This window comes from Triticum aestivum, chromosome 7D, assembly GCF_018294505.1.
Source record: "Triticum aestivum cultivar Chinese Spring chromosome 7D, IWGSC CS RefSeq v2.1, whole genome shotgun sequence".
Classification (NCBI taxonomy): domain Eukaryota; kingdom Viridiplantae; phylum Streptophyta; class Magnoliopsida; order Poales; family Poaceae; genus Triticum; species Triticum aestivum.
The window spans coordinates 124,831,830-124,903,918 of record NC_057814.1 but is presented as its reverse complement, the minus strand read 5'-3'; the positions used below and the strand labels follow the sequence as shown (position 1 = coordinate 124,903,918).

Here is a 72,089-nt window from a genome sequence, read left to right as displayed (position 1 = left end):
TGATGAAATCCACAAGTGCCTGGGACTTGATGGTCGTACGCGGCACATATTTTAAACCGTGAGGTCCAAGCTCAATGGCCCATTTAGCAACCTGGCCTGTGGCTTCCCTGTTTTGGATGATGTCTCCTAAAGGAGCAGAACTAACCACAGTGATGGGATGACCCTGAAAGTATTTGCTTAAGCTTCCGGCTTGCCATAAAAAACCCATACACCAACTTCTACCAGTGTGGATATCTCTGCTTAGACTCGATAAGCACCTCACTGATATAATAAACCGGCCGCTGAACCGGGTACTCCTTGCCTGCCTCTTTCCTTTCCACCACAATAGCTACACTGACAGCCCGGCTATTAGCAGCCACATATAACAACAGAGGCTCCTTATCAATAGGGGCAGCCAGCACGGGTGGCTCAGCCAACTGTTTCTTCAGATCCTCAAACGCCTGATTAGCAGCATCACTCCAAACAAAGTGAGTTATCTTCTTCATCATCTGATAAAGAGGAATAGCCTTCTCACCCAGCCGGCTTATGGACCGGCTTAGAGCCGCAATACGACCCGCCAGGCGTTGAACATCATTAACACACGCCGGCTTAGCCAATGAAGTAATGGCTTTGATCTTCTCAGGGTTAGCTTCAATGCCTCTGTTAGAAACCAGGAAACCCAAGAGCTTGCCTGCTGGCACACCAAAGACACACTTAGCCAGGTTAAGCATCATCTTGTAGACCCAGAGATTGTCAAACGTCTCCTTCAAGTCATCAATCAGGGTCTCTTTCTCTCTTGACTTCACCATAATGTCATCTACATAAGCATGAACATTGCGCCCAATCTGATTGTGAAGGCAATTCTGCATACACCGCTGATAAGTCGCCTGGGCACTCTTGAGCCCAAAAGGCATAGACACATAGCAGAAGGCTCCAAATGGAGTAATGAAAGTTGTTTTCTCCTGGTCCTTAACTGCCATCTTGATCTGATGATACCCAGAATAAGCATCCAAAAAACTCAAACGCTCACAACTCGCCGTAGCATCAATGATTTGATCAATACGAGGGAGGGCAAACGGATCAGCCGGACAAGCCTTATTTAAGTCCGTGTAATCCACACACATGCGCCAAGTGCCATTCTTCTTAAGCACCAGTACTGGGTTAGCCAACCATTCAGGATGAAAAACTTCAACAATAAACCCGACCGCCAAGAGCCGGGCCACCTCCTCACCTATGGCCTTCCGCCTCTCCTCATTAAATCAGGAAATTGCTTGACCGGCTTAAATTTCGGATCAATATTAAGAGTGTGCTCAGCGAGTTCCCTCGGTACACCTGGCATGTCTGAAGGCTTCCATGCAAAGATGTCCCGGTTCTCACGGATGAACTCGATGAGCGCGCTTTCCTATTTCGGATCCAGATTAGCACTGATACTGAACTGCTTCGATGAATCGCCAGGGACGAAGTCAACCATTTTGGTGTTGTCCGCCGACTTAAACTTGAGCGACGGATCATGCTCCGTGGTTGGCTTTTTCAAGGACGTCATGTCTGCCGGGTCAACATTATCCTTGTAAAATTTCAACTCCTCCGTTGCACAAACTGATTCAGCATAAGCCGCATCTTCTTCTTCACACTCCAGGGCCACCTTGCGACTCCCATGCACCGTGATGGTGCCCTTGTAACCCGGCATCTTAAGCTACAAGTAAACATAGCAAGGCCTCGCCATGAAATTAGCATAAGCCGGCCGCCCAAACAGAGCATGGTAAGGGCTCTTGATCTTGACCACTTCGAAGGTTAAAGCTTCAGACCTAGAATCATGCTCATCTCCAACGGCAACTTCCAAAGATATTTTACCCACCGGGTAGGCCGACTTACCTGGCACCACACCATGGAAGACAGTGTTTGACGGCTTAAGATTTTCATCTGTCAGTCCCATGCGACGGAAGGTCTCATAATACAGGATGTTAATGCTGCTACCTCCATCCATGAGCACTTTAGTGAACTTATAGCCCCCAACCTGAGGCGCCACCACAAGAGCCAGCTGACCCGGATTATCAACCGGAGGCGGGTGATCCTCACGACTCCACACTATAGGCTGCTCCGACCACCGCAAATAACGTGGCACTCCCGGCTCAACAGCATTGACTGCCCTCTTACGAAGCTTCTGATCCCGCTTACACAAACTAGTGGTGAAGACGTGGTACTGTCCACTATTCAACTGCTTCGGATTACTTTGATAACCAGACTGCTGCTGCTGTTGATTCCCATGATTATTCTACTGATTGTAACCACCTTGGTTACTGTGGCCTTGAAACCCGAAACTTGAACCGCCGCCTCCGTGACCCAGACCATGAGAACCGGACCCTGAACCGCCGTTTGGGCCGGGGTTGCGTTGGATGGACTCCCGAAAGCTTCTCATTATGCTGCAATCTCTCCACGTATGGGTAGCCGGCTTCTGATCCGTTCCATGCTTCGGACATGGCTGATTTAACACTGCATCAAGGTCAAACCTGGGCCCTTGAGCCGGTGGCCCCTTACGACATGGGCCATAATTACGTGCCCCGGTGTTAGCCACAAAATCATCAGCCTTACGCTTAGCGTGATTGGTAGGGTTGTACTGCTGTCCCTTCACGCCGCTACTCTTCTTTCCCTTTCCGATCTTTCATCTTCAGAGTCGGGGTCCTTGGTACCATCGGAGTCGGCGTACTTAACAAGAGCCGCCATTAGGGTACCCATGTCATCACAATGACGCTTGAGCCGTCCAAGCTTTTGCTTGAGTGGAATAAAACGGCAATTTTTCTCTAACATCAGAATCGCTGAGCCGACGTTTATATTATCTGAAGAATGTATGATAGTCGAGACCCGGCGTACCCAGCTGGTTATTGACTCGCCCTCTACTTGAACACAAGAAACCAAATCCACAATCGACATGGGCTGCTTGCATGTATCTTTGAAATTCGGGATGAACCGGGCCTTCAGCTCCGCCCATGACCCTATGGAGTTAGCCGGCAGCCCCTTCAACCAGGTTAGAGCCGTCCCCTCTAGCATCATGGTGAAATATTTGGCGTACACAGCCTCACTAACATCCACCATTTCCATGGCCATCTCATAACTCTCCACCCAAGCCTCAGGGGGCTGATCTGCTGTGTAATTGGGCACCTTTCGAGGACCTTTGAAATCCTTGGGTAAACGTTCGTTCCGTATAGCCGCCGTTAGACACGGCACACCGAAAGCTCTAGAGGTTACACCCGCTTCAACTGAAGCCGTCGGGTAAACCGGCGCGTGCTGATGAGCCGCCAGTTGAGCCGCCAGCTCGGCCTCCCGTCGCGCCGGGTCATGACCATGAGGTTGGTTACGACGCCATTCGGTACTCGAGACTGCTGGCGAGTCAATGTGCCTACTGTAGCTCTGGCTTGGATGAGGGGTCGCATGAATCTGGTCACGACTATAGGAATAAGCCTGCTGCTGCACCAAAGCCGTCTGAAGAAGCTCCCTAGCCCTCCGGGTTTCAACCACCGCGGGAGTTTCACCCTCGACTGGCAGAGACGCCAATCGCGTACCTGCAGCAATCATGTTATCTAGAGGGGTGGAGTAATGGCCCGGCGGCGTCACAACGTGCTGAGGCGGGGTGTTATCCACATGCGGAGAATCGGACACGCGCGGCTGACCCGGCGTTCCACCCCCTCGTGCTTCCGCTGTCTGATTCATCACCGGTGGGTTACTGGCCCCACCCCGGGTGTGTTGAAGAGGTCCCTTGACTCATAAACCGGGGGCAGGCGGCTCCGGTGCTTTCTCCTCAAGACTTCGTTTGGAGCATTCTAATCCACCATGAGCCGGTAGGAATCTGCTTGAATCCGCTGCGCTTGGGTGTTCAGAACGGCCCGTTCTCCAGCCGCCATCCTAGCGTTTTCCCCTGCTAAGTCCGCCTTAGCCTTTGCAATCTCATCACGCAATTTAGCTGCCTCTGCTTTATGTTGTTCCTGGTTGTCTAGTGTTACATCGATCTCCATCAGAGTCGCCAGATCATCCAACAGATCCGTCAAAACTTGAGCCGGCGGGCGTACTGAATCGCCAGCACCAGCCGCTGTTACAGCCGCCGCACTGGAGGTCATGGCCGCGGCGGTTGTTGAACTGAGAACCGGCTGGGTGCCGGCCATGAAGATCGCCACTCCGTTCGGCGGCTCAAAGGGGTCCGGAATACTGTCGCCATCGGAACAGCCCCGAAACCGTCTGTCTTGTAGTTGATACATAGAATTGGTTTCGCCTGTGGACGACTCACCATCAGAGTAGACGTCCGTCTCACCCCCAGACACAGAGCCTTCCAATTCAGCCCCATGGATACATCCAACAAAGGCACGCTTCACGGCGGGTCGAACCCGGGCGGGTCGTGCACGCTGAGCCGTCTCGATGATGTCGGTGCAGATGTCCGGCTCAGGGCCCGGTTCGCCGATCTTGCCGATGAAGACGTGGATCCCGCCGAAGGGTACCCGGTACCCATACTCAATTGAGCCGGCCTCGGGGCCCCAGCCTGCGTCGTCGATGTAGAGCTTGCCGCGACGACTCTTGGTCATCCGGCCCATGGCGTATCCCTTGATCCCTTCAAAGCTTCCCTTTAAGAACTCAAAACCACCGTGTGCTGGCCCCACGGTGGGCGCCAACTGTCGTGGAAGTGTCACGACAGATGTCCTCATGGAAGGACTTAGTTGTGGAACCATTGCGACGAGGTTAGCTTAAAGGGGTTAAAACGGGACAAAGGACACAAGGAGTTTATACTGGTTCGGCCCCTTGCGGTGAAGGTAAAGGCCTACTCCAGTTGAGGTGGTATTGCTAGGGTTTCGATGACCAGGGAGCGAATACGCTTTGCCTGGCTCTCGATCTGTTCTTTCTTGCCCTAAACCGCTGCCGGGTCGTCCCCTTATATACACAGGTTGACGCCCTGCGCCTACAGAGTCCCGGTCGGCTCATACAACGTGTCCGGCTCGGTGACTTATCTTACATGCCTTACAGTACAAGTTTACACATACATGGCGGTTTATACTTGTGGGCCTTAAGCCACCTTCGGGTTTGGGCCCTCTAACAAGCCTGTCTATGAACCACCATCTTAACATATTCTTGGGCTTCATTGAGATAAACCGCCATAGGGATGACCCGGCCCCTCCTGGGCGGGTCATCTCTAATAGTCATATCCCCAACAGCAATGCTAAAGGTTGTGGAGGTAGAAATCAAGAAGGAGCATCAAGTGTTGATGGTCAACAAGACCACCAGTTTCAAGAAAAAGGGTAAAGGGAAGAAGGGGAACTTCAAGAAGAACGGCAAGCAAGTTGCTGCTCAAGTGAAGAAGCCCAAGTATGGACCTAAGCCTAAGACTGAGTGCTTCTACTGCAAAGGGACTGGTCACTGGAAGCGGAACTGCCCCAAGTATTTGGCGGATAAGAAGGATGGCAAGGTGAACAAATGTATATGTGATATACATGTTATTGATGTGTACCGTACTAATGCTCGTAGTAGTACCTGGGTATTTGATACTAGTTCTGTTGCTAATATTTGCAACTCGAAACAGGGACTACGGATTAAGCGAAGATTGGCTAAGGACGAGGTGACGATGCACGTGGGAAATGGTTCCAAAGTCGATGTGATCGCCGTCGGCATGCTACCTCTACATCTACCTTTGGGATTAGTTTTAGACCTGAATAATTGTTATTTGGTGCCAGCGTTAAGCATGAACATTATATCTGGATCTTGTTTGATGCGAGACGGTTATTCACTTAAATCCGAGAATAATGGTTGTTCTATTTAAATGAGTAATATCTTTTATGGTCATGCACCCGCGAAGAGTGGTCTATTTTTTGTTGAATCTCGATAGTAGTGACACACATATTCATAATATTGAAGCCAAAAGATGCAGAGTTGATAATGATAGTGCAACTTATTTGTGGCACTGCCGTTTGGGTCATATTGGTGTAAAGCGCATTAAGAAACTCCATTCTGATGGACTTTTGGAATCACTTGATTATGAATCACTTGGTACTTGCGAACCATGCCTCATGGGCAAGATGACTAAAACTCCGTTCTCCGGAACAATGGAGCGAGCAATAGATTTGTTGGAAATCATACATACTGATGTATGTGGTCCGCTGAATATTGAGGCTTGCGGCGGGTATCGTTATTTTCTGACCTTCACAGATGATTTGAGCAGATATGGGTATATCTACTTGATGAAACATAAATCTAAAACATTTGAAAAGTTCAAAGAATTTCAGAGTGAAGTGGAAAATCATCTTAACAAGAAAATAAAGTTTCTACGATCTGATCATGGAGGAGAATATTTGAGTTACGAGTTTGGTCTTCATTTGAAACAATGCGGAATAGTTTCGCAACTCACGCCACCTGGAACACCAAAGCGTAATGGTGTATCTGAACGTCGTAACCGCACTTTATTAGATATGGTGCGATCTATGATGTCTCTTACTGATTTACCGCTATCGTTTTTGGGTTATGCTTTAGAGACGGCTGCATTCACGTTAAATAGGGCACCATCTAAATCCGTTGAGACGACACCTTATGAACTGTGGTTTGGCAAGAAACCAAAATTGTCGTTTCTTAAAGTTTGGGGCTGCGATGCTTATGTGAAAAAGGTTCAACCTGATAAGCTCGAACCCAAATCGGAGAAATGTGTCTTCATAGGATACCCAAAGGAGACTGTTGGGTACACCTTCTATCACAGATCCGAAGGCAAGACATTCGTTGCTAAGAATGGATCCTTTCTAGAGAAGGAGTTTCTCTCGAAAGAAGTGAGTGGGAGGAAAGTAGAACTTGATGAGGTAACTGTACCTGCTCCCTTATTGGAAAGTAGTTCATCACAGAAATCAGTTCCTGTGACTACTACACCAATTAGTGAGGAAGCTAATGATGATGATCATGTAACTTCGGATCAAGTTACTACTAAACATCGTAGGTCAACCAGAGTAAGATCCGCACCAGAGTGGTACGGTAATCCGGTTCTGGAGGTCATGTTACTTGACCATGACGAACCTAGAAACTATGAGGAAGCGATGACGAGCCCAGATTCCATGAAATGGCTTGAGGCCGTGAAATCTGAGATGGGATCCATGTATGAGAACGAAGTGTGGAATTTGGTTGACTTGCCCGATGATCGGCAAGCCATAGAGAATAAATGGATCTTCAAGAAGAAGACTGACGCTAAAGGTAATGTTACTGTTACAAAGCTCAACTTGTTGCGAAAGGTTTTCGACAAGTTCAAGGAGTTGACTGCGATGAGACCTTCTCACCCGTAGCGATGCTTAAGTCCGTCCGAATCATGTTAGTAATTGCTGCATTTTATGATTATGAAATTTGGTAAATGGATGTAAAGACTGCATTCCTGAATGGATTTCTGGAAGAAGAGTTGTATATGATGCAACCCGAAGGTTTTATCAATCCAAAGGATGCTAACAAAGTGTGCAAGCTCCAGCGATCCATTTATGGACTGGTGCAAGCATCTCAGAGTTGGAATAAACGTTTTGATAGTGTGATCAAAGCATATGGTTTTATACGGACTTTTGGAGAAGCTTGTATTTACAAGAAAGTGAGTGGGAGCTCTGTAGCATTTCTAATATTATATGTGGATGACATATTGTTGATTGGAAATGATATAGAATTTCTGGATAGCATAAAAGGATACTTGAATAAGAGTTTTTCAATGAAAGACCTCGGTGAAGCTGCTTATATATTGGGCATCAAGATCTACAGAGATAGATCAAGATGCTTAACTGGACTTTCACAAAGCACATACCTTGATAAAGTTTTGAAGAAGTTCAAAATGGATCAAGCAAAGAAAGGGTTCTTGCCTGTGTTACAAGGTGTGAAGTTGAGTCAGACACAATGCCCAACCACTGCAGAAGATAGAGATAAAATGAAAGTCATTCCCTATGCTTCAGCCATAGGTTCTATCATGTATGCAATGTTGTGTACCAGACCTGATGTGTGCCTTGCTATTAGTTTAGCAGGGAGGTACCAAAGTAATCCAGGAGTGGATCACTGGACAGCGGTCAAGAACATCCTGAAATACCTGAAAAGGACTAAGGATATGTTTCTTGTTTATGGAGGTGACAAAGAGCTCGTCGTAAATGGTTATGTCGATGCAAGATTTGACACTGATCCGGATGACTCTAAGTCACAAACCAGATACATATTTATATTGAACGGTGGAGCTGTCAGTTGGTGCAGTTCTAAGCAAAGCGTCGTGGCGGGATCTACGTGTGAAGCGGAGTACATAGCTGCTTTGGAAGCAGCAAATGAAGGAGTCTGGATGAAGGAGTTCATATCCGATCTAGGTGCCATACCTAGTGCATCGGGTCCAATGAAAATCTTTTGTGACAATACTGGTGCAATTGCCTTGGCAAAGGAATCCAGATTTCACAAGAGAACCAAGCACATCAAGAGACGCTTCAATTCCATCCGCGATCAAGTCAAGGTCTGGGTGTTAGACCCGTTGACTAAGCATCTCTCACGAGCAAAACATGATCAGCACCAAGACTCCATGGGTGTTAGAATCATTACTGTGTAATCTAGATTATTGACTGTAGTGCAAGTGGGAGACTGAAGGAAATATGCCCTAGAGGCAATAATAAAGTTGTTATTTATATTTCCTTATATCATGATAAATGTTTATTATTCATGCTAGAATTTTATTAACCGAAAACTTAGTACATGTGTGAATACATAGACAAACAGAGTGTCACTAGTATGCCTCTACTTGACTAGCTCATTGAATCAAAGATGGTTAAGTTTCCTAGCCATAGACATGAGATGTCATTTGATTAACGGGGTCACATCATTAGAGAATGATGTGATTGACTTGACCCATTCCGTTAGCTTAGCACTTGATCGTTTAGTTTGTTGCTATTGCTTTCTTCATGACTTATACATGTTCCTATGACTATGAGATTATGCAACTCCCGAATATCGGAGGAACACTTAGTGTGCTATCAAACGTCACAACGTAATTGGATGATTATAAAGATGCTCCACAGGTGTCTCCAATGGTGTTTGTTGAGTTGGCATAGGTCGAGATTAGGATTTGTCACTCCGATTGTCGGAGAGGTATCTCTGGGCCCTCTCGGTAATGCACATCACTATAAGCCTTGAAATCAATGTGACTAATGAGTTAGTTACGAGATGATGCATTACGGAACAAGTAAAGAGACTTGCCGGTAATGAGATTGAACTAGGTATTGAGATACCGACGATCGAATCTCGGGCAAGTAACATACCGATGACAAAGGGAACAACGTATGTTGTTATGCGGTTTGATCGATAAAGATCTTCGTATAATATGTAGGAACCAATATGAGCATCCAGGTTCCGCTATTGGTTATTGACCGGAGATGAGTCTCAGTCATGTCTACATAGTTCTCGAACCCGTAGGGTCCGCACGCTTAACGTTCGGTGACGATCGGTATTATGAGTTTATGTGTTTTGATGTACCGAAGGTAGTTCGGAGTCCCGGATATGATCACGGACATGATGAGGAGTCTCAAAATGGTTGAGACATAAAGATCGATATATTGGATGACTATGTTTGGACATCGGAATGGTTCCGGGTGAGTTCGGGCATTTACCGGAGTACCGGGAGGTTACCGGAACCCCCCCGAAAGTATATGGGCCTTATTGGGCCATAGTGGGAGAGAGGAGAAGGGAGCCTAGGAGGGGGCGCCCCCCCCAAGCCCAATCCAAATTGGGTGCCCCCCCTTTCCTTCCCCCTCTCTCCCCCTTCCTTCCTCTCCTAATCCAACTAGGGAAAGGGGGGAATCCTACTCCCGGTGGGAGTAGGACTCCCCTTGGGCGCGCCATAGAGGGCCGGCCCTCCCCCTCCTCCACTCCTTTATATACGGGGGAAGGGGGCACCCCATACACACACAAGTTGACAGTTTTCTTAGCCGTGTGCGGTGCCCCCCTCCACAAATTCCACCTCGGTCATATCATTGTAGTGCTTAGGCGAAGCCCTGCATCGGTAACTTCATCATCACCATCATCACGTCGTTGTGCTGACGAAGCTCTCCATCGACACTCAGCTAGATCGAGAGTTCGTGGGACATCACCGAGCCGAATGTGTGCAGATCGCGGAGGTGCCGTACTTTCGTTACTAGGATCGTGAAGACGTACGACTACATCAACCACGTTGTCATAACGCTTCCGCTTTCGGTCTACGAGGGTACATGGACAACACTCTCCCCTCTCATTGCTATGCATCACCTAGATGGATCTTGCGTGTGCGTAGGATTTATTTTTTGAAATTACTGCGTTCCCCAACACTGCATACATCAGTATGTATTATTTCCAATAAGTCAGTTGCTCGCTCCATTGTTCCAGAGAACGGAGTTTTAGTTATCTTGCCCATGAGGCATGGTTCGCAAGTATCAAGCGATTCATAATCAAGTGATTCCAAAAGCCCATCAGCATGGAGTTTCTTCATGCGCTTTACACCAATATGACCTAAACGGCAGTGCCACAAATAAGTTGAACTATCATTATTAACTTTGCATCTTTTGGCTTCAATATTATGAATATGTGTAACACTACGATCGAGATTCAATAAACCATTTATATTGAGTGTATGACCATAGAAGGTTTTATTCCTGTAAATAGAACAACAATTATTCTTTGACTTAAATGAATAACCATATTGCAATAAACATGATCCAATCATATTCATGCTCAATGCAAACACCAAATAACATTTATTTTAGGTTCCACACTAATCCCGAAGGTAAAGGGAGTGTGCGATGGTGATCTTATCAACCTTGGAATCACTTCCAACACACATCATCACCTCGCCCTTAACTAGTCTCTGTTTATTTTCCAACTCCCGTTTCGAGTTACTACTCTTAGCAACTGAACCAGTATCAAATACCGAGGGGTTGCTATAAACACTAGTAAAGTACACATCAATAACATGTATATCAAATATACCTTTGTTCACTTTGCCATCCATCTTATCCGCCAAGTATCTAGGGCAGTTCCACTTCCAGTGACCATTTCCTTTGCAGTAGAAGCACTCAGTTTCAGGTTTGGGTCTGACTTTGGGCTTCTTCATGGGAGTGACAACTTGCTTCCATTCTTCTTGAAGTTCCCTTTTTCTTTTCCTTGCCCTTTTACTTGAAACTAGTGGTCTTGTCAACCACCAACATTTGATGCTTTTTCTTGATTTCTACCTTCGTCGATTTCAGCATCGCGAAGAGCTTGGGAATCGTTTTCGTAATCCCTTGCATATTATAGTTCATCACGAAGTTCTAGTAACTTGGCGACAATGACTAGAGAACTCTGTCAATCACTATCTTATTTGGAAGATTAACTCACACTTGATTCAAGTGATTGTAGTACTTAGACATTCTGAGCACATGCTCACTAGCTGAGCTATTCTCCTCCATCTTGTAGGCAAAGTACTTGTCAGAGGTCTCAAAACTCTTAACACGGGCATGAGTCTGAAATACCAATTTCAGCTCTTAGAACATCTTATATGCTCTGTGGCGATTAAAACATTTTTGAAGTCCCAGTTCTAAGCCGTAAAGCATGGTGCACTAAACTATCAAGTAGTCATCATACCGAGCTTTGTCAAACGTTCATAACGTCTGCATCTGCTCCTGCAATAGGTCTGTCACCTGCAGTGCATCAAGGACATAATTCTTCTGTGCAGCAATGAGGATAATCCTCAGATCACGGACCCAGTCCGCATCATTGCTACTCTCATCTTTCAACTTACTTTTATCTAGGAACATATAAAAAATAAGCGGGGAGCTACATCACAAGCTATTGATCTATAACATAGATATGCAAATACTATCAGGACTAAGTTCATGATAAATTAAAGTTCAATTAATCATATTACTTAAGAACTCTCACTTAGATAGACATCCCTCTAGTCATCTAAATGATCACGTGATCCATATCAACTAAACCATGTCCGATCATCATGTGAGATGGAGTAGTTTTCAATGGTGAACATCACTATGTTGATCATATCTACTATATGATTCACGTTCGATCTTTCGATCTCAGTGTCCCGAGGCCATATCTGCATATGCTAGGCTCGTCAAGTTTAACCCGAGTATTCTGCGTGTGCAAAACTGGCTTGCACCGTTGTATGTGAACGTAGAGCTTATCACACCCGATCATCACGTGGTGTCACGGCACGACGAACTGTAGCAATGGTGCATACTCAGGGAGAACACTTATACCTTGAAATTTAGCGAGGGATCATCTTATAATGCTACCGTCGTACTAAGCAAAATAAGATGCATAAAAGATAAACATCACATGCAATCAAAATATGTGACATGATATGGCCATCATCATCTTGTGCCTTTGATCTCCATCTCCAAAGCACGTCATGATCTCCATCATCACTGGCTTGACACCTTGATCTTCATCGAAGCATCGTTGTCGTCTCGCCAACTATTGCTTCTACGACTATCGCTACCGCTTAGTGATAAAGTAAAGCAATTACATGGCGATTGCATTTCATACAATAAAGCGACAACCATAAGGCTCCTGCCAGTTGCCGATAATGGTTACAAAAATGATCATCTCATACAACAATTTATATCTCATCACGTCTTGACCATATCACATCACAACAAGCTCTGCAAAAACAAGTTAGACGTCCTCTACTTTGTTGTTTGCAAGTTTTACGTGGCTGCTACGGGCTTCTAGCAAGAACCGTTCTTACCTACGCATCAAAACCACAACGATTTTTCGTCAAGTGTGCTGTTTTAACCTTCAACAAGGACCGGGCGTAGTCAAACTCGATTCAACTAAAGCTGGAGAAACAGACACCCGCTAGCCACCTATGTGCGAAGCACGTCGGTAGAACCAGTCTCATGAACGTGGTCATGTAATGTCGGTCCGGGCCGCTTCATCCAACAATACCGCCGAATCAAAGTAAGACGTTGCTGGTAAGCAGTATGACTATTATCGCCCACAACTCATTGTGTTCTACTCGTGCATATAACATCTACGCGTAGACCTGTCTCTGATACCACTATTAGGGAACGTAGTATTTCAAAAAAAATCCTATGATCACGCAAGATATATCTAGGAGAAGCATAGCAACGAGCGGGGAGAGTGTGTCCATGTACCTCGTAGACCGAAAGTGGAAGCGTTTAGTAACGCGGTTTATGTAGTCGAACGTCTTCACGATCCAACCGATCCAAGCACCGAACGTACGACACCTCCGTGTTCAGCACACGTTCAGCTCGATGATGTCCCTCAAGCTCTTGATCCAGTTGAGGCCGAGGGAGAGTTCCGTCAGCACGACAGCGTGGCGATGGTGATGATGAAGTTACCGGCGCAGGGCTTCGCCTAAGCACTACGACGATATGACCAAGGTGTGTAACTATGGAGGGGGCACTGCACACGGCTAGGAACAATTGATCTTGTGTGTTCTAGGGGTGCCCTCCCCACGTATATAAAGGAGGGAGAGGGAGGGAGGCAGCCTAGGGCGCGCCCAAGTAGGAGGAATCCTACTTGGGCCCCTAGTCCAATTCGCCCCCCTACCATATTTGGACAAGGGGGAAAGGAAGGAGGGGGAGGGGAAGGAAGTAGGAGTCCTACTTCATACTTTCCTTTTGTTCCTCTCCTTTCCCTTTCTCCCCACGTGGCTGGCCCTATAGGGGGCGCACCATCCCCTTGTGGGTTGGTGTGTTCCCTTACTTTGCCCATTAAGCCCATATCTTTGTCGGCGGTTGCCCGGAACCACTTCCGGTGACCCGGTATCACCCGGAACACTTCCGGTGTCCAAATTGTTGGGGAACATAGTAATTTCAAAAAAAATCCTACGCACACGCAAGATCATGGTGATGCATAGCAACGAGAGGGGAGAGTGTCGTCCACGTACCCTCGTAGACCGTAAGCGGAAGCGTTATGACAACGCGGTTGATTCAGTCGTACGTCTTCACGATCCGACCGATCCAAGTACCGAACACACGGCACCTCCGAGTTCAGCACATGTTCAGCTCGGTGACGTCCCACGAACTCACAATCCAGCAGAGCTTCGCGGGAGAGTTCCGTCAGCACGAGGGCGTGATGACGGTGATGATGATGCTATCGACGCAGGGCTTCGCCTAAGCACCGCTACGATATGACCAAGGTGGATTATGGTGGAGGGGGCATCGCACACGGCTAAAAGATCAATGATCGACTTGTTGTGCCTATGGGGTGCCCCCTGGCCACGTATATAAAGGATGGAGGGAGGAGGAGGCCGGCCCTCATAGGGCGCCCAAGTGTGGAGTCCTACTAGGACTCCCTAGTCCTAGTAGGATTCCACCTCCCACATGGAATAGGAAAAAGGGAAGGGAGAAGGAGAAGGAAGGAAGGGGGCGCCCCCCTCCCTAGTCCAATTCGGACCAGTCCATGGGGAGGGGTGCGGCTACCCTTTGAAGCCTTTCTCTCCTTTCCCGTATGGCCCATTAAGGCCCAATACGAATTCCCGCAACTCTTTGGTACTTCGAAAAATACCCGAATCACTCGGAACCTTTCCGATGTCTGAATATAGTCATCCAATATATCGATCTTTACGTCTTGACCATTTCGAGACTCCTCGTCATGTCCCCGATGTCATCCAGGACTCTGAACTACCTTCGGTACATCAAAACACACAAAATCATAATACCAATCGTCGCCGAACTTTAAGCGTGCGGACCCTACGGGTTCAAGAACTATGTAGACATGACCGAGACACGTCTCCGGTCAATAACCAATAGCGGAACCTGGATGCTCATATTGGCTCCCACATATTCTACGAAGATCTTTATCGGTCAAACCGCATAACAACATACGTTGTTCCCTTTGTCATCAGTACGTTACTTGCCCGAGATTCGATCGTCGGTATCTCAATACCTAGTTCAATCTCGTTACCAACAAGTCTCTTTACTTGTTCTGTAATACATCATCCCGCAACTAACTCATTAGTTGCATTGCTTGCAAGGCTTATTATGATGTGCATTACCGAGAGGGCCCAGAGATACCTCTCCGACAATCGGAGTGACAAATCCTAATCTCGATCTATGCCAACCAAACAAACACCATTGGAGACATCTGTAGAGCATCTTCATAATCATCCAGTTACGTTGTGATGTTTGGTAGCACACAAAGTGTTCCTCCGGTATTCGGGAGTTGCATAATCTCATAGTCATAGGAACATGTATAAGTCATGAAGAAAGCAATAGCAATATACTAAAAGATCAAATGCTAAGCTAACGGAATGGGTCAAGTCAATCACATCATTATCTAATGATGTGATCCCGTTAATCAAATGACAGCTCATGTCTATGCCTAGGAGACTTAACCATCTTTGATTCAACGAGCTAGTCAAGTAGAGGCATACTAGTGCCACTCTGTTTGTCTATGTATCCACACATGTACTAAGTTTCTGGTTAATACAATTCTAGCATGAATAATAAACATTTATCATGATATAAGGAAATATAAATAACAACTTTATTATTGCCTCTAGGGCATATTTCCTTCAGTCTCCCACTTGCACTAGAGTCAATAATCTAGTTCACATCGCCATGTGATTTAACACCAATAGTTCACATCACCATGTGATTAATATCCATAGTTCACATCGCCATGTGGCCAACACTCAAAGGGTTTACTAGAGTCAGTAATCTAGTTCACATCGCCATGTGATTAACACCGAAAGAGTACTAAGGTGTGATCATGTTTTTCTTGTGAGAGAAGTTTAGTCAACGGGTCTACCAAATTCAGATCCGTATGTATTTTGCAAATTTCTATGTCTACAATGCTCTGCACAGAGCTACTTTAGCTAATTGCTCCCACTTTCAATATGTATCCAGATTGAGACTTAGAGTCATCTGGATCAGTGTCAAAACTTGCATCGATGTAACCCTTTACGACGAACCTTTTGTCACCTCCATAATCGAGAAACATATCCTTATTCCACTAAGGATAATTTTGACCGTTGTTCAGTGATCTACTCCTAGATCACTATTGTACTCCCTTGTCAAACTCAGTGTAGGGTATACAATAGATCCAGTACACAGCATGGCATACTTTATAGAACCTATGGCTGAGGCATAGGGAATGACCTTTCATTCTCTTTCTATCTTCTGCCGTGGTCGGGCTTTGAGTCTTACTCAATTTCACACCTTGCAACACAGGCAAGAACTCTTTCTTTGACTGTTCCATTTTGAACTACTTCAAAATCTTGTCAAGGTATGTACTCATTGAAAAAACTTATCAAGCATCTTGATCTATCTCTATAGATCTTGATGCTCAATATGTAGGCAGCTTCGCCGAGGTCTTTCTTTGAAAAACTCCTTTATGCTTTCCAGAAAATTCTACATCATTTCCAATCAACAATATGTCATTCACATATACTTATCAGAAATGTTGTAGTGCTCCCACTCACTTTCTTGTAAATACAGGCTTCACTGCAAGTCTGTATAAAACTATATGCTTTGATCAACTCATCAAAGCGTATATTCCAACTCCGAGATGCTTGCACCAGTCCATAGATGGATCGCTGGAGCTTGCACATTTTGTTAGCATCCTTTGGGTCGATAAAAACCTTCAGGTTGCATCATATACAACTCTTCTTCCAGAAATCCATTCAGGAATGCAGTCTTTACATCCATTTGCCAAATTTCATAATCATAAAATGTGGCAATTGCTAACATGATTTGGATAGACTTTAAGCATCCCTACGGGTGAGAAAGTCTCATCGTAGTAAACTCCTTGAACTTGTCGAAAACCTTTTGCAACAAGTCGAGCTTTGTAGACAATAGCATTACCGTCAGCGTCAGTCTTCTTCTTGAAGATCCATTTATTCTCGATGGCTTGCCGATCATCGGGCAAGTCAACCAAAGTCCACACTTTGTTCTCATACATGGATCCCATCTCAAATTTCATGGCCTCAAGCCATTTTGCGGAATTTGGGCTCATCATTGCTTCCTCATAGTTCGTAGGTTCGTCATGGTCAAGTAACATGACCTCCAGAACAGGATTACCGTACCACTCTTGTGCGGATCTCACTTTGGTTGACCTACGAGGTTCGGTAGTAACTTGATATGAAGTTACATGATCATCATCATTAGCTTCCTCACTAATTGGTGTAGGAGTCACAGGAACAGATTTCTGTGATGAACTACTTTCCAATAAGGGAGCAGGTACATTTACCTCATAAAGTTCTACTTTCCTCCCACTCACTTCTTTTGAGAGAAACTCCTTCTCTAGAAAGGATCCATTTTTAGCAACGAATGTCTTGCCTTCGGATCTGTGATAGAAGGTGTACCCAACAGTCTCCTTTGGGTATCCTATGAAGACACATTTCTCCGATTTGGGTTTGAGCTTATCAGGTTGAAGCTTTTTCACATAAGCATCGCAGCCCCAAACTTTAAGAAACGACAACTTTGGTTTCTTGCCAAACCACAGTTCATATGGTGTCGTCTCAACGGATTTAGATGGTGCCCTATTTAACGTGAATGCAGTTGTCTCTAATGCATAACCCCAAAACGATAGTGGTAAATCGGTAAGAGACATCATAGATTACACCATATCTAATAAAGTACGGTTACGATGTTTGGACAGACCATTACGCTGTGGTGTTCCAGGTGGCGTGAGTTGCAAAACTATTCCACATTGTTTCAAATGAAGACCAAACTCGTAACTCAAATATTCTCCTCCATGATCAGATCGTAGAAACTTTATTTTCTTGTTACGATGATTTTCCACTTCACTCTGAAATTATATGAACTTTTCAAATGTTCAGACTTATGTTTCATCAAGTAGATATACCCATATCTTCTCAAATCATCTGTGAAGGTCAGAAAATAATGATACCCGCCGCGAGCCTGAACACTCATCGGATCACATACATCAGAATTTATTATTTCCAATAAGTCAGTTGCTCGCTCCATTGTTCCGGAGAACGAAGTCTTAGTCATCTTGCCCATAAGGCATGGTTCGCAAGCATCGAGCGATTCATAATCAAGTGATTCCAAAATCCCATCAGCATGGAGATTCTTCATGCGCTTTACACTAATATGACCTAAACGGCGGTGCCATAAATAAGTTGCACTATCATTATTAACTTTGCATATTTTGGCTTTAATATTATGAATATGTGTATCACTACGATCGAGATCCAACAAACCATTTTCATTGGGTGTATGACCATAGAAGGTTTTATTCATGTAAACAGAACAACAATTATTCTCTAACTTAAATGAATAACCGTATTGCAATAAACATGATCAAATCATATTCATGCTCAACGCAAACACCAAATAACACTTATTTAGGTTCAACACTAATCCCGAAAGTATAGGGAGTGTGCGATGATGATCATATCAATCTTGGAACTACTTCCAACACACATCGTCACCTCGCCCTTAACTAGTTTCTGTTCATTCTGCAACTCCCGTTTCGAGTTACTACTCTTAGCAACTGAACCAGTATCAAATGCCGAGGGGTTGCTATAAACACTAGTAAAGTACACATCAATAACATGTATATCCAATATACCTTTGTTCACTTTGCCATCCTTCTTATCCGCCAAGTATCTAGGGCAGTTCCACTTCCAGTGACCATTTCCTTTGCAGTAGAAGCACTCAGTTTCAGGCTTGGGTCTAGCTTTGGGCTTCTTCACGGGAGCAGCAACTTGATTGCCGTTCTTTTTGAAGTTCCCCTTCTTCCCTTTGCCCTTTTCTTGAAACTAGTGGTCTTATCAACCATCAACACTTGATGCTTTTCTTGATTTCTACCTTCGTCGATTTCAGCATCACGAAGACCTTGGGAATCGTTTCTGTTATCTCTTGCATATTATAGTTCATCACGAAGTTCTAGTAACTTGGTGATAGTGACTAGAGAACTCTGTTAATCACTATCTTATCTGAAAGATTAACTCCCACTTGATTCAAGTGATTGTAGTACTCTGAGCACATGCTCACTAGCTGAGCTATTCTCCTCCATCTTGTAGGCAAAGTACTTGTCAAAGGTCTCATACCTTTCGACATGGGCATGAGTCTGAAATACTAATTTCAACTCTTGGAACATCTCATATGCTCCGTGGCATTTCAAAAAACGTCTTTGAAGCCCCGATTTTAAGCCGTAAAGCATGGTGCACTAAACTATCAAGTAGTCATCATATCGAGCTTGCCAAATGTTCATAACGTCTGCATCTGCTCCTGCAATCCGTCTGTCACCTAGCGGTGCAACAAGGACATAATTCTTCTGTGCAGCAATGAGGATAATCCTTAGATCACGGATCCAATCCGCATCATTGCTACTAATATCTTTCAACTTAGTTTTCTCTAGGAACATATCAAAAAATAAAACAGGGGAGCTAAACGCGAGCTATTGATCTACAATATAGATATGCTAATACTACAAGGACTAAGTTCATGATAAATTAAAGTTCAATTAATCATATTACTTAAGAACTCCCACTTAGATAGACATCCCTCTAATCATCTAAATGATCACGTGATCCAAATCAACTAAACCATGTCCGATCATCACGTGAGATGGAGTAGTTTTCAATGGTGAACATCACTATGTTGATCATATCTACTATATGATTCACGCTCGACCTTGCGGTCTCAGTGTTCCGAGGCCATATCTGCATATGCTAGGCTCGTCAAGTTTAACCCGAGTATTCTGCGTGTGCAAAACTGGCTTGCACCCGTTGTATGTGAACGTAGAGCTTATCACACCCGATCATCACGTGGTGTCTCGGCACGACGAACTTTGACAACGGTGCATACTCAGGGAGAACACTTGTACCTTGAAATTTAGTGAGAGATCATCTTATAATGCTACCATCGATCTAAGCAAAATAAGACGCATAAAGGATAAACATCACATGCAATCAATATAAGTGATATGAAATGGCCATCATCATCTTGTGCCTTTGATCTCCATCTCCAAAGCACCGTCATGATCACCATCGTCACTGGCGCGACACCTTGATCTCCATCGTAGCATCTTTGTCGTCTCGCCAACTATTGCTTCTACGACTGTCGCTACCGCTTAGTGATAAAGTAAAGCAATTATATGGCGATTGCATTTCATACAATAAAGCGACAACCATATGGCTCCTGCGAGTTGCCGATAACTTTGTTACAAATCATGATCATCTCATACAATAAAATATAGCATCATGCCTTGACCATATCACATCACAACAAGCTCTGCAAAAACAAGTTAGACGTCCTCTACTTTGTTGTTGCAAGTTTTACGTGGCTGCTACGGGCTGAGCAAGAACCGTACTTACCTACGCATCAAAACCACAACGATATTTCGTCAAGTTAGTACTGTTTTAACCTTCACCAAGGACCGGGTGTAGTCACACTCGGTTCAACTAAAGTTGGAGAAACTGACACCCGCCAGCCACCTGTGTGCAAAGCACGTCGGTAGAACCAGTCTTGCGTAAGCGTACGCGTAATGTCGGTCCGGGCCGGTTCATCCAACAATACCGCCGAACCAAAGTATGACATGCTGGTAGTCAGTATGACTTGTATCGCCCACAACTCACTTGTGTTCTACTCATGCATATAACATCTAAGCATAAACCTGGCTCGGATGCCACTGTTGGGGAACGTAGTAATTTTAAAAAAAATCCTACGCACACGCAAGATCATGGTGATGCATAGCAACGAGAGAGGAGAGTGTCGTCCACGTACCCTCGTAGACCGTAAGCGGAGGCGTTATGACAACGCGGTTGATGTAGTCGTGCGTCTTCACGATCCGACCGATCCAAGTACCGAACACACGGCACCTCCGAGTTCAGCACACGTTCAGCTCGGTGACGTCCCACGAACTCATGATCCAGCAGAGCTTCGCGGGAGAGTTCCGTCAGCAGGACGGCGTGATGACGGTGATGATGATGCTACCGACGCAGGACTTCGCCTAAGCACCGCTACGATATGACCAAGGTGGATTATGGTGGAGGGGGGCACCGCACACGACTAAAAGATCAATGATCAACTTGTTGTGTCTACGGGGTGCCCCCTGGCCACGTATATAAAGGATGGAGGGAGGAGGAGGCCGGCCCTCATAGGGCGTGCCCAACTGTGGAGTCCTACTAGGACTCCCTAGTCCTAGTAGGATTCCACCTCCCACATGGAATAGGAAAAAGGGAAGGGAGAGGGAGAAGGAAGGAAGGGGGCGCCCCCCTCCCTAGTCCAATTCGGACCAGTCCATGGGGAGGGGTGCAGCTACCCTTTGAGGCCTTTGTCTCCTTTCCCGTATGGCCCATTAAGGCCCAATACGAATTCCCGCAACTCTCGGGTACTCCGAAAAATACCCGAATCACTCGGATCCTTTCCGATGTCTGAATATAGTCATCCAATATATCATTCTTTATGTCTCGACCATTTCGAGACTCCTCGTCATGTCCCCGATCTCATCCGGGACTCCGAACTACCTTCGGTACATCAAAACACATAAACTCATAATACCGATCGTCATCGAACTTTAAGCGTGCGGACCCTACGGGTTCGAGAACTATGTAGACATGACCGAGACACGTCTCCGGTCAATAACCAATAGCGGAACCTGGATGCTCATATTGGCTCCCACATATTCTACGAAGATCTTTATCGGTCAAACCACATAACAAAATACGTTGTTCCCTTTGTCATCGGTACGTTACTTGCCCGAGATTCGATCGTCGATATCTCAATACCTAGTTCAATCTCGTTACCGGCAAGTCTCTTTACTCGTTCCGTAATACATCATCCCGCAACTAACTCATTAGTTGCATTGCTTGCAAGGCTTATTATGATGTACATTACCGAGAGGGCCCAGAGATACCTCTCCGACAATCGGAGTGACAAATCCTAATCTTGATCTATGCCAACTCAACAAGCACCATCGGAGACACCTGTAGAGCACCTTTATAATCACCCAGTTATGTTGTGATGTTTGGTAGCACACAAAGTGTTCCTCCGGTATTCGGGAGTTGCATAATCTCATAGTCATAGAAACATGTATAAGTCATGAAGAAAGCAATAGCAATATACTAAACGATCAAATGCTAAGCTAACGGAATGGGTCAAGTCAATCACATCATTCTCTAATGATGTGATCCCGTTAATCAAATGACAACTCATGTCTATGGCAAGAAAACTTAACCATCTTTGATTCAACGAGCTAGTCAAGTAGAGGCATACTAGTGACACTCTGTTTGTCTATGTATCCACACATGTACTAAGTTTCCGGTTAATACAATTCTAGTATGAATAATAAACATTTATCATGACATAAGGAAATATAAATAACAACTTTATTATTGCCTCTAGGGCATATTTCCTTCACAAATACCATTGTCCTATATATGAATCTTTATCTCTCGACCATTTCGAGACTCCCCGTCATGTCCGTGATCTCATCCGGGACTCCGAACAAACTTCGGTCATCAAATCACATAACTCATAATACAAATCGTCATAGAACGTTAAGTGTGCGGACCCTACGGGTTCGAGAACTATGCAGACATGACCGAGACACATCTCCGGTCAATAACCAATAGTAGAACCTGGATGCTCATATTGGCTCCTACATATTCTACGAAGATCTTTATCGGTCAAACCGCATAACAACATACGTTGTTCCCTTTGTCATCGGTATGTTACTTGCCCGAGATTCAATCGTCGGTATCCTCATACCTATTTCAATCTCGTTACTGGCAAGTCTCTTTACTCGTTTCTGTAATGCATCATCCCGTAACTAACTCATTAGTCACATTTCTTGCAAGGCTTATAGTGATGTCCATTACCGAGAGGGCCCAGAGATACCTCTCCGATACTCGGAGTGACAAATCCTAATCTCGATCTATGCCAACTCAACAAACACCATCGGAGACACCTGTAGAGCATCTTTATAATCACCCAGTTACGTTGTGATGTTTGATAGCACACAAGGTGTTCCTCCGATATTCGGGAGTTGCATAATCTCATAGTCAGAGGAACATGTATAAGTCATGAAAAAAGCAATAGCAATAAAACTAAACGATCATTATTCTAAGCTAACGGATGGGTCTTGTCCATCACATCATTCTCTAATGATGTGATCCCGTTCATCAAATGACAACACATGTCTATGGCTAGGAAACTTAACCATCTTTGATTAACGAGCTAGTCAAGTAGAGGCATACTAGGGACACTCTGTTTTGTCTATGTATTCACACATGTATCAAGTTTCCGGTTAATACAATTCTAGCATGAATAATAAACATTTATCATGATATAAGGAAATATAAATAACAACTTTATTATTGCCTCTAGGGCATATTTCCTTCATGGACGACATCTAGGGTGACGGATTGGGACCGGTGGCGAGGATGGGGAGCAAGCATGGTGGGCGGAGAGTGCTCGAACGCGGGAAATGGTGGAGGGAGGCGGGAGGAGGGCGAAGGGTTTGATGAATTTGCTGCAAATTATAGTAGGGTAGGCCTGTCGGGTCCGACGTGGTGGAAGCACCCAGGCCTCCCTATATTCTTCCTACATTTGGGCTGGATATGAGGGTGCCGGTTAGCCTGGGCGTTTGTAGCCTATCTGGGTTGGGTTTTTGGTCGGTCACTGACCGAGCCTTCCGCCCGAGTGTTTGAGGGGGATTTGGGGGGCCCGGCCATAGATGCTCTTACCCAGGCTTCTTTACGTAATAACATTGTAAAAGTAAAGAAGACGCAGAAGCATCGTGCACTGACCAAGTAAGTGACCACGAAAGTAAAAAACGAAAAGGCGTCGTTTGTGCGTGTGTGCGTGGCCAGAGTCCAAAGGCGCAAGCACACGAACAACGCGCACGTAGCTAAGCTAATAAGCTGCCCCAAGGGGGACGACCCGTAGCTCTAGTCGCTAGCTAGACCCTGCAATAACCCGGCACCGGCACACATGCATGCGTGCACACTCACGCAACGCGCCGCTTTTTGTCGCGCAAATGTGTCATGCGTGCATGCCAAAAACGACGGCTCGACGGCGACGGGACACCGCCCCCACCCCCACCCCCACCGCATCGCGCGGGCGCGCGCCTACGCACGCAGTCACGTCCACCCGATCGATCGAGACTCTTCTACACTTCTGGATCGAGCTGCATGCATGTGTGCCCGATACCGCCGTGTGCGTGCATTTTTCCACGGACGTACGCAACGCAACACACTTCGTCGTTCCGTTGCAGATCGGCAAAGCCATCTACCACATCACGATCGATCAGAAAAGGCGTCTCTTTTCTCAACTCGCCACACACCGTATCTCTTTTCCGATTACGTCGATCGTCCTGCATGCGCCAAAGGGCCCAACCAACAAGAGTAGTGATGATCTTCGTCTTCTTCTGCCACCGGTACGTGCTTTTCTAGGCCATATCCCCGGCTTAGAAATCACAACTGGCGAGTAGCGAGCGAGCACTATAGCCTACAGGCGACTAGCTTATAGGAGTTTTGTCCTGCACGGCCATGATAATAGAGAGAGATAAGACGATCGATCGTGGACGTACGACAATTAGTTGCCAGCAAAGCCGGGCCGATGCTCGTATCGGCGTCAGCCGGCACTGAGCTAAAGACACGAATTATTCCTGCCGGAAAGAGGCGCCAAAGGCTGCCTGCATGCACAAGGGAAAGAAAGGCAGACGGCGACGTGTGTAGATTCAAAGGACGCCACCTTTGGGATACTGTTGGATTCCATGCCAGGGAACACGGCGCACGAATCAAGTAGGATCAAGTAGTAGTGTTAAGCTACTAGCTAGTTGCTACAACAAGAGTACTACTTATTGATTATTGCACACACAGGAAGGACACGGCACTTTGCTTTCCTCAACTGGAGTTAGTGTTAGGAGTAGTGGGCTATAAAGACGAGTGATCGGTGCTCAGTTGAATCGAAAGTAGTCGTTAATATTGATTGATTCCACATCTCTTCGATAGCAGAGCGAAGCAGGACTACACATGCATGCGCGTCATAAGCAGGTCCAATGATCAAAGTTACATATGGTAGTAGCTAAAGAGTAATAAGGAGCTCGTAAATTTATGTGGTCGCTCAAAGTCAAAATGCGAAATCAAAATAAAGAAACTAGACCGTGGATCGACACATGCAACTTCCTTTCTGCATCACACGTAGAGCAGATTTCTTGACCATACACGAGACCGAAGAAACGCACGTAGTACGTACGTGGGCGCACGCGCGAGATGCCGCCTGGTGGTCGCTAGTGGCAGATCGCGCCCTTCACCGCCGGCGTCTCGACGTCGTGGGCGACCTGGCCGCCGTTGACGTGCCTGCCGCCGTTGGTCCCGTTGGTGCCGTTGGTGCCGTTGCCGTTGCCGTTGACGGAGGTGAGCGGCAGGGCCAGCTTCTCGGCGACGGAGTGGACGGGCTTGTCGATGATGTCGTTGCTCTTGCCCCAGATGAGGGAGTAGAGGCCCAGCACGATGATCGCCGCGCCAATCACACTGAGATGAGAACCACGAGATTATTAGTTAACCGATTACTCCTGCAGCGATTGCGACGGGTCTTATCTTAATTAATATCAAGAGAGTTTACTGATGAAACGTAATCACCTTCCGAGAGTGGTCTCTTCCTTGAGGATGACGGAGCCGAGGACGGCGGTGATGATCATGCAGAGGGGCTGGAAGGCGGTCACGAACACCGGCCCGCGCGTCTCCGTCACGATGCCCTGCACGAAGAAGGCCACGCCGGAGCACACCACGCCCTGCATGCGAATGCGCATAATTCATCCATTAGCTCGTTGATAACTGCTCTAATGGGGTCGACTGGCCGGCTGCATGCATGCAGCTTGACTGGGGGGCACTGCTTACCGAGTAGACGACGGTGAAGAGGCGGGTGTCGAGGCCGATGACCCACGCGCTCATGTCGTGGCGCTCCGCCACCAGCGCCATCGAGCCGTTGATCCCAGTGCCCATCGCGCAGATCAGCGTCGTCAGCGTCAGCGCCGCCGGGTAGCTGTTGAGCGTGTTCGACTGCATGCATGCATTTGTGAGCGGCGCAATTAGGTACGGACGTATGCAAGGGAACAAAGCTACTAGCTGCTGCTGCCATTAATGGCGTCCGGCGTGGCCGGTGTGAGCGTACCTGGAGGACGAAGAAGCCGGCCCAGGCGACGCAGCTGGTGATGATGGCGATGGTGCCCTTGAGCCAGGTGGCGCTGCTCTGGGCGGCGGCGGCGGAGGCGGCCTGGTCGACGTGGTGGGCGCCCCTGGCCCACGGGAACTGCACCACGGGGCCGTGGTACATGATCATCAGCACCGCGCCGATGACGGTGCAGATGGTGCCGGCGACCTTGGCCTGGCTGTGGGAGCTCCGGAGGCGGAGCTTCTCCATCCGCAGGACGATGGCCATGATGAAGGTGACGGCCGGCAGGATGTTGACCAGCGCCGACGAGAAGCTGGCCGAGGTCAGCTTGTTGCCCACGTAGTACAGGTTCTGGTCAAGCACAGGCCTGCAGGTTGGGAACCCGCGAATATTGTTAGCTAGTAGCACAGTAATGACTGACAGCTGGTCGTAGTTGTACTACCACAACTGTAAATAAAAACAGTACTAGTAAGTAAAAGCATGCATGGCACGTACTCGAGCAGCGCCAGCCCCAGGATCTTGATGAAGATGCGGAGTGTCATCTTGGGCCGTGTCCCCCTGCAATTTCGCAAGCACAACAGACAGTCAGTCGCTGTCGGCTACTACTACTCCATACAAGACGCCAAAGACAAGTTAGCAACGGCCAGTTTATCGTGCATGAAACGAAAGCACAGCTAGCTCAGAGCTGGGCATTAGGAATTGGCATCAAGCTAATAAAAGCTTTGCTTGCTTGAAAGAACACTTAGTGCGGTTACACGCACACCACATAGAAGCAAAGGTTGTCGGGGTGCATGCATGTGTCGGTTGGGCATAGATTAGTCCAGAGGCGCCCTGACTCCTGACTGACCGATGTCACGGCCGGAAAGGAAAGGGGTCGAGAAAAGCCGACGTGAATGAATATACCTGTGGTTCAAAAAGAAAGACCTGGGCATGCATCGCTAGGTAGGATGCGATAGGTTTGCGCTCCTGGTGTCTCGCACCAGTGTGCAACTGTGCATCTAGTGCTTGATTACGTAGTGATTTGATTGAAACTATCTACTAGTGCGAACAGATAACATTGATAACCATTTTACTTTGGCTGATGATAATAATAAGTTAATAACTACACTTGGAACTGATGAGACAAAAACGAACTGGACTTCTGAAACATTGGTGTGGAAGCTAGGCTAGGCTACCCTGCCCCTTGCCCTTGTGCATGCGTGCGTGCATGCATGTAAAACTCTCTTTCCGACAGAGTGCATGCAGGCAAGCAGTTGACATGCATGCACACGCAAGAAGACTAGATGAGGGTGGAGGAAGAAGCAAGGTAGAGATTAGGAGGTTGGTGGTAGCCAGTACGTACTTCTCGAAGAAGAGGGCGAAGGGCAGCATGACGAGCGTGGCGACGAGGTTGCGGTAGGTGACGAGGACGTAGTGGCTCATGCCGCGCTTGAGCGAGGCGACGGAGACGATGTACATCCCGGCGTACCCGATCTGCAGCAGGATCATCATCATGTACGGCTTCACGTCGTTCAGCACCTTCTTCCCCACGCCCATGGCTGCTCTCGCTGCCTTACAAACACACACGGAGGGTTGAGGGATGGATCGAGGCACGAGCGCACAGCTCTCACCACGTACTCGCACCGTGCGTGTGAGGCTGCGGCTCGGCACTCGGCAGGTGGGTGGCTGCTGAACTCCGACTGCGGTACGCGGCGATGGAAGATGAGCTCGCGGGCGGGGCAATTTATAGCGGGGTACAGGTCTGTGGGGGGTGAGGTCAGCCGGTCAGCTCGGCATGCATTGGCCCGCGGCGCGCACCACCCGTGCACAGTGCTCCTAGCTAGAGTATGTGCGTGCTGGTAGGAGTAGGAGGAGTTGGTGTGTGTGGTGTGGTGTCGACGGAGACGGATGGATGGATCCCGAGTCACCCGTGCACCCAAATTTCTCTCTTCAATTTGATTAGGGCGCCACGAGCTCTAGCCTAGCGTTCGATGGATCGGCTCGGGGAACGTGGCCGGCCGGGCCGGGACGTGCGCGTCGACGTTGCCGATCCACTTCCGGCCCGCCTCCCCTGTCAGCTCTGCTCTGCTTCCTGTGCCGGCAGCAGGCCAGCAACGGAGGAGACGCCCGGCGGTACGAAATGCCCGCCTGGATGTCGTCACCGACGGCAACGGAGTGCCGACCCGCGACGCGGTCCGACGACGGTGCCAAGCATTTCCCGAAACTCTACTGGCTAGTCATCAATCAATGGGTTAAAGAGGGGGGAGTCATGGCAGCAGTAACTTCGCCCGCCAGGCCAGCTGGGTTCGAATTCTCATGTTCACGTAACGACGCAGAAATTAGTAGAAATGTGTGTTTTCAGAAAAGGGGCTTCATTCACTCCCGTAGCCGTATCGAGACGATAGCATGCTACCGTCTAGATACATCTGTTCGAGCGTCAATTAATATGGGGTGGAGGAAGTGGTTACAAGAGAAAAATATCCAACCCTCTGCTAGTACCAATAGACGATGCGCGCAACCAACAAATCCAAAGAACGAGAAGTTCAGATAAGTACAACAGAAGTTCGGACGCAGCCTAGGCGAGCTCTTAATAGTGGTGTCATAATAACAGAAGTTCGTTTCAGCCATCGTCGGTAGGTCAGGCCTAAACTGCCGCATGTACCGCCAAAATGAGCTTGTCGCATGTCAAACGAGTGACATCTTGGGATTCCCAAGATCGCACAATTTTTACATGTATGAATAATTCACAAAGGGTGGAAACGCCTTCTTTTTCGATTAGATGTCACGCCTTCATTTCAACATAGCCAGCTGAATCAAACACCCCTGTCGTTACCAAATTGCAACGGCAAATATAGGTCTCACATGCTAAACAACACGATCAATACTTGGTCGCTTATCACAACACAACGATTGATGCATACTTGGTATATGGAAGACAAATAGTGGCAAAGGAGGTCTGGAGCCGGAGCGGACGGGGAGACGGAGAGGGCTAGAGCGGCGTGTGTCGACATTGTTTGTGTGTTGTGTACCATGTGCACATGTGCACACAGAGGGAGTGAGTCAGAGAGATCGAGCATGAGGGCTAGGTCAGGAAGAGGGTTGCGGTTGTTGGTTAAGTAACTTAGATGAGTCCATGGCCAAGGGTTGGGTCTTTAGGGTTTGTTTGGGACTAATCACATGGTTTGCGTCATTGTCATGTGGGGTCTATCTGTCAGATGGGTATCCATCAAGTATCCATAGGGTAAATTCTAAATCTATGTCAGACCCGTAAGTTCGGGAGTATCCACGGGCCTCAAAAATTCATAAGTAGAAAATGTTCTCCAAGCCCATGTCCAGTATACCGGATACCCTCAAGTACTCGCATCCATGGATAATATTGTCATCTTTAACCATGTGGTCTACTTATACTCAGAGGCCATCCCCTCGGTGAGAATTTTGTCATGCACTGCATCCATCATCAATCTCCGTTAGTTCTAGTGCCTAACTGATATGAGTACCGGTGTATACTATGTGCCACACGCAGTTCGTCTTTCACACAAACACACGCAGTTCTTCTTTCACATAAAAAAAGCAACTCTCTAGCAATGGGCTACTACTCGGATCCAGGGCATCCACACCACTAAGGAAAATTTCTAGAGATATCACCTTTTAGAGCTCCTTGCACACATGGAGAAGGACCACAAACTCTAGAGACTTTTTACCACATCATTTTTGTCTACCGTAAACCAAACCAGATTAGCAATAATCATTTGTTAAAAAAAATGAGCAATAATCCCTTGTGATCAATACACAACAAACAAGACAAATCTGGTACGATGTGCCTCTGCAAGAATTATTGTCCAGTTAGAAGTCTATGAAGAAACGCTAACCAATAATGAGAATATGGACACGTGGACGCTACGGAAAGATTCCAAAGAGTTGCAATGGAAAAATTGACAACGCACTATGAATTAATGACATCATATGATGATAGGACATAACCAAGACAAGTGGAATGGCTTCCACGTACTTCTTCTCCGATGAAGAGTGTATATTTAGCTTTAAAATTTGTTTACAAAACAGAGTACTCCCTCCATTCCTTTATACAAGGCCATTATGAAAAATATATTTTGCATCTATACAAGGCCATTAACAGTAACCGAGGCAAAATTTAATGATGTTTTCTCGTAGTAGCAACTTGTTTAATACTTGCATGCATGTAGTACTTCCTTCTCATTCCTTCCTTGCATGCATGCGAGCGTACTAATGATCCCAGTTAACAAGAAGAAAAATTGGCTTGCAAAGTAGTCATTAAATTTTATCTAGGTACCTGTAATTTGAGTTTGTGGCCTTGTATAAGGGAATGGAGGAAGTACTTATATCCTCCAATACACTTTAAAATAGAAAAATGCTTCTCTCTCATCACCCGATAATCAAGACCAATAACATTGTACATATGGTCTGCTTAATTTCTACATGCACTTAACTCATTCGGGGTTGGGTAATTAAAGAGGAGAGAGATGGTGGCTTGCACATTTTCAATGCATTTTTTACTCTACTTCACAATTTATACTAAAATTTCCATATGTACACTTATCGCCGGAGGGAGTATGCATGCAACCGCAAACTGAATGGCTGAAGCTAATAGCTACTTGCAGTTGCATTGCCTAGCTGCATGCCTCCATCCATATTCGCCATATTCCATAGTCTGACCCACTATGCCACATTTAGCTATGATAAACTCCTAGATGTGCGGTGTGATGACCCCCTTGTTTGTCCCGGAAGCAAAATTGATATGTGCATTCATGGACCAATGGTATCTATCGCGGCTACTCGAGGAATTCCATGGCAGAAAGCAGCAAGATGTAAATATAGGAATGTTATCAACACAAGCTTTAACGGAAATGACCCTGGCTTTACTGGAAAGGGGTCTCGTTTTGACCCCCCTTCCTACCCGCTAACCTTTTAACAACTTTAGCACCTATGAATATCATACCTATGACACACAAACCTACTAATGGCAACCTTGCACATTTTCAAAATGTGCCCATGGAAGATATTTTTTGTTTTGTTTTTGATGTTTTGTCTTTGAGCAATGCACATTATTGTGCTCGAATTGTGTAAACTTTCTTTAGGGAAAGGTTGGGGTTATTCAATGGATAGGTGTACGCACGCAACATTTCTATCTAACCAAGTGTGCCATCGAATGAAAGGAGCGAAAATAGCAGCATGATAAGCTTTCTATCTCTCTCTGCATCCGTTGCCTTCGCCTAGCGCTGTACCACAAAAGAAGAAGAGAGGACGCCGATGCGTGTCCCCCTCTTCCCAAAGAAAGAAAATGACGAGGAATTTCTCCGCGGCGGCCCTTCTCTCCTTTAATTTCCCGCAGATGGAAAACAACAACACCCGCCCTGAATGGTTTCTTGTGGCGCCAAACTATCTAAGCACTGATGTGGAATGGAGATCGACAGCTGCTGCCGCCAGAGTGCCTCTCCTTTTCTCAAAAATATGGCAAAACACTTTGCGTCTCGGCGCGCCGATCCGATCGTCGCCTCGATCGTCCTCGGCCGTATGAGAGGAGCGATCGAGCAAGCAAAGCGAACCCATCATCGATCCACCTAACTGGCAGTGGCAGCTAGTAGTAATGGTGGCGCCAATTAATCAACGAAAGGGCGGCCGGCCCTTTGGCTGGCTAGTTAGTGCCTGCTGATGCGTGGATGCATGTACGCATCTTTGGTGCGCTCTGCTTAGGATTTGCATCTTGTGGTGGTAGCTAGGTCTCACACTCACCTCACCCCAGGAGAGAGAGACAGAGGAATCTGAAACTTCTCCGCCTATAGCTGGCTAGAGAGGCCGCTTAGCTTGTTGACCTCAAGAACCCTCTACCATAATTGGGTAGAAATAGTGTAGTTTTCAAAGAGAAAAAGGGAGAAAAGGGAGGCGGTGCCCTCATCGGTTTATTTAGTAATTCCAATCAGTAGTTTAGTATCAACTTGATTGTACTCTATGCACATATATTGGGTGAGCTGTAGGCAATATTGATGCAAAAGCATACAAGATAACAATAGAATATGGACATTCTAATCAAAGTTATCCCAAAATTGTCTATGCGCGCGTCTTCGATTTTTTGACTCTCAGCTTGCATCATTTAATTTGGATGCACGTTCGGTGCGTGTGGCTGATAGGCGCACAAGAGAGGACATATTGTCGATATATATCACAAGTTGCCCCGTGATATTTCCTCTCTTGATAGTGTGATACCAACGTGGAAACGATAGAGTGAATGGTCATTAAGATTTCCAAAAAGAGTTACGACACCGACACCATACTAAGATCACAATTTTGTGTGCACGTCTTCGATTTTTCGGCTTTAGCGAGCATCGGTTAATTAATTCGGGTGACCGTTCGGTACAACCAAAAGACGCGCGGGAGAGAACATACTAATTATATCAGTATATCACAACCTGCCCGGTGATAGCATGATACCAATGTGGAAATGGTGGTGCGAACGGCGATGAAATTTCCCCAATAAATATGACAAGGACATAATGCTACTCTATCATGCCATGTAATTCAAAATCAAAATTTGATCCATGAATTCCTCAAAAATAGAGAAGATCCGCTTAAAAGGCGATCCAAAGAAAAACGAGAAGACCATATCCATTGAAGAGAAGAGAAATCTGTCTTGTCCTTTTTCTCTTGACATGGTATAACTTGTCTAAACAGAAACCTTTTTTTTAACAAGTAACAGAAACTTTTGGGTCTGTTTTAAAACCGTTTGGACGAGAGATCTCTGGAGACAAATATATCTGAACGCTTTTCCACACGCCAGCAGCGTTCTAGTACGAGGGTATCGCCCGTAAAAGGCGGTGTCACGGCACGGGATATGTTCTCCTGCTGCAGCTGGCCAGCACGACGTGTGCTGCGGCTCAACTGGCCAGCCAACAGTGACCTGACTGACCACAACATTCGCAGTGCTCAGGCTCTCCTAACAGGAGGATTTGCAGGCCATTTGTCACACTAACACGAGGAGATCGATGCACGCACTCTGGCTGACTGGCTAGTGACACTAGTCACCACCCACGATGATTCGCCCGTGGGACTGACTGTGGTTTCTTTTCCTCTTTAATTATTCCCGGAATAGCATCCGTCGCAAACCCGATAATGGGATGCGTAGTCAGGAGTCATACATTGGCCCGGATGGAATGGATCGAGCCTCCAGATCACAAAAGCAATGCATATCTCTCTAGAGGAAACGAACACGCCTGGGCTCTTACGTGGTCAGTGTGTAGAAGTGACCGACAACGGAGACAAGTACACCCTAGCTCCAATTTTGCATTTCGCGTTTGTAGTGGACGTATGTATCGACCGGTGGCAATGGCATGGCAGACAGCGCAAGTTTTCCGCGTAATGCATCATGATTAACGTGCATTTGCGCATTAAAGTATAGGACGACGTACGCACGCCACTAAGACCCACTTGTTTTGCTAGTCCTTTTGCTCTTTGCCTGAGCTGCGAGACAGAGTTTTGCAATAGATTTATGTCGCGTGTGGCAGGAAAGAGGGGAGGTTTTCTTCCATTATCCGAAGAAAATGCGATTTGCAGCAAGTTGATGTACACACATTGTTGTACAAAATACTGAAAAAGATCAACAAGAAGAGCATGGTGGTTGATCGATGATGCATACTTGCATGAGCTGATCATGCGTCGCACGAGCCAGTTAAATCGAGTCCAATCGACCGATTGATCTGCTAGGCCGGGGTACATTAGATAGCAAGGGTTTTGTGTCATGTGGAGACACCGATCGGCCGTGGAGATACCACCTGACAACATGCGCCAGCAACGGCGTGCCGGGCCGGCCGGGCGAGTGGCCGTGGACCAGTTGCTGTCTCCCTGGGTGCACATACATACAGTCATCCACCGATGGCTTCTCCCAAAAGGCGAAAATGGTCTCTGATTAGGCGACTTTAGGCGCGCAATAATACTGTAATGTGTGAGAATGGCACGAAACATCCGAAATCGACAGGACGTGGCACATGTCAGCCAACCTGACTTGTCCGGATTTGCAAGCAAGCAGCGTCGCAATTTGCAAGTGTTCATTCAGCAACATGCATATGATGGAGTAGCATTTCAAAACAAACTCGATTTGCGTGATGATTAGCCTCCAGTTGCTTCGCTGATAGGGAGCCGACGACGAAGGGTGCGGGTTTTGAAATGAATCCCCAGGGAGCACGCACCCAGGCGCAGCTCTGGAGAAGTAGCAGCCTACAAAGAGTCCACCAACCAATCCATAGGGCTGGAAAGCAAAACGAATAATCCTACGCCTCTACAGCCCTCATATGGCGGCAATAGTATCTGCCACCAGTGACAAAAGCCTGCGAAGGCGAAAGGCGTTTTTGTGCCTAGAAACTTAAGCAGCACAAGCTGAACTGACAGGGCGGCTCCGATACGAGAACACTTTCAGTCAGGCAAATCTACGGCAGAATAAAGCATCGTGTGCGGGTGCACATTATCACCGAGTCCAGAAGGCTGGGAATCAAGCAGAAATACCGATGCGTCACATCCTTGCACCCCCAAACACGCCTAGCATCGTAGCAGCAGTTAGCAAATGATTTACAATTTTACAGACAACGTGACGTCGATACAAAAGGCTTGTCATTGTCGTGGACCGGGATTCCTTGGCATAAGTATCTACAACATGAGGCGAGCGGATTAGCAAAAATAAGTGTCTCCCGGCCTGGGCGTCTTGCAAAAGCATTAACTAGCTCCCACTTGATCAGGCATGAAACGACACGGTAGACACCCTGTTAGGGCCTTGTGGTCAGCGACCAAGTACCTTGTGGTTGATCAGCCTACAAAACAGACGTATCCAGCTATATACTCCACCCAACGCCACCTGTAAAGTTTTACTTGAACAAAAACTGTCAAAATGCTAGAACAGAACAACAAACATGGTTTCTCAATACAGGCTTTCAAACACCCGTCGCCACTTTGGGGATAACAGAGTAGAATATCACTGCTGAGGTTGGCAATAAACATGAAATGAGGAGAATCAAGTATAGCTTGGTACTCCCCCTGTAAAGAAATATAAGATCGTCTAGATCACTAAAGTGATCTAAACGCTTTTATATTTCTTTACAGAGGGAGTACTAACAAGTACAACAGCATTTCATTAGCAAGCATATGACGCCGTCAACAGAGAACTAGTTGAATCTAAAATAACTTGCAGAACTCCCACTATTACCAGCCAGATGTGTATGTAGGAAATTACACAGAATCTTGACTTTGTATGCCTCAGCATTGGAAATAAACTTCTGGATTTACAGTAACTATGGTGATAGAAATGGCCGTCTTTAAATTACCGCAACAAAACAACACACATTCAGTTTTAAGAACATTTTACTACAACGGCAATAAAACAAACTCTGGCAAACAGCATAACAGAAAAAATCAAAATACCAACATTGTAACGGCAGAAACATTTAGGAAACAGCTGAGAAAGGAAAAAATCAGATCCATTTATAGAAAGCTAAGATTGAAATCATTTCTAGTGAGCTAAAGCTGAATTAACTCGGGGCTATTTATCAATAATTTCCAAACAGGTCACCTCAATGAAAAGACGTATATATTGGAATTAGGGAAATAACACGGCAAAGATGAGAAGGATATTATTTCTACCAGCATCTATTAATCCCCACCCCAAAATGTGGACAGAAAGACCAAACCAGCATCATTAACCTGTCCAAAAGGCAGTCACTATGAGACACCATACATAAACACGCGATTGTTCTATAGTATACTTGGTCAGTACTTAGACTATACTTTTTATAAAACGAAGTAGCATGTGGAACAAGAAAAAGTGTAGGCCTCATTGAGCATTAATGAGGAAAGTGGCTAATGATATGGTTTCTCAGGATTTGTCTTCAGTATTAGGCCATCTATCACGGCAGGAGTAATATCAGCAATTTAAGAAAGATTTGGCATTATCCTAATTTCACTTGGAAAAACAGCAACAGGCAGCTCACTATCAAGATAACAATTCAAGGTAGTATATGAGAACAAACAAAGACAACTGCATGACAATCAACAGAAAATGGACTTGAAAACCTCGTGCCAAACAACATTATCTTGGCTACTTCCAATAAGAATGAATGATGCAGTTTATCACCATCAATTCCCAACCTAAAGTTATTTGCAGGATATATTTTTTGGGAACATTGTGTGCCCTTGTGTACAAACATTAACAGTCCTGGAACTCGAGGCAAGTACTACCTCTGCCGGAACTAACCGTCACTGAAATGAGTGTATAGATCCACTCATTACAGCGACAGTTAATTCTGGACGGAGGGAGTAGAATATTATTAGGTATAAAGGGGACAAACTGCATTCCATTTATACTGCAATTTAAGTGGCTAAGTAAGAAAATGGGTGGATTAATAGGAATAACATGGGAAACAATTCCTCGTGAATGTGAGGTTCGTAAATACTGGAGATCAATTTTCCGGTTAAAAGAGTCAGGTATTTTGAAACATGTGTACTTTGATAGCCCTTCATTTCCTATTGCTTTCTACAGGGATTCTTGATTTTTCTTATGCACTCGTTCAGTAAATAAGAAGTCCTGCAGAAATGTAGGGAAAGGCTGCGTACAATAGACCCAAAGTGGTCGGACCCTTCCCCGGACCCTGCGCAAGGGAGCTACATGCACCGGGCTGCCCTTTTTTATTCGTTCAGTAAATAAGAAAAGCACGTGAAAGCATTATACCATTCATGAAACAAGAACGTGGTGATGCAAAATTTTCAACATGCCAAGTTCTCAAAGGATCTCCGAAGACCTCCCAAACATCTGCTTGACATGGTACTAGGATTTGAATGCCAGAGTGCAGGTGTCATGATGATGTGAGACTCAAATGGATATATGCAACCAAAGAGCATGAGTTTAGGGCTAAGTAAAGCTCATGTTAAGAGGCCAAGGAGCAAACTGACCCATATGGAAGTCCACTTGGTGTTAAGCAAGACCCTAAAATGGAAATAAACATGTGGGTAGATGTGCTCCACTTGAGCTTACACCTAAGTTGGGCAGTCCCAAACGAATAGGCCCAAACTTCAGGTGAACAAATCAAACCTAACAATGTAAATATTGGGTTAACTGTTGGCTAGGTGTCACCCATGTCAACGGGTAATCGGGCCTAGATCATTGGGGGAGTTTTGGCTATAAGAATGGTTGCATTGTGAAGTAGGAATTAGAGTGGTGGTCCCATCGACACAATGGTGCGGGGATTGCTTAAGAGCATGCAAACACGATGCATGAGACATGAGCAGAAACCATGGTACAATTCTAAACACCTAAAGGATTTTGTGTGGCTATTATTAGCTAGTGGGCACTCTCATTTATACACATTGTCCAATTTAGGTATCCATGTGGATCACAAAGCCATGTGAGGTGAGATTTAGGCACTGGTGCTTAAAAAACTGGTTTATTTCTTTAAGGACCCCCACTGAGCACCTTGCATTGTACAAGGCCTAAGAACAGTAAGCTAGGGGTGAACATTCCGGATGGGGGCGAGGCTTGTGCTGGGTTGTTTAGTGGTCGTTTCTTTATATCTAAAGCGGGGTGATGGCCTTTGTCAGTACAAGGGGTGGCTTTCCACATCCTTCCCCTTAGTTGCAACAAGGGGTGAACATGTGAGACAAGGAAGTGTTGTGACGCCCCCGATTCAATCGTACACTAATCATACACGCAAACGTGTACGATCAAGATCAGGGACTCACGGGAAGATATCACAACACAACTTTAAAAATAAAATAAGTCATACAAGCATCATAATACAAGCCAGGGGCCTCGAGGGCTCGAATACAAGTGCTCGATCATAGACGAGTCAGCGGAAGCAACAATATCTGAGTACAGACATAAGTTAAACAAGTTTGCCTTAAGAAGGCTAGCACAAACTGGGATACAGATCGAAAGAGGCGCAGGCCTCCTGCCTGGGATCCCCTAAACTACTCCCGGTCGTCGTCAGCGGCCTGTACGTAGTAGTAGGCACCTCCGGTGTAGTAGGAGTCGTCGTCGACGGTGGCGTCTGGCTCCTGGGCTCCAGCATCTGGTTGCGACAACCAGGTAGAATGGAAAGGGGGAAAAGAGGGGGAAAAGCAACCATGAGTACTCATCTAAAGTACTCGCAAGCAAGGATCTACACTACATATGCATGGGTATCTGTGTAAAGGGGCAATATCGGTGGACTGAACTGCAGAATGCCAGAATAAGAAGGGGATAGCTAGTCCTGTCGAAGACTACACTTCTGGCAGCCTCCATCTTGCAGCATGTAGAAGAGAGTAGATGGTAAGTTCACCAAGTATCAGCGCATAGCATAATCCTACTCGGCGATCCTCCCCTCGTCGCCCTGTGTGAGAGCGATCACCGGGTTATATCTGGCACTTGGAAGGGTGTGTTTTATTAAGTATCCGGTTCTAGTTGTCATAAGGTCAAGGTACAACTCCAAGTCGTCATGTTACTGAAGATCACGGCTATTCGAATAGATAAACTTCCCTGCAGGGGTGCACCACATTACCCAACACGCTCGATCCCATTTGGCCGGACACACTTTCCTGGGTCATGCCCGGCCTCGTAAGATCAACACGTCGCAGCCCTACCTAGGCACAACAAAGAGGTCAGCACGCCGGTCTAAATCCTATGGCGCAGGGGTCTGGGCCCATCGCCCATTGCACACCTGCACGTTGCGAACGCGGCCGGTGAGCAGACCTAGCAACCTCCATTACAAAGGAAGTTGCGTTACGCAGTCCAACCCGGCGCGCGCCGCTCAGTCGCTGACGTCAAGAAGGCTTCGGCTGATACCACGACGTCGAGTGCCCATAACTGTTCCCGCGTAGTTGGTTAGTGCGTATAGGCTAGTGGCCAGACTCAGATCAAATACCAAGATCTCGTTAAACGTGTTATTTTGAAGCAACCGCGGACGCCAACCAGGGCCAGGCCCACCTCTCTCCTAGGTGGTCTCAACCTGCCCTGTCGCTCCGCCACAAAGTAACAGTCGGGGGCCGTCGGGAACCCAGGCCCACCTCTACCGGGATGGAGCCACCTGCCCCTTCAGCCCCCATCTCCGAACAGCATAATAAGTAATGTAACAGTATAAAGTATATAGCATATGCCCGTGATCACCTCCCGAAGTGATCACGGCCCAGTAGTATAGCATGGCAGACGGACAAGAGTGTAGGGCCACTGATGGAACACTAGCATCCCATACTAAGCAGTAGGATAGCAGGTAAGGGTAACATCTGTAGCAACAATGACAGGCTATGCAGCAGAATAGGATTAATCGAAAGCAGTAACATGCTACACTACTCTAATGCAAGCAGTATAGAGAAGAATAGGCGATATCTGGTGATCGGGGGGGGCTTGCCTGGAAGCTCAGCCGAGAAGGAGGGGTCGTCGGGGATGTAGTCGTACTCAGTCGCATCAACGTCGGTCTCGGGGTCTACCGGAGAAGAAGAGGGGGAAGAAACAGTAAATACGGAGCAAACAAAGCATCACAACATATAACAAGGCAATACGCGGTGCCAGGGGTGATCTAACGCAGGGATAGGTGATACCGGCGAAGGGGGAAAACATCCGGGAAAGTATCCCCGGTGTTTCGCGTTTTCAGACAAATGAATCGGAGGGGGAAAGTTGTGAGTTTGCTATGCTAGGGACGTGTGGCGGACGAACAGACTGCGTATTCGGATTCGTCTCGTCATTCTGAGCAACTTTCATGTACAAAATATTTTCATCCGAGTTACGGATTATTTTATATTAATTTTCAAAGTTTTAATTCATTTTCTAAATTATTTTAATTCGAAAATTAAATGTTAAATGCTATGGGTACAAATAAGTGTACCCAGAGGTGTACACATGGGGCTGACTGGTGGGGACAGGGGGCTGACTCAGGAGCCCAGTCAGCAGCCAAAGTTTGACTGTTGACTGGTCAACCTGACCAGTGGGTACCCATGTCATGGACACATTAGATAACTAAGTTCGATTAGTTTAATTAAACAGATTAATTAATCTAACTAGGTGATTAGTTTAATTAAGCCTAATTAATTCACTAATTAATTAATTAACATTTTAATTCTTTTCTTCTTCTTTTGTTTTCCAGGGTGTGGGGCCTGGCTGTCATAGGCACAGGCCAAACCGGGGCGGGTGCCGGGCGTGCGGGCCTGGGCGCCCGTTTGCGTGCACCGCCGGCGTGCGGGCGTGGGCTCTCCAGAGGGGGTGCTGGTGGGAACGGCGTCGCCGGGGTAGGGCGAGGCTGCGCCGAGGCACCAAAGGCAACGGGCGGCGCAAGCGCGCGGTGCCAGGGGCGGGCGAGCGGCGCGGGACAGCGTGCAGCGAGCGGCGGAGCAGAGCAGCGGGGCCGGCGAGCGAGGCGGTTGCGGTGAGCGGGCGAGCAGGGCTGCTGAGGGGCGAAGTCGGCGCGGCGCGGCAGGAGCCATGAGCGGGGGAGGCGCGCGGGGCGCCGTGGTGCGCGCCGGCGCACGCGCGCGCAACGCGAGGGAGTGGCGGACGATGGTCGTACGGGAGAAGGGAAAGGAGGATATGAGGGGGGGGTTCCTCATAGGGGAGCTGCAGGGGGAAGGCAGTGGGCTCGGGGAGGTGGCGGCAGTGTCGCCGGCGATGGGGGCGGCGGAGGGCGGCGCCGTTCGGGGAAGCTGCCGGCGTCGGGGTCGAGCGGCTCCGGGCTCGGGGCGGTCCAGCTGGGAGCAGGACGAGCAGGCGACGACGATGATGGGCGGTACGACGAGGAAGGGGTGCCGGCGAGGTAGAAGCGGGGCGACGGCGGTCGTCTGCCCCCGATCCAGATCGGGGGGGAAGCGAGGGAGATGTGGGGGAAACGAGTGGGGTAGTGGGAGGGAGTGTGCGGTCGTGGGGGGTTAGGGTTTCGGGGATGGGGGATAGTAGTAGCGGGCGCGGCTGGGCCGGCTTGGCGGCCCTGTAGCCTGCTGGGCCGAGGTCCAGCGCGGGGGGGGGGGGGGGGGTGGGTTTCCTTTTTCTTTGTTTTGTTTTGTTTTAATTCTATTTTAGTCTTTTCGTTTTCTTTATTTTCTTTTCTGTGTTCTCTTTATCTACCTAACATTTTAGTTTTGTAAAAATGCATAGGTTGTACCTAATTTAGTAAACTTAATTCACATACCGAACAATTTTGTTTTAATGTTTGAAAGTTTTTGATGTTTGACAAAAATTTAAATATGAATTCGAATCGTTTTGAACTAACGGGAGATTAGCGACAGTAACGGAGGTGACGTGGCATCATTAGCAGAGGTTACTGTGGCTTGATTATCCGGGCGTCACAAGTGTACACATACAATGTCTAATTTTATCAGTGGAAATATCCTGGAAATCAGCCTAAGTTAATCGGCAAGATAGATAACCGAGGCTGCATGCCTCAGTGGAAGGAATGAACTGCAGTAGTAGACTATAAATAACAAAGAATTTGAATAGGACATACGAGAGACAGGGAAGCTTGACATCACTTTTCAAGTAAAGAATGAAGCATTGCTTAAACCTCCACGGCAGTGCACTCTGCAAAATGAATGAAAAGGCACAAAAGAAATTTAATCATTATAATTACAAGTAGGAAGAGCTAGAAACAGGATTGGTGGCCCTTTTGAGATAGATGGGTGCGTCTAAAATACCTCCACAAACACTCCAACATCAGATTTCCACAGGTACATCCTGTTAATTCTACCCAAGCATGACGTGGGAAAGAAAAATAATAATAATAAATAACAGCGCTGAACAAACAATTCACTAACTCGAAGACATTTATGAATATAACACAGGACTAGGGAAAAGTTCAGATGATTGGTAGTAAAGGACAAAACACATTCTACTGACATGATGTGCTCTGCATATGTGGTGATTAGATCAACAAAAATAGCATGTGCTTTGCAAGACAGTGTAACAGATTGAAGAATTATATACCACATACTATGTAACTTCATCACCGTTTCTGCTCATGCAAAACGTTATCTTGTCTACACATACCACATATGTAAGCAGTAAACAAACAGATATCCTAGTGTTTCATTACCGCTTATGCATCGGGCACGTCGGGTTCGTAGTACCCCCGATTCCAGTGACCCAACGAGAATTCGGGCCCACAGTTCACGCCTCAGCAGCTTGGGGCACTCCTTGACGGCGAAAAACACCGCCTTTGACAAAGAATTGATCCAAAAGTTGGCAGCGGCGTTGTTCTCATAGTCCATGATGTCAAGTTCCTTCTTGATCACAAGCTTTCGTACCATGGACAGTACACCAACAAGAATCACCGGAGCCAGGACCTTTTGCAATGCCCAAGCTATCCATTCACTTCTCCTCCTGGCCTCCGGAGGGGCAGGGGGCTCGGCCTCCATTGCCCCGCTGCACAAAGGTGTTTCTTCTGATCCTTTCTCTTTGTCAAGGAAGAGCGAGAGCAAGTAGAGCAATACGGCAGTTACCCCTCACACGGCGGTGGTCACTCCCAAACTTCGCCACATTTTCCACTTTCTCCTGCTGGCGCGTCCTTCAAATGAAGCTTGCAGCATATATTTAATCCTTCTTAGCTTCTGCTCTTCCCATTCTTTCCTCATCAGATTCCCAGGCTTCTCTCTGTACTCAAGCCACATTGAGCGCTTGTAATTTGGAACTAAACAAGGTAAAACTATAACGGCATATGGCATTGGCACTGTAACATAAGAGGAAGATGCGAAGGATAGAGTAGCTACCTTATTTCACTCGTCTGAATTTGTAACTCATGGGGCTCAATCTCTTCCCTCTCTTCATCAACTATGTCCCTAAATGATCCAGAAGTCGAGCACTCCCCAGAATAGCTGTGTGAGAAATGAGTTCTGTTCCTGGTGCCTGTGTCCTGACGACCTCTGCCAATGTCACGGTCACTTGTGTGCTTCTGAATGTTCGACAGCTCGGTCTCTTTCAACTTACGTTCTGCATCCACTCTACTGGTAACTTTCATCAGCTCCTGGCAAGTGCCACGGTGGTGCGAGACTATAGGGACAGGCGGGGGCGGCTGTTCAGTCCCCGGCTGAGACTTGGTGGACAAAGAAGCTCCATTCTCTGTTTCCACCATGGCTGCCAGCCCCATGCCATGAGAGTCTGTGTCGATTTTTATGAAGACGTCTGCATTGTCAACCCCTTTCAGTGATTCAGTGCTTTCGGAACCCGTTTCAGCAATTACTATGGTGATGTGAGGATTCGCCTCGAGCTTGGCTGGCGCTTCAATGCGCTCGGCGTCGCTAGCTGACCCCGCCGGAGTGCCGCAGGCAGTCTCGTCATCCAGAGTCAATCCCTGCCCGCGCGCTCTGCTGGCTGTAGCTTCCGCGGCGGCGCCAGGCAGCCCCTCTCCGCTGCACTCAGACTTATCCGCAATCATTCCCTTCAGCGAGTCGAAGTTCTTGCAACGAGAGCCGACTCCGGCGGCGGCTTGGGCCAACTCTGCGGTGGTCTCCTCCTTGTCCGTACCTTCGCCAGCCTGGTCCACCTCGACAGAGAGCGATTTCTGAGCGCCGTCTTATTCCATTTCGACCGTCGACGATTCTAATCCGTCGATCTCTTCCTGGATGTCCTCCACGGCCCACGGGGGACAAGTTGTCGACCTCGCCGCCGTCAGCTTTCTTGCCGACGGTATCGTGCTGGGGCGACTCCGCCGGGCGGTTGCCCGTTTCAGCCACGGCGGCCGGCGGCGGCCCTCCGATGTCCTTCGACATTACAGCCATGCTTCGCTGATAATTTGCGAATCTGAGATTTGGTTTGGCTCGATTGATTCCGATTTCACCTCGTTGGGAGTTAGGGTTTGTCTGGGCTAACATCTAAGGGTTTGTCTATGTTTTTTCTGTTGTCTTTTCTTTGTATTTTTCCCGAGCCTACCCCTGAAATGGGCCGGCCCAACTCGAAAGAAAAGAGCAGTCGCAAATCAAAAAGAAAACGTACGGATGGGTGCTCCAATGGTGTTCTTTCCCTTATTTTTTTCTCTCTTTCTGTACTATAAATGTTTTTCAGAAATGTGGTGAGCAATTTTCAATGACACACAAATAATTTTTAATATATGGTGAACATTTTTGCAAATGCCATAGTTTTCATGAGGGAATGACATTTGTGGAAGTCGTGGCAAAAAAAATCTATTTTGGAGTGCTGATTGTTTTTTTGCCACGACTTCCACACATTTCATTCCCTGATGAAACTTGGCAAGCACTGCACTCAAAACATTTATCATTCTTTGCCACCAATTTTTTTGAATTTTTTTTAGTTTTTACTGTTCATGGCGGTATCATAAGAGCTAAACCTCGGATGGGCACTTTCCTACATTTTTTTCATGAATGCAAATGACATTGACATGTAGGTGGTGTTTTTCCAAACATTTTCGTAGCTTCTTTACATTTTTTTGATTTAGTATGATCTTTTATGAAGTTTTCAAAGTGTCGGTCAAAGGGCAAAAGTAAAAGAGGAGCGAAGTGACTTGGATAGAACTGATGGCTTTTGGAAATTAGGGGTAAAACAGTCGAGTGAGACACAACTAGGGGCATGAAACTAATTATCCCTGTATTTTGTGGGTATGTTCGCGGGAGATTGGATTATTCCCTCCGGTTTCACTTTTAATGATGAGAGTAATACGGCAGGGAATCTGTATTACGATGTGTATTTTAGTGTGTTCTTCGCATAAATTCTGGAGCAGGAAGTACATGGAAGCACAATCGTGCGATGGTTGCGTCGCACGGATGGTCGCACGTCGCGGCCATAGGCAAGCCGCGTCATCCCCCGATCAGGAAATGTCGCGTCAGAACCGCCGCCCTCCTTTTTTTCCTTTTTCTTTTTTCTTTTCTCTTTTTCTTGGCCACACCCCACCACGCAAGCGCTCAGCCTCGCTGCCCAAGGGGCCGGTCCCTTTGACCCAGGAGCCCGAACACATTGTTTTTTCTGTCGGAATAGCGTCCCCTTAGGACAACAAGCCGACGAGACAGAAATGTGGTGCACAAATCAGATCTAACAGTCAGAAACATCCAGGTCGCGAAAACGGTCGGTCAAAAACGCAAATCGCTGAGAGCGCTCGGTTTAGACTCAATTTTACTGTCCCAAATTCTAGAATAAGTGACATGTTGTGATGCACATTCCATGACCTTATATGATGCAAGAGATTATCTTAATCACACGTCTTTCCTTCCACTGTTTGAAGGCATTAATAAATTTACAGTAGCTAAGGTATGGTTGTATAATGAAATACAACAACAAAAAGTGAATACCATTTATTATCCCTTTTTCCTCGGAAGTTCATACGTAATTCCTCACTGAGTATGTTTCTCTTTATCAAGGTACTTTAACAGGTTTGCAATTTTTCATAGAGAAACGCTTCAAAACATTTCCTATATATTCCCACTCCCGAAATATCCAAAGCTCCAAACATGCTTTCATATGAAAGTTATAAGATAACCAAGCTTTTCACTTCCATTAGTGTGACTTTATCATTGAAAACAACAAGAACATCATTAATATATATAATAACAATGTAAAATAGTTTACACTTACAATTGCAGACGACTGCCTTGCTTCATTTAGATAACCATATGACCATTTACCATGCTATCCGACTGATGTGAAGCTTAGTTATAAGACCATATATTAATCTACTATATCTAAATAGCTAGCACCCACTAACTATTTCTCTCAACATGCAAGCATGCCACATCATCACACAACATGCATGAGAAATGCCCACCATCACTATCATATATCTCTCAACATGCAAGCATGCCACTTCATCATGAAACATAATAAATTACAACTATATAGTAATCAAACATAATAAATTATACGTATTTTCAGTTTTAGCTTTTTATATTATTATTTCAAATATTCATGCTTCATACAACAAATCACATTGAAACAAAATATTCCCTCAACAATGTGCGGGGTATCATCTAGTTTATTCAATTAGCAAACCATGTCTTTGTTTCCTATTTTCCTAAATTTCAGGAGAAAGGAGTTTTCCCAAAGTATATTTCCCTTTGTGAATAATTTAATAACAAGAGTGACATTATAATATTCCAGTGAACCAAATTTCCTTACAAATAGAAAAGAAAAACACTTATAAACAATTGGTTTGCAGTTGTTTGGTATGGTAACAAGTTCCCAAACTATATATTTCCTCGTTAAGTTTATTTCTTTCCACATTTCTTCGATCCATAGTTAACATTGATAATAGAAAATTTAATGCTTCTTAAGGGACTTTAGTTATTCCTCTAAAATTTAGAATGACTTCCCCAAAAACACATAGCAATTATCCAGATATGACATTTCAAGTTAATTCCTCCCACTTATCCTAAGCATGTTAGTGTCGGGAGTTTCACTTGTAGTTTTCTTTGGGGACATGATTATATTCCAACATGATTGCCAATAATTCCACCCCTTGTTCATAAATGTATTGTGTTTTCACTTTCCACCAGTTTTCCTTTTCAAATAAAAAATACCCTTTGATCCACTAGAATAACCATTACAAAATTTCTCGTGTGTGCTTTGCAGTACTCGAGAATTTACTGCGGAAATAAAAAGATTTCCTTTCGGTCTACAAACCATAAGGAGTAACTGTGCTAGATGAATGATACAAACAAATGACAGTATATATGCAATGCTTCTTAAAAAAATGACACGATAGTAATACTTAATTATGGAGTGTACGGTCTATTACAATGGTGAAAATAGTTCAATGCCCTTTACATATACAAATGATATACTCCTGAAGTGTACATCCCCACCAATTAGTTGTTAAAACTTTAAACTTTTTTAATCAATTGGTTTTCCTCTTTAGTACAAAATGTGGCCGGCAAATAAAACCTCCCAAGTTGTATTTTCAAGGATACATATAACTATATCAAGAGCAATCATCAATGAATAAAATAAAAATAAAAATGTGAACTCTACTTGGAGTGCATAAGGATATCAAAATAAATAACGACGTGAAGCTTTTAATCTCTTTCCACCTCAGGAAAAGGTGTATAAACCAAAAATAACCATTATATATGCTTCACATGTATGATAGTCCTCCCACTAAAGTTTAAAATTACAGAATTAATAAACCACATAATCCTGTTCCAAGATATGTGACCAAGTCATACATGACATAAATATTGAGATTCCAAGCATGTGTTCCCATTGTAGATATTCCTCCATATGGAGTTATCTTCCCCAAATAAATAATTTCGGATGCGAACTTTCAATGAACCATCAACGAAGAAGAGACCATTGTGCGAAATTCCATAATGCACTAATTTTACCATTGAGCAACATTTCCACTCTTCCTTTTCCAAATAGTATGACATAGTCAATAGACTCCATGATAGAACAATAAATCAAATCCCTTCTCATTGAAGTTGCACAGAGTGTCCTATAACAATAATAGTTTTCCTCCACAAGGGAGTTTCATGACATAATTTCTAATTCCAAAGTATTATAAATCTAGCATTTGTGCCAAAGAGAAATCATCTACCATTAAGTGAGAGTAAATTTCCTTTTCCACAAAGTGGTTCCCATTTTCCTCTGTAAATAAGTGATGCTCATAATAGATACTTCTTTGAATTCTTTCTCATGCCAGGTTAGTGTATTTATCATAATTTTCCTCCATTAGTGAATATGACGTACTTTCCAATTTCAGGTATATATTGTTTAGTATTTCCTTGGAATTGTTTGAAAGGATGAAAACCATATATATGATTGAGCACATATGAAAGATATTTCCCTAAAAATACATTCTAGATTGCATATAATTTCTGCACAATCTATCCGGTCTCATATTCAATAGACAAAGAATTGGTCCATGATCCCAAAATGAAAAAAAATGCAAGCCATTTATTACCAGTCGACCAAGTTCCAAAGTTTCCAGCATGATATTCCTTTTCCTCGTTAGTGGCATCATTATCAGGCTCTTCTGGTTCAAGGATATTCATAATGTAATCATCAGGTGTTCTCATAAGAAGAACACAAATTTTCCTTTCCAAACTGTATTATTTTCTTGTGAGCCATCTAATCTGTTTCTAAGTGATTCAGAGAAAATATAATGTTCGGTTCTATTACTCCCTCCGGTCCTTTTTACTCTGCATATTAGATTTGTGTCAAGTCAAACTTTGCAGAGTTTGACCAAATTTATATGAAAAAATACCAACATTTACAATACCAAAATATATACTATGAAACTACATTTCATAATGAATCTAACAATGTTGATTTGGCATTGTAAATGTTAATATCTTTTTCTATAAGTTTAGTCAAAGTTGAGATACTTTGACTTCAGACAAAACTTATATGCGGACTAAAAGGACCGAAGGGAGTACCAAGCAGAAGTACGTTACCGATGGGAGGAGACAAAGAAACCCAGCAAATAAGCAGCAAAGGAACCCGTGTCCCTGATGGCTTCTCCGAGTCTCGCGTGCCCGATGGCTTCTCTGAGGAGTGGTCCGGGGAACCAGGAGGGTGACGATCAATCTCACACAGCAAAATTAAGAAATCCGACTCAGTTCTTCAAGGTGAATCAGAGGCAAATTATCTAGTTTCTTTGTTTTGAACCATTGCGAGAGACTTCCCATCCGCTATGCAAACAAATATGATTGTTGAAAAGATCTGTTTTCCATTAACTGCGCCACGATCCTAAGTGTTTGACAGAAAAAAAAACAGCATGTTGCACCCTTGACTGTATAAAACAGCTGTCAAAGGGTGAAAATTCAAACCTCGGTTTAGTTTTGTGATGATGTACTCCCTTCGTTCTGAATTAATTGTCTTTTATATGTATCTAGACACGTTTTAGTGTTGAGCTGTATTTAATGGTAGGTACATCCGTATGTAGACAAAATTTAGACAACTAATTTGGACGGAGGTAATACTTATATGGCGATGATGAAAAATAATATATTTACACCGGCGTTTTTACACGAACATACATTGCAAGCGCAATCGCAATAACAAAAGAGCATGCAAACTCCAAGCTTTCATTGCACTGCTACAAGCTTTGCTTTGCACAATTGCACTACTACCTATCTTCGATCAGTCAACCGTCACAGAGACTGCGACATGCACCGGTGGAGTAGTTGAAAGGAACAGGTCGCACACTTTGGAGCGCCAGTCTGGGTCCGACGACCGGATGTACCCGGCGGACCTCCTCTTGTAGTCCTCGAGGGGCAGCACCCCCCGGCGGCGGAGCGCTTCCTCGTCGCGCAGCAGAGACCCGACCACGTCGGCCTTGTGCCCGCAGTTCCGGTGCTTGTAGCCGCAGTAGCCCGCGGCACGCCGGAAGGTGCGAAGCGCGCCCTGCAGGTCCTGCTGGTCCATGTAGAACTCGGCTAACTCCAGGCAGCTGGTGGCGGCCAGCTGCAGGTCGCCGGTCCTGGCGAACAGCGTCGTCGCCTCCTCCAGCGCCTGCTCCACGTACTCTACCTCGTACTTGGCTGCACGCACAAGACAACACATGGACGGATAATAATCAGAATCATGGATAGACACACGTTTGTCTTCGATCAGAATCACGGCCTACATATTAGATGCACGTACGTTTGTGTTCGATCTCGATGAAGCATTTAGCAGATCGCAGCAACGCGGTGGCCGCGCGCGGTTCATCGCCGAGCTGAATGTCGTACAGAGCCTGCTCCGCGAACGCCAGCGCAGCTTCTCTCCCTGGCACACAGTACAGCACAATATGCATCAGATCAGCCTGCTTAATTGCCTCGACTAGTCATATCAAGCATCAAGGGGACAAGATGAAAATACTGAGTAGTAGTAAGTAAATAATTTGGCCGTACAGTTTAAGGCGATGAGGTAGCAGAGGGCCGAGTCCTTGAGGTCCTGCCAGGTCTCGAAGACGGTCCCTTGCCGGAAGGCCCTGCCCCTCAGCACGCGCGCGCGCGCCTCCAGAGCCGCCGGCCCTTGCCTCTCCTCCTCGAAGAGTATTATGTCCTCCTGCTCCTCCTGCTGCTGCTGAGATCGATCGTCCTCCGCCTTCTTCCGTTCCTCGTCGCGCCGAGGGATCGACATCTGTTCTAGTATGTTCTTCTGCTCCTCGTAAGCGATCGACATGTCTTTCTCGTCCTCGTCGTGCCGGGGGATCGGTTCGTAGCCGCGGCGGCGAGCGTCGCGTCGGTCCAGAAACGACGACGCTGACGTACCCATCACGGCGGCGGCGGATTGGGTTCAGCTGTGGATGTTCTCTACCCCTTTTTTTTAGGGGACTGTACCTTTACCTTTGTTTCTTTTTTTCTATCGGGAGCGGGACTGCATGTACTACGTATATATACACGCTTTGGGATCCACCGGCCGGGTCCTAGTCGGACGCGCACTTGACTTTTTTTTTAGGGCCGCACTTGACTTTCTCCAATTTCCTTTTTCTTTCTTATTATATTCACTTTTACCCCAAGGAACATGTGTTGGGATTGGAAAAACCCTATACGACGCTCCCTGCGTCAAGTTTTCTTTTTCGAAAACTAACGCCCACATGTGTGGGCGTTAGCCAACTCGCCCACACGCCTCAATCGCCGTCGAGTGCCTTTTGCACGAATCTTGGCACGAGAAGACTGATTTTGTGTGCCACGTAGGACAACTCGTGTGTGTGGCGTGTGAGGAAGTTCGCCCGCACGCCGGTTTTCTCTCCTCGGTCAACGGTTGCCAGTCGGGGCGTGCGGTGGAATTGCTGTCGCGCCCGCACGTCACGCCCGACTGCGGTTGCCGTCTACCACGTCTCGCCACTTCGCCCCTCCCCTCGCGGTTCCATTACTCCCCTCCACTTCATTACTCCCCCAACCCACCATCCATATCAGTTCAGTCGATTGGAGGAGGAGCCGAGAGGAGAAGGCGGTGGCGGAGGCGAAAGAGTCGACGACATTCGCGGCCGTTGGTGGGGCTCCGGAGCGTCGTCACCGGAGAGCCGCAGATTGAAGGTAATGCTCCATCCCACGCTCACATTCCTGCCTGCATTCCCCCCCTGTGTGGTCAATTTCCGCTCGAGATTCCTCGAGATTCCGGTGGTTTCGCGGTGCTCCGGCGTCCCCATCGGCGGTGGAGTCCGGTGCTTGCCGTTTAGGGCGGCATTGCGCAGTTTCGTCGCTGCCGCGGTGGCAGCCATGCCGGTGTGGATCGGCCTGTCCGCAGCCACATCCGGGTTCTGCCTTGCGATTGAGCCGGCGATTTTTCTAGATGTTATTTATGTATTGCTTCGGAATGCTATGGCCATAAGTATAGGGAGTTTTTTGTTGTTAAATTTCAGGATATGATAGTTGCAATGAACCCTAGATCTAGTTAGGTGCATTTCAAAGTGTAGGATAATGGCAGCCATGGCATTTTCAACAACTATCTTCACTGATGGCAACTAATTTTTTGATCAACCATGTCAGTTGCCACAAATATGCTTTTCATGTGGCAACTAATTTTGTGAACACACTATGGCTGTTGCCATGCTGTAGGCAGGATAATGGGCAAATTCACTGTACTATAGACTCAGTTTGCGTTTTGCCACGCTGACTTGTGATTTCTGAACATATTTGGCTGTATTACATGGCAACTCATTTTTTATATGAGGCCATGGTGTGAATTGCCACATTACATGCCGTGTAGTGGAAGTTGTTTGCCCTTTTTTGAAGTGCCTTGCATTTAACATGGCAACTTGAACCCAGTACATTTGCTTGTGAACACATGGCAACTTATTTTTATATGAAGTCAGGGTGTGAGTTGCCACATTATATGTTTGTGCAGTGGAAGATGTGTGCCTTTTTTTGTAGTGTCTTGTGCTAACATGGCAACTTGAACATTTTTAAAGTGCCTTACGATCTGTACATTTTTATGAAGCCAATGTGTTTAGTTGCCACATTTCTTGTTGGACAATTCTAGGGGGTGTGGGTGTTCCTATGATCTTGCCTCATTGTTGCCACTTTCAATTGAGCCAATATGGCAAGTAGATTCTGCTAGGTGGAAACTGCTTCCTTCATAAGCTCATACACGTCCAGTTTGCCATGCTTCTGCATTTTCTTTTCCATTTTTGATTTATTTTTCTGCCTTTTTGTGCATGTTCAGCACATGGCAATTACTATCCTCTTTCAGATGCTTAAACTTTGGGGCAACCATTAGAGTTTTAATTTTTTTTGTTCATCGATGATATCAAGTGAATACTTAATTTATGCAGTTCTTTCTGTATCTGTCGGCTGTGTTTTCATTTCACCCTGACATGTGTTTTGTTCTTACCTCAGCACAATGGCTCGCGGCGACCATCAAGACGATGATGATGACTTCATGGAGTTACCGCAACAGAATCGCGCAACTGGTCGTACAAAAGATGGCGATGAGGTCACTTTTCCACCCCCATATGTTTTAATGTCACATTGAATTTGTAATCTTCTGTTAGAAACCAAATTTTCATGACACTCAAACATGGCAACAAATGATCATTTGTCTATTATGCAGAAGAAGAAACGTTATCGCAATAGGGCTTCACAAGAACGCCTGACTATATTGACCGTGTGATTTACTGACGAGCAGAAGGGAGCTGCTGGTGAGATGGGGATGCAGGCTCTGATGGATGTTCGGTGCAAGAACCTAGGGAACCCTGTATGCGACTGGCTCGGTGAGATTTATGGTCCTGCCTCCAAGGAATTTGTGATTCCGGGACGTGGAAGACTGCCTTTGGATGAGGAATCCATGTTCTGCACTTTGGGTGTGCCCCATGGAGAAATCAAAGTCCCGTACGAGGTGAAGAAGCCTTGTTCGCCTGTTTGTTTCCTGGGATGGCATCCATGCCGAATACGACTGTGCTGGCAACTTCGCTGGAGGGCATGAAAACCCATGGTGAGGTTTTTAAGATGAAGCTCCTCATGTACCTGATCTCAGCTGTTTTTGCACCTACCACATCTCTTCGCCCAAGCAACAAGTGCTTCCCCATCCTGGTGAATGCTCTATCTCTACTCCTTTCTTCCTTCAATTTTTTTATTCTGATGTCATCTATAAGCTAGTCACTGCCAGTTTTTTGATGCTTTCATTTGAATGCTGATGCGGCAACTTTTTGTCCTGAAATTTGTGTCATGCAGGCGAAGCTGAAAGACGTGAAGAACATGAATTGGTGTAAATTCATCGCGGACTTCCTGCATGATGCATTCTCAAACAAGAAGTACCAGAAGGGCTGTGACTGCACTTAATGGTATTTTCCCTACTCTTTTGCAAATACTCTTACAACGGTTGAATGTTTTCCTAAATCAACATGTCAGCTATTGATAAGTGTGAACCATACAAGATCATGCATGGCAACCCTTTTGTTTTCAATGTTTATGTGAATTGTTTACATGTGAAAGTGACTTCTGTTTGATCCATGGCATCTGTGGTTGCTGCCTACAAGGCAATAGCATTTTGCAACAACACAAAAAAAATGTTCATTTCATACATCCACTCTCTGTTTATACAATATGCATGGCAACCATGATGTTGACCTTGTGGCAACTATCATCATAACAAGATGGCAACTGCCAGCACAGCATGATGGCAACTAACACAGATAGATGGCAAATCTTTTCCCTTTCATTCCCTTCCAACTTGATGACTGAAGTGAAGGAAATATGCCCTAGAGGCAATAATAAAGTATTATATATTTCCTTATATCATGATAAATGTTTATTATTCATGCTAGAATTGTATTGACCGGAAACATAATACATGTGTGAATACATAGACAAACAGAGTGTCACTAGTATGCCTCTACTTGACTAGCTCGTTAATCAAAGATGGTTATGTTTCCTAGCCATAGACATGAGTTGTCATTTGATTAACGGGATCACCTCATTAGGAGAATGACGTGATTGACATGACCCATTACGTTAGCTTAGCACCCGATCGTTTAGTATGTTGCTATTGCTTTCTTCATGACTTATACATGTTCCTATCACTATGAGATTATGCAACTCCCGTTTACCGGAGGAACACTTTGTGTGCTACCAAACGTCACAACGTAAATGGGTGATTATAAAGGTGCTCTACAGGTGTCTCCAAAGGTACTTGTTGGGTTGGCGTATTTCGAGATTAGGATTTGTCACTCCGATTGTCGGAGAGGTATCTCTGGGCCCACTCGGTAATGCACATCACTATAAGCCTTGCAAGCATTGTGACTAATGAGTTAGTTGCGGGATGATGTATTACGGAATGAGTAAAGAGACTTGCCGGTAACGAGATTGAACTAGGTATCGAGATACCGACGATCGAATCTCGGGCAAGTAACATACCAATGACAAAGGGAACAACGTATGTTGTTATGCGGTCTGACCGATAAAGATCTTCGTAGAATATGTGGGAGCCAATATGGGCATCCAGGTCCCGCTATTGGTTATTGACCGGAGAGGTGTCTCGGTCATGTCTACATAGTTCTCAAACCCGAAGGGTCCGCACGCTTAAAGTTACCATGAAAGTTTTATTATGAGTTTATATGTTTTGATGTACCGAAGGTTGTTCGGAGTCCCGGATGTGATCACGGACATGACGAGGAGTCTCGAAATGGTCGAGACGTAAAGATTGATATATTGGACGACTATATTCGGACACCGGAAGTGTTCCGGAGAAGTTTCGGATTAAACCGGAGTGCCGGAGGGTTACCGGAACCCCCCCGGGGAAGTATTGGGCCTTAGTGGGCCTTGAGGGGAGAGAGAGGGCAGCAGCCAGGAGGTGGTGCGCCCCCTCCCAGGAGGAGTCCTAGTTGGACTAGGAGAGGGGGGCGCAGCCCCCTTTCCCTCTCCCTCTCCCTCTCTTTCCTTCCCCCCTTCTTTTCCTAGTAGGACTAGGAAAGGGGAGTCCTACTCCTACTAGGAGGAGGAATCCCCCCCTCTCCTTGGCGCGCCCATAGGCAGCCGGCCTCCCCCTTGCTCCTTTATATACGGGGGCAGGGGGGCACCTCTATACACACTTGATATACGATATTTTAGCCGTGTGCGGTGCCCCCCCACCAGATTACACCTCGATAATATCGTTGCGGAGCTTAGGCGAAGCCCTGCGTCGGTAGAACATCATCATCGTCACCACGCCGTCATGCTGACGAAACTCTCCCTCAACACTCGGCTGGATCGGAGTTCGAGGGACGTCATCGAGCTGAACGTGTGTAGAGCTCGGAGGTGCCGTACGTTCGGTACTTGATCGGTCGGATCGTGAAGACGTGCGACTACATCAATCGCGTTGTGATAACGCTTCCGCTGTCGGTCTACGAGGGTACGTGGACAACACTCTCCCCTCTCGTTGCTATGCATCACCATGATCTTGCGTGTGCGTAGGAAATTTTTTGAAATTACTACGTTCCCCAACAGTGGCATCCGAGCCTGGTTTTATGCGTTGATGCTATGCACGAGTAGAACACAAGTGAGTTGTGGGTGATATAAGTCATACTGCTTACCAGCATGTCATACTTTGGTTCAGCGGTATTGTGAGATGAAGCGGCCCGGACCGACATTACGCGTACGCTTACGCGAGACTGGTTTCACCGTTGCGAGCACTCGTTGCTTAAAGGTGACCGGCGGGTGTCTGTCTCTCTCACTTTAGTTGAACCGAGTGTGGCTACGCCCGGTCCTTGCGAAGGTTAAAACAGCACCAACTTGACAAACTATCGTTGTGGTTTTGATGCGTAGGTAAGAACGGTTCTTGCTAAGCCCGTAGCAGCCACGTAAAACTTGCAACAACAAAGTAGAGGACGTCTAACTTGTTTTTGCAGGGCATGTTGTGATGTGATATGGTCAAGACATGATGTGATATAATTTGTTGTATGAGATGATCATGTTTTGTAACCGAGTTATCGGCAACTGGCAGGAGCCATATGGTTGTCGCTTTATTGTATGAGATGCAATCGCCATGTAATAGTTTTACTTTATCACTAAGCGGTAGCGATAGTCGTAAAAGCAATAAGTTGGCGAGATGACAACGATAGTATGATGGAGATCAAGGTGTCGCGCCGGTGACGATGGTGATCATGACGGTGCTTCGGAGATGGAGATCACGAGCACGGTGCTTCGGAGATGGAGATCACAAGCACAAGATGATGATGGCCATATCATATCACTTATATTGATTGCATGTGATGTTAATCTTTTATGCATCTTATCTTGCTTTGATTGACGGTAGCATTATAAGATGATCTCTCACTAAAATTTCAAGATAAAAGTGTTCTCCCTGAGTATGCACCGTTGCGAAAGTTCTTCGTGCTGAGACACCACCTGTTAATCGGGTGTGATAGGCTCTACGTTCAAATACAACGGGTGCAAAACAGTTGCACACGCGGAATACTCAGGTTAAACTTGACGAGCCTAGCATATGTACAGATATGGCCTCGGAACACAGAGACCGAAAGGTCGAGCGTGAATCATATAGTAGATATGATCAACATAGTGATGTTCACCATTGAAACTACTCCATCTCACGTGTTAATCGGACATGGTTTAGTTGCTTTGGATCACGTAATCACTTAGATGATTAGAGGGATGTCTATCTAAGTGGGAGTTCTTAAGTAATATGATTAATTGAACTTAAATTTATCATGAACTTAGTACCTGATAGTATCTTGCTTGTCTATGTTAATTGTAGATAAATGGCCCGTGCTGTTGTTCCGTTGAATTTTAATGCGTTCCTTGAGAAAGCTAAGTTGAAAGATGATGGTAGCAATTACACGGACTGGGTCCGTAACTTGAGGATTATCCTCATTGCTGCACAGAAGAATTACGTCCTAGAAGCACCGCTAGGTGCCAGGCCTCCTACAAGAGCGACGCCAGAAGTTATGAACGTCTGGCAGAGCAAAGCTTATGACTACTCAATAGTTCAGTGTGCCATGCTTTACGGCTTAGAACCGGGTCTTCAACGACGTTTTGAACGTCATGGAGCATATGAGATGTTCCAGGAGTTGAGGTTAATATTTCAAGCAAATGCCCGGATTGAGAGATATGAAGTCTCCAATAAGTTCTATAGCTGCAAGATGGAAGAAAATAGTTCTGTCAGTGAGCATATACTCAGAATGTCTGGGTATAATAATCACTTGATTCAACTGGGAGTTCAACTTCCGGATGATTGCGTCATTGACAGAATTCTTCAATCACTGCCACCAAGCTACAAGAGCTTCGTGATGAACTATAACATGCAAGGGATGAATAAGACAATTCCCGAGCTCTTCGCAATGCCGAAGGCAGCGGAGGTAGAAATCAAAAAGGAGCATCAAGTGTTGATGGTCAGTAAAACCACTAGTTTCAAGAAAAAGGGCAAAGGGAAGAAGAAGGGGAACTTCAAGAAGAATAGCAAGCAAGTTGCTGTTCAGGAGAAGAAACCCAAGTCTAGACCTAAGCCTGAAACTGAGTGCTTCTACTGTAAGCAGACTGGTCACTGGAAGCGGAACTGCCCCAAGTATTTGGCGGATAAGAAGGATGGCAAGGTTAACAAAGGTATATGTGATATACATGTTATTGATGTGTACCTTACTAATGCTCGCAGTAGCACCTGGGTATTTGATACTGGTTCTGTTGCTAATATTTGCAACTCGAAACAGGGGCTACGGATTAAGCGAAGATTGGCTAAGGACGAGGTGACGATGCGCGTGGGAAATGGTTCCAAAGTCGATGTGATCGCCGTCGGCACGCTACCTCTACATCTACCTTCGGGATTAGTTTTAGACCTAAATAATTGTTATTTGGTGCCAGCGTTGAGCATGAACATTATATCTGGATCTTGTTTGATGCGAGTCGGTTATTCATTTAAATCAGAGAATAATGGTTGTTCTATTTATATGAATAATATATTTTATGGTCGTGCACCCTTGAAGAGTGGTCTATTTTTAATGAATCTCGATAGTAGTGACACACATATTCATAATGTCGAAGCCAAAAGATGCAGAGTTGATAATGACAGTGCAACTTATTTGTGGCACTGCCGTTTAGGTCATATCGGTGTAAAGCGCATGAAGAAACTCCATGCTGATGGACTTTTGGAATCACTTGATTATGAATCACTTGGTACTTGCGAACCGTGCCTCATGGGCAAGATGACAAAAACACCGTTCTCCGGAACTATGGAGAGAGCAACAAATTTGTTGGAAATCATACATACAGATGTATGTGGTCCAATGAATATTGAGGCTCGTGGCGGATATCGTTATTTTCTCACCTTCACAGATGATTTGAGCAGATATGGGTATATCTACTTAATGAAACATAAGTCTGAAACATTTGAAAAGTTCAAAGAATTTCAGAGTGAAGTTGAAAATCATCGTAACAAGAAAATAAAATTCCTACGATCTGATCGTGGAGGAGAATATTTGAGTTACGAGTTTGGCCTACATTTGAAACAATGCGGAATAGTTTCGCAACTCACGCCACCCGGAACACCACAGCGTAATGGTGTGTCCGAACGTCGTAATCGTACTTTATTAGATATGGTGCGAACTATGATGTCTCTTACTGATTTACCGCTATCGTTTTGGGGTTATGCTTTAGAGACGGCTGCATTCACTCTAAATAGGACACCATCAAAATCCGTTGAGACGACGCCTTTTGAACTATGGTTTGGCAAGAAACCAAAGTTGTCGTATCTTAAAGTTTGGGGTTGCGATGCTTATGTGAAGAAACTTCAACCTGATAAGCTCGAACCTAAATCGGAGAAATGTGTCTTCATAGGATACCCAAAGGAGACTGTTGGGTACACCTTCTATCACAGATCCGAAGGCAAGATATTCGTTGCTAGGAATGGATCCTTTCTAGAGAAGGAGTTTCTCTCGAAAGATGTGAGTGGGAGGAAAGTAGAACTTGATGAGGTAACTGTACCTGCTCCCTTATTGGAAAGTAGATCATCACAGAAATCAGTTTCTGCGACACCTACACCAAGTAGTGAGGAAGTTAATGATAATGATCATGAAACTTCAGATCAAGTTATTACTGAACTTCGTAGGTCAACTAGATCAAGATCCGCACCAGAGTGGTACGGTAATCCTGTTCTGGAGGTCATGTTACTAGACCATGACGAACCTACGAACTATGAAGAAGCGATGGTGAGCCCAGATTCCGCAAAATGGCTTGAAGCCATGAAATCCGAGATGGGATCCATGTATGAGAACAAAGTATGGACTTTGGTTGACTTGCCCGATGGTCGGCAAGCCATTGAAAATAAATGGATCTTCAAAAAGAAGACTGACGCTGATGGTAATGTTACTGTCTATAAAGCTCGACTTGTTGCGAAAGGTTTTCGACAAGTTCAAGGGATTGACTACGATGAGACCTTCTCACCCGTAGCGATGCTTAAGTCTGTCCGAATCATGTTAGCAGTTGCCGCATTTTATGATTATGAAATTTGGCAAATGGATGTCAAAACTGCATTCCTGAATGGTTTTCTGGAAGAAGAGTTGTATATGATGCAACCGGAAGGTTTTGTCGATCCAAAGGGAGCTAACAAAGTGTGCAAGCTCCAGCGATCCATTTATGGACTGGTGCAAGCCTCTCGGAGTTGGAATAAACGCTTTGATAGTGTGATCAAAGCATTTGGTTTTATACAGACTTTTGGAGAAGCCTGTATTTACAAGAAAGTGAGTGGGAGCTCGATAGCATTTCTGATATTATATGTGGATGACATATTACTGATTGGAAATGATATAGAATTTCTGGATAGCATAAAGGGATACTTGAATAAGAGTTTTTCAATGAAAGACCTCGGTGAAGCTGCATATATATTAGGCATTAAGATCTATAGAGATAGATCAAGACGCTTAATTGGACTTTCACAAAGCACATACCTTGACAAAGTTTTGAAGAAGTTCAAAATGGATCAAGCAAAGAAAGGGTTCTTGCCTGTACTACAAGGTGTGAGATTGAGTAAGACTCAATGCCCGACCACTGCAGAAGATAGAGAGAAGATGAAAGATGTTCCCTATGCTTCAGCCATAGGCTCTATCATGTATGCAATGCTGTGTACCAGACCTGATGTGTCCCTTGCTATAAGTTTAGCAGGGAGGTACCAAAGTAATCCAGGAGTGGATCACTGGACAACGGTCAAGAACATCCTGAAATACCTGAAAAGGACTAAGGATATGTTTCTCGTTTATGGAGGTGACAAAGAGCTCATCGTAAGTGGTTACGTTGATGCAAGCTTTGACACTGATCCGAACGATTCAAAATCGCAAACCGGATACGTATTTACATTGAACGGTGGAGCTGTCAGTTGGTGCAGTTCTAAGCAAAGTGTCGTGGCGGGATCTACGTGTGAAGCGGAATACATAGCTGCTTCGGAAGCAGCAAATGAAGGAGTCTGGATGAAGGAGTTCATGTCTGATCTAGGTGTCATACCTAGTACATCGGGACCAATGAAAATCTTTTGTGACAATACTGGTGCAATTGCCTTAGCAAAGGAATCCAGGTTTCACAAAAGAACCAAGCACATCAGAAGACGCTTCAATTCCATCCGGGATTTAGTCCAGGTGGGAGACATAGAAATTTGCAAGATACATACGGATCTGAATGTTGCAGACCCGTTGACTAAGCCTCTTCCACGAGCAAAACATGATCAGCACCAAGACTCCATGGGTGTAAGAATCATTACTATGTAATCTAGATTATTGACTCTAGTGCAAGTGGGAGACTGAAGGAAATATGCCCTAGAGGCAATAATAAAGTATTATATATTTCCTTATATCATGATAAATGTTTATTATTCATGCTAGAATTGTATTGACCGGAAACATAATACATGTGTGAATACATAGACAAACAGAGTGTCACTAGTATGCCTCTACTTGACTAGCTCGTTAATCAAAGATGGTTATGTTTCCTAGCCATAGACATGAGTTGTCATTTGATTAACGGTATCACCTCATTAGGAGAATGACATGATTGACATGACCCATTACGTTAGCTTAGCACCCGATCCTTTAGTATGTTGCTATTGCTTTCTTCATGACTTATACATGTTCCTATGACTATGAGATTATGAAACTCCCGTTTACCGGAGGAACACTTTGTGTGCTACCAAACGTCACAACGTAAATGGGTGATTATAAAGGTGCTCTACAGGTGTCTCCAAAGGTACTTGTTGGGTTGGCGTATTTCGAGATAAGGATTTGTCACTCCGATTGTCGGAGAGGTATCTCTGGGCCCACTCGGTAATGCACATCACTATAAGCCTTGCAAGCATTGTGACTAATGAGTTAGTTGCGGGATGATGTATTACGGAATGAGTAAAGAGACTTGCCGGTAACAAGATTGAACTAGGTATCGAGATACCGACGATCGAATCTCGGGCAAGTAACATACCGATGACAAAGGGAACAACGTATGTTGTTATGCGGTCTGACCGATAAAGATCTTCGTAGAATATGTGGGAGCCAATATGGGCATCCAGGTCCCGCTATTGGTTATTGACCGGAGAGGTGTCTCGGTCATGTCTACATAGTTCTCGAACCCGAAGGGTCCGCACGCTTAAAGTTACGATGACAGTTTTATTATGAGTTTATATGTTTTGATGTACCGAAGGTTGTTCAGAGTCCCGGATGTGATCACGGACATGACGAGGAGTCTCGAAATGGTCGAGACGTAAAGATTGATATATTGGACGACTATATTCGGACACCGGAAGTGTTCCGGAGAAGTTTCGGATTAAACCGGAGTGCCGGAGGGTTACCGGAACCCCCCGGGGAAGTATTGGGCCTTAGTGGGCCTTGAGGGGAGAGAGAGAGGGCAGCAGCGAGGAGGTGGTGCGCCCCCTCCTAGGAGTCGTCCTAGTTGGACTAGGAGAGGGGGGGCGCAACCCCCTTTCCCTCTCCCTCTCCCTGTCTTTCCTTCCCCCCCTTCTTTTCCTAGTAGGACTAGGAAAGGGGAGTCCTACTCCTACTAGGAGGAGGACTCCCCCCCTCTCCTTGGCGCGCCCATAGGCAGCCGGCCTCCCCCTTGCTCCTTTATATACGGGGGCAGGGGGGCACCTCTATACACACTTGATATACGATATTTTAGCCGTGTGCGGTGCCCCCCTCGACCAGATTACACCTCGATAATATCGTTGCGGAGCTTAGGCGAAGCCCTGCGTCGGTAGAACATCATCATCGTCACCACGCCGTCGTGCTGACGAAACTCTCCCTCAACACTCGGCTGGATCGGAGTTCGAGGGACGTCATCGAGCTGAACGTGTGTAGAGCTCGGAGGTGCCGTACGTTCGGTACTTGATCGGTCGGATCGTGAAGACGTACGACTACATCAACCGCGTTGTGATAACGCTTCTGCTGTCGGTCTACGAGGGTACGTGGACAACACTCTCCCCTCTCGTTGCTACGCATCACCATGATCTTGCGTGTGCGTAGGAATTTTTTTGAAATTACTACGTTCCCCAACATGAAGGACTCTACATTAGCTTCTTTTTTCAAAATAGCATGATGGCAACTGACATTTTTTTCTTTCAAATTGTGTATACCAGCTCATGTACGTTGATCGCTTTGATCTGTCCACCGTCGACTTTACTGGGATAGGAGGCCCGCCGCCTCCACATAAGTTTGATGTCTCTGCGTGGACGTACGATGCTGTCAAGGCTGTGCTTGCCGCAGACAGTGTAACTGATATGAAATATGGGAAACTGCAGGTTAGTTCTGCCTCCTTTCTTGCACGACATTCTTCAATTTCGATGCTGCATAACATATGAAAAAAATCCCCATACGGCAACCATCTGTGGCTAACAAGAGATGAATACCTTGTCAGCCATGGCTATCTGCGCATGGCACCCATGTCTGACGCCACACGGCAACTCCGCTATCCGTGTTAAAACTTCTATTTTCTCCCTCTCTTTTTTGCAATACATGAATTGTTAGTCGCTGTTCCTTATTTTATCTCTTACATCCTAGTTGTTTTTGATGATTTCCAGCTGATGGCCAAGCATGGTACAGACTACGTCGTGTTTGGTGGGCCTCAAAACTTTGGCAAGTGGATGGACGTGCACTCAGCTCCGTCTTGTCCTGCTGAGGTAATCAAGGATGTTTATTTTGTTTTTTGAAATTGTTTTTCTCTTTTTTTTGATATATCTCTATGGTTGTTTTTGTTTTATTTGTTCTTGCGCACGTGACTCTAATATGGTTGGTTACTGTTGCTTTTTGTTTCGTGCACAAGCGTGGGCACCTGTTGAGCATCTAATTGGGCAGTTTGCTTCCGGCATGACCAACTTGCTCGGGAAGTTGGTTGAGGGTTGGACGGCACTTAATGGCTCTGACAGCGACGCGGTTGCGAGGCAGTTCACACCATTTGTTGCAGAGTGGACACATCGGCCAACTGGTTGTCGTGGCCGGTACGACTACAACAGCTCCCAGGAGTTTCCTGACACGCAAGATGAACTAGATGGAGATGTTGGTCTCGACAAGGACGATGATGATGACATGGAGAATGTGCAACATGAAACTGACGACGATGAACATGTTGAAGTTCGTGCAGGTGGTAAGAAGGACAAGGCTGCACCAGATGTCCCCCCACCAGAGAAAGTAATTGAACAGATAGTTGCGAGAGACAAGGGGGTGTCGCCCTCAAAGAGGGGAAGGGCTCCAGAGGATGTTGGGCAGGGCTCTATTGGCAAGAGGTCTAGGACCGATCCCTTAGCTGCTAGGAGGAGGTTCGACATCTATTTAGTGTTTTGTTTGTCTCTCCTTTTTAACAGACCAACCCTTTTTTTCATTGTTTGCTAAGCGTGGGATGATTTTCGTGTCTCACACTTGGTACCTTTTTTGCCATTTTTTATACGTGCAGTGAGGCGACAGCTGGTGGACAAGCAGTTATGAAGAAACAAGCACCAACGCCAACCCGTGTTTCTGCCCGATTGAACAAGGGTGCCCCCATTGCTGGTGACACCCCTTCCACTAGGTCGTCTCCTCGTACGTCGACGTCCAACACCGGGGATCCTGTCGTGTTGGTAGACTTGAGGAAGACAGTCAAGAAGTAGGTTATCCCTGTTTTTTCATTGTCATAGTGCTACATTTTTGCTTGATGCATTGTAGATCATATACAACCTTTTTAGTTTATACATTTATGCGGCAACTACCCGTTTGCTTTTCAATGCAGCTGTCCGTAGGAGATATGCCCTAGAGGCAATAATAAATGATATTATTTATCTCCTAGTTCATAATTATGTTTATGTTCCATGCTATAACTGCAATGATTCTCGAGTCTGCAATATCCACGAGGCTCGGAGGAAGACTCAAATGCACGTGTGGAATAATAAACGGTAAGAAGTATTCCTAGTCTGGCATCTAAGACTAGCTCAAGTGTTGCATGATGATTCTGTTTTCCTGGTCATGGGCATGTCTATGCCAGCAACTTTGAGGGCACAATGTTAAGAGAACATTTGTGTTGAATCGACCCGGATTGATGTTATGCTATGAGATTCATTCGTCACAAGTTTATTGGTACATAACACAGAGATGGTTAACGTTTGCATGATTCCTTAGACCATGAGAGTATCGAGTTTCTTCATGCTTGCTTCATGAACTTTGGGGTTTGTTAAACGTCATCCGTAAATGGGTGGCTATTACGGCGGCTTACGGGTTCATGGAAAAGTGTGTCAAGTAACTTGATAGCTCAGGATTGGGATTTGCTCCTCCGACGATGGAGAGATATCTCTGGGCCCCCTCGGTGTTACGGTATCCATCATCGTCTGGCCAGACACTTTGTGATTTGATCACAGGGATGCCGGAACACGATAACGAGAAAAGAGAACAATACCGGTAACGAGGTAACTAGCATAGTGGACAAGTTGTTGATCCACGGGAATGCCAACATGCCTCACCTCGGGTATTTGTAACATATCGCGAAGCAACAGGAATAGCACACGGCAACTGGAGGTTCACTCGAATATTTATTCGTGTGGGTATAGGGGTCAATATGGGTGTCCACGGCTCCGATGTTGATCATTGATCGGAAGGGGTTCCGGGTCATGTCTATACTTCACCGAACCTATAGGGTCACACGCTTAAGGGTCATCTATCTGCTGAATACTAGACAGGGAGTCTGAGAGAAAATCACCGAAAAAGTTTCGGACACCGAAAAGTTTCGGACAGCGGAATCGTACCGCAGAGAGGTCATCGGATAAGTTTCGATGATACCGAAAAGTTGTTTCGGGATACACCATTAAGTCAAATTGGTTTTGGCACATGCCTGATAATTCTTGGAGGATGCCAGAATCATTCTGGAAGCTTTTTGGAATTTTCTGAGATAAAAACCGGAAATGTTCCGGAGCTGCCGGAGCCACTTCAGATGCGTTTCGCAGATGAAAATCACTAAAACCGGAATTGTTTCGGAACACGTTGAAAATCATTTTAGTGGGTACTGGAAATGTTCTTAGCCCACATAAATATTTTCAGTTCGATCAGACGCTGAAAAATGTCGTCGTGAATAGTGAAAATCAGCTTTATGGTTACTTTATGGAAAGCCACCTTTTGGGGCTTTGCTCCAAAAGATCTTGGGGATGACATGGATGGATAGGAGCCATTTTTTGGGCCCCTCATGGGGGTGTGGCCGGCCACATGGGGTATCCCCCCTTGGGGACCCTCTTGTTCCTTGGTTTCACTCCTAGGTCCTTGTGGAAGGACTTCATTCATGTGCATTTTGGGTTTTTTGTGAACCTACCCTACCCCCTTGGGATTTCCTATAAATAGAGGTGGAGGGGCAGCCCTCCACACTCATCCCTTGCTCTCATACACATGCCATGCATTATCTGGCTTCTTCTCTCCCTCCCACGAAAAGAGTTTCGTAGAGCCGTAAGGCTGTCTGGGTTTCGGCAGGAACTAGTTCTGGACGGCGAAGCCCTGCCGGATAGATGACACCGTATGTGTGCAACTCTGTAGAGAGATCGTAGTTTCGGTCTTAGTTCGTGAGTGCCTCCCGAAGGGCTGTCCGTGTGACCGTCCGAGTTTCGAAGGTCCTCCCGAAGGGCTGTCCGAGTGACCGTTCGAGTTTCGAAGGTCCTCCCGAAGGGCTGTCCGCGACACCGTCCGGGGGGCTGTTCGACCGCCTCCCGGAGGGCTGTCTGAGGAGCAGATGAGGGTATACATCCTCGCGGTTGGGAGGTTGTAAATCCTAGCTGCGGGGATCTGCACCGCCGATCGTCATCGACTCTACTTCCCGCTGCGCTACGAGTCGGTAACGAAAAAGATCAAACCATGTATGCAGTCTCCATAGTGGTCCTGGGCTGGTGCGTAGGTCGGAATTTTTTTGTTTTCTGCTGCGTTACCCTTCAGTGGCATCAAGAGCCGTGCTATGCGTAGATGTAGGTTTCGATCTAGAATACATGGAGATGTATGGGTATTGCATAATATAATTAGGTAGTAGATGAGATCTATTGCTGAAAATTATTTATGCGGGTGACATATGAAATCTGTTACCCGAGGTTCTTGTTGCTTCCCTAGAATTTGCGTTTGCTCAATCTCGAGACAGCACAGTGGAATTTGACAAAGTTCTGGCAATCCGTGATCCTGATTGATCATGGAAGTGCTATCAGTTCTTTGGGTTCTGCCGTAGTCAAAAGAAAGATGAAATTCGGAGATGAAAGGGCATTGCAGATATGATCTGCACGGGGGTCATGCGTATGACGAAGTTTAGTATGGGGCTCGAGATTTAATTATCCCGTGTTTCATACACCCCGAGATGTTAATCTAGCAACTTGAATAATCATACTTGATGATAAAACGTTGGTCGCTGCGGTTTAAGACAAAACCTTAGAAGCCATGTAAAATAAATTTTGCATAAACCGATTAGAGGCGTCTAACTTGGTTTTGCAGGATGTGCATATGATGTGGTATAGCAGTGCTCATACTAATTCGATTATGTATGAGATGACTATATGATGTAATTTGATTAACATGACCTGCGTGTCATGATTCGGCATGATGGTTGGAGCCATATGATTGCACTTTAATGACCTGCGTGTCAACCTTGTTGTAATGCATTATTTTGTTAGCTATAGAGATAGCAATATTATCTGGTGCATCGACAAGGTGGTGGCAATCTTCGCGAAGGTGAACACCGACGCGAATGCCGAAGACGAAGAAATGAAAGACTTCTCCGTCAGAAAGGGCTATACCATATCATGCTATTATGAATTGCCTGAGATGTTTATCCCTTATGATGCACCCTTCTTGATTGCGCTGTAGTCGCTTTTATTAGGGTGATCTCTCACTTAAAATACCAAGTAGTTAGTGTTCTCCCAAGTGTAGCACCGTCACGGCACCTATCTTTTCGGGGTGCGCCGTGTCACACGGGTACGAACGATTAGAGAAGTGTGAGACGGGTGAGTTGAGACCTCGCAGCGAGATCACTTGGTTGTCTTGACGTTCAGGCATGACCGTCATGAGCTCGGAACACACGCATCGAAAGATGAACAAGAGTCACATAGAGATGTGATTGGCAAGTTGGCCTACCGGTTGAGATTTTTCGTCATCAGTGGTGTTACACCAATGGCGAACAATTGAAATGTGGGTCTTGTATCACTCACAATCAATTTTGAGAGATATTGATTTGAGTGGGAGCGCACTGTTGAATTAACATGTTTAATTCTTAGTGCAATTAATTATGAACATTGTCTAAGTGTTATATGCAAAATAGTTGTAGAATAATGGCTCGCGTTTCCACCTTCCCTGTTAAAATTGAATAGCTGTTAAATATCTGGTTAAAACTTTACGATTGGTACCGTAATATGAGGATTGTCCTCAAAAGTGCCGAGAAGGACTTTGTCCTATCGCATGCTTTCCGTATCCTCCCGCTAATGCTATGGATCATGTGACCCTTGTCCTTTGATCCAAAAGCTAGAATTCTGTTACGGTCAAGTGGAATATGTTTGCTTCCATGAAACCCAAACTTTGAAAGTTGGGATAGTTATATGATATTCATGGAACTGAAAATTATTTTCAGATACAAACAAAGCAATGTTTGTTTGCAAGTATTAGTAAAAGTGTTTACTATGCATTTGACTGTTGGGAAAGGGATCCAGAAGAACGCCTGCCATATAATGAAAGGTGGATAAAACAACAACTTAAAGAGAAAGGAAGTGTCCAAAGGGTGTTAGTATGACTTACACGCCTAGGAAGTCCGGGGCTAATGCCACTCTTAAGTTGGGTGCTTCTTCTGAGAGTAGGAGAAATACTAAAAGTTAAACTGCTAGAAGTATAAAGGCAAAAGGAAAGAATACTGGAATATCCAGCTCATGTATGAATGTCATACAAGTTTTTGATGTATAGAAGGCTGGTCAAAGATATAGTTCTTGCGAATTATGGTTAAACATGTTAATCACTAATTCTTGGGTATTGTGAGTTCATCACAAAAATGCCCGCTCGATTGCATTCTGTTGCAACTCGATGTAAGAACTACCATGGCCTGAAAGACTAGCTAGAAATGAGGTTAAGGTATACACAGGGAACATAGTAAATGTTACTATACCTTCCATCGGTGTATTGCCGTCTGTATTTATTTTCATAATTCATTTAGAGTTTTACAAACTCTATCCCATTGCATAAGGCATCTTGCAAGAAGGTTGTTCATAAGAGAACTTTTTATGTTCGATGTTATGAATAACACAAGGGCCATACTTTCATTATGAATGAGATGTATGTTATGAATATTGATAATAATACAATACCTCTGGGTTTACTTTCATAATTCATTTTAGAGTTTCATACACTCTAGCCCATTGCACAATGTTTGTTGCAAAAGAGTTGTTCATAAAAACAACAATTGTTGTTAAGTATTATGAATAACATAAGGGCCATACTTCCATCATCGATGGGACGTATGTTATGAATATTGAGGGTAATATGATACATCCATAACACTGACGCTAAATGTCGCAAGACTAAAAGAATACCACAAAAGTGTGGCACTACATTTGGTCACATTGGAGAAACTCGCATGGAAAATTCCATTATGATGGATTTTGAAGTCTTTTTGATTTTGAATCATCTGACACTTGCAACTTTCCTCCGAAAAGTGAAGTGACTAAAATACCGTTCACAGGCCATAAGGAACGAACAACAAACTTATTAGTGATCATACATTTGATGTGTGTAGTCCGATAAGTGTTGTTAGTGGTGGATTTATTTATCTTCAGAAATGACTCAAGTAGATATATGGATATTTACTTGATGAGACGTAAGTCTGGATCTTTTGAAATCATTCGAAAGGTTCTCAAAAATGAAGTAGAAGTTATTGTCACAAGAAAATTATGTTTCTGCAATTTGATTGCACAAAGGAATATTTGAGTTACATGTTTAGCGAATGTCTGATGAGTTTTGAAAGGGGTTTCATAAACTTGCACCTCCCGGAACACCACTGCAAGTGGAAAGTCCGTGGAGATGTAATCAAACCATTTATGACATGGTAAGGTCAAAGATGACATAAATAAATTTGCCATTATCCCTTTTAAAGTGATGCTTTAGAGACTGCGGCTTTTACACTGAAAAGAGCTACATCGGGTCTGTTGAAATGAAGCCATGGTATGGTACGCCCAACCATGTTATATCTTTTCTTAACATTTGGAATATGGGGCTTGTGTAAAAGGTTACAAACCTATTCCAAATCAGACAAGTGCTACTTTGTAGGTTATACCAAAATGTTGGGTATTCCTCCCTCACTATACCGAGGCAAATAGTTTTGCCGCGAAACGGTGTGCTTTTAAAGAGAATGGTTCTGTCTAAAAGGTGAGTGGGAGAATAGTGCAATTCGACGAGATAAACAGTATCTTCATCAGATCAAAGGAAAGAGACCTTGGAAGAAATTCCAGAGTTTCCTACTGCGACTGATACAGAAGTCTCTACAATAAAATGTATGAACTTCGGTCGAACTTGCAGCTGAACCACGTAGGCAAGGCTCGTGCAAACCTCTCAGGTGCGCAAATGAGATATTGTTGTTAGACAACATTATACCTACGATACACAAGGAAGCGTTGATGGGCCCTGACTCCGGAATTGGCTAAATGCCAATACAACCCGAGTTAGTTTCCATATAAGTGATTCAAGATTAAAACCTTGATACACCTTTCGGAAGACTTAGAGTCTAACGAATATTTATGGAACTTAAAACTGATACGGATAAAATGTTTTATCCATAAAGCTCGACTTGTTGAAATAATACGATGAGGTTGTTTTCATCGTAGCGATGCTTAAAGTCGGTTCGGGTTGAACTAGCAATTAATACATATTTCAATCATGAGATATGAAACATGGATGATAAAAGGATTTCCATCTGATGGAAATGAAAGCTAGGACTTGTATATGATACAGTCCAAAGTAATTTGTCGATCCAGAGGATGCTAGTAGGTATGCAAACTTCAGAGTTCCAGCAATGGACAGAAGAGAGCAAAATGGAGTTGGAATCTTCGTGTTTTGATGAAATGGTCAAAGGGGTTTTGACTTCATCAATGGGTAACGAAGATGCTTGTAATTCAAGAAAGTAAGTGGGAGCGTAATAATATTTCTAAAAACCTTATGTGCTTGGCACATTGGTAATTGGAAATAAATTTCTTGACACAAATTAGGACTTCATTTGAAAATAGTTTTTCGATGAAGTGCTTAGGCTAAATAGCCTCAATATTAGCCATGATGATCTATGGAGATAGATTTACCTAATGGGGCTAAGCAATGAATACATATTGACAAGTTGCTAAAACCTTTTAGCATTTAAAACGCCAAGGAGTGATTCTTGCCAAAGTCACATGGAAAGAGTTTTTGCAAGACTCGGTGTCCCAAAACACTGATGAGTAAAATACATGATGCAGATTCCACACACTTTTGTGTTTGGATTAATCATGTATTCCATGGTATGTAAAACAACCAGATATGTCCAATACTCCCAAGGTGTTGCGAGTATGGATACCAAAGTGATCAAATTACTGATCATGGGACAACAGTGAAAGATGTCACAGAGTACTAGAGTAAGTACTGATGACATGGTTTTCTCGCAAGCAGAGATCATGAAGAGTTCGTTGTAAAATGTTACATCGATAGAGTCTTCATCTTTTCTCCATGCGATTTTCGATTTAAATTAAGGGTTTTGTGTAACACACAATGTGGTGGCACAGTTAGTTGGAATTTGTTCAAACTAGTTACTGTGGCGAATTCTATAACAAGGGCTAAGTATGTTGACGCTTTAGAAGCGACAAAGAAGATGTTGAATCATATAGTTCATTCATGAACTTAGTATAGTTCCAAGATGGCTTTTGACAATGGGACACTACTGCAGGTAGTTGCTCCATAACTCAGTCTAAGGAATCCAGGTTCGACCTGTGATTCACATACATACAAAGCCAAGTCCACACAAAATATGAATTTTGTGAAAACGTGAAAACGCGAGGACATGCAAAGATACACATGGAACTGAAGTCGTCAGATCCGTTGGACATCAGGCTATACCACAAGCGAAGCATATTTACACCGGTGTGCCACAGGTGTGAAGTGCATTAGCATAAGCTAGATTATTGACTCTAGTGCAAGTGGGAGTCTGTAGGAGATATGCCCTAGAGGCAATAATAAATGATATTATTTATCTCCGAGTTCATAATTATGTTTATGTTCCATGCTATAACTGCAATGATTCTCGAGTCTGCAATATCCACGAGGCTCGGAGGAAGACTCAAATGCACGTGTGGAATAATAAACGGTAAGAAGTATTCCTAGTCTGGCATCTAAGACTAGCTCAAGTGTTGCATGATGATTCTGTTTTCCTGGTCATGGGCATGTCTATGCCAGCAACTTTGAGGGCACAATGTTAAGAGAACATTTGTGTTGAATCGACCCGGATTGATGTTATGCTATGAGATTCATTCGTCACAAGTTTATTGGTACATAACACAGAGATGGTTAACGTTTGCATGATTCCTTAGACCATGAGAGTATCGAGTTTCTTCATGCTTGCTTCATGAACTTTGGGGTTTGTTAAACGTCATCCGTAAATGGGTGGCTATTACGGCGGCTTACGGGTTCATGGAAAAGTGTGTCAAGTAACTTGATAGCTCAGGATTGGGATTTGCTCCTCCGACGATGGAGAGATATCTCTGGGCCC

At 45.4% G+C, this 72,089-nt stretch overlaps 3 protein-coding genes across 3 annotated transcripts; all 3 read right to left on the bottom strand.

Moving 5' to 3' along the window:
• Nucleotides 1-24,862: 24,862 nt before the first annotated feature.
• LOC123167101 (WAT1-related protein At1g44800) lies at nt 24,863-27,781 on the bottom strand. The gene is made up of 6 exons (XM_044584934.1): nt 27,418-27,781; nt 26,571-26,633; nt 26,076-26,442; nt 25,802-25,963; nt 25,544-25,695; nt 24,863-25,435 (listed from the first exon to the last, which is right to left on the bottom strand). The coding sequence occupies exons 1-6, from the start codon at nt 27,609-27,611 to the stop codon at nt 25,192-25,194; spliced, it is 1,182 nt and encodes a 393-aa protein (XP_044440869.1). The 5' UTR covers nt 27,612-27,781; the 3' UTR covers nt 24,863-25,191.
• A 13,535-nt stretch (nt 27,782-41,316) lies between these two features.
• LOC123168098 (uncharacterized) lies at nt 41,317-43,879 on the bottom strand. Its single transcript, XM_044585962.1, has 2 exons — nt 42,786-43,879; nt 41,317-42,669 (listed from the first exon to the last, which is right to left on the bottom strand). The coding sequence occupies exons 1-2, from the start codon at nt 43,448-43,450 to the stop codon at nt 42,522-42,524; spliced, it is 813 nt and encodes a 270-aa protein (XP_044441897.1). The 5' UTR covers nt 43,451-43,879; the 3' UTR covers nt 41,317-42,521.
• Nucleotides 43,880-48,952: 5,073 nt separating this feature from the next.
• On the bottom strand, nt 48,953-50,297 carry LOC123169888 (uncharacterized). The gene is made up of 3 exons (XM_044587748.1): nt 49,854-50,297; nt 49,606-49,728; nt 48,953-49,502 (listed from the first exon to the last, which is right to left on the bottom strand). Exons 1-3 carry the CDS (start codon nt 50,218-50,220, stop codon nt 49,102-49,104), a joined length of 891 nt encoding a protein of 296 aa, XP_044443683.1. The 5' UTR covers nt 50,221-50,297; the 3' UTR covers nt 48,953-49,101.
• Between the last annotated feature and the right edge of the window lie 21,792 nt (nt 50,298-72,089).

Excerpts from the sequence above, each read along its gene's own strand:
- LOC123167101 (XM_044584934.1), bottom strand. The coding sequence starts at position 27,611 with ATGGGCGTGGGGAAGAAGGTGCTGAACGACGTGAAGCCGTACATGATG. Across the intron at positions 26,634-27,417 it reads TTCGCCCTCTTCTTCGAGAA|GGGGACACGGCCCAAGATGA; the intron begins GTACGTACTGGC and ends GCGAAATTGCAG. Across the intron at positions 26,443-26,570 it reads CTGGGGCTGGCGCTGCTCGA|GCCTGTGCTTGACCAGAACC; the intron begins GTACGTGCCATG and ends CCCAACCTGCAG.
- LOC123168098 (XM_044585962.1), bottom strand. The coding sequence starts at position 43,450 with ATGATTGCGGATAAGTCTGAGTGCAGCGGAGAGGGGCTGCCTGGCGCC. Across the intron at positions 42,670-42,785 it reads ATTCAGACGAGTGAAATAAG|AGAGAAGCCTGGGAATCTGA; the intron begins GTAGCTACTCTA and ends GCTTGAGTACAG.
- LOC123169888 (XM_044587748.1), bottom strand. The coding sequence starts at position 50,220 with ATGGGTACGTCAGCGTCGTCGTTTCTGGACCGACGCGACGCTCGCCGC. Across the intron at positions 49,729-49,853 it reads CTACCTCATCGCCTTAAACT|GGAGAGAAGCTGCGCTGGCG; the intron begins GTACGGCCAAAT and ends ACTGTGTGCCAG. Across the intron at positions 49,503-49,605 it reads CATCGAGATCGAACACAAAC|CCAAGTACGAGGTAGAGTAC; the intron begins GTACGTGCATCT and ends TTGTGCGTGCAG.